General features: G+C 39.5%; 1 protein-coding gene across 2 annotated transcripts; it reads right to left on the bottom strand.

The window, feature by feature from the left end:
• Positions 1–3,412: 3,412 nt before the first annotated feature.
• Positions 3,413–58,961, bottom strand: ENPP1 (ectonucleotide pyrophosphatase/phosphodiesterase 1). Of its 2 annotated transcripts, XM_055713725.1 has the most exons (25): positions 58,727–58,959; positions 45,094–45,166; positions 43,315–43,431; positions 41,017–41,142; positions 40,798–40,858; positions 35,398–35,495; positions 31,736–31,815; positions 30,244–30,363; positions 28,990–29,099; positions 27,702–27,767; positions 27,319–27,391; positions 25,686–25,794; positions 24,401–24,532; positions 22,857–22,888; positions 21,598–21,725; positions 20,626–20,695; positions 17,365–17,452; positions 14,142–14,317; positions 13,563–13,614; positions 10,655–10,809; positions 9,354–9,489; positions 8,297–8,377; positions 7,084–7,216; positions 6,208–6,364; positions 3,413–5,349 (listed from the first exon to the last, which is right to left on the bottom strand). In XM_055713725.1, exons 1-25 carry the CDS (start codon positions 58,913–58,915, stop codon positions 5,182–5,184), a joined length of 2,730 nt encoding a protein of 909 aa, XP_055569700.1. In that variant the 5' UTR covers positions 58,916–58,959; the 3' UTR covers positions 3,413–5,181. The 2 variants fall into 2 exon arrangements, with proteins under 2 accessions (XP_055569700.1, XP_055569701.1); XM_055713726.1 differs by lacking the exon at positions 43,315–43,431 and having other exon boundaries at positions 58,727–58,961.
• Positions 58,962–60,948: the final 1,987 nt, after the last annotated feature.

A 60,948-nucleotide genomic window follows, 5' to 3' on the forward strand; every position in this document is an offset into this window, starting at 1 on the left:
AGCGCAACAGATCTTTTCCCAGCAATCTCAGACCAGACCAGAAGAGGGCCAGACACCACCACCAAATGCAGCTGCATTCATTATTCAAAGTAAAATGATACACATGTGATTATCAAACATTGCACTTCCCTAAGCAATTTGTTTTGGACAGCAGAATCAAGTGTACATCATTCCTTTCTCCAGTGTGAAGAGGCTAAATACATTTTTAAACCTAGTTACAGCAATATAATGAAGAGTATAATTACAATTTTGTAGTGGACTGTTCCATCTTATGCAGCCAACAGGTACAAGATTTCAAAGTGAATTAATCATCTGCAAACAGCACACTTTCTGCCACCGAGAAATTCAAAGCTCTGGTACAGATGCAGGATGACAAAGGTGAAGCTTCCAGCACAGAGATACAGAGACATAAACAAATGCTCTTTCAAGCCCCACAGAGAGGCTTGTGCTGAAGTGCAGTTTTTCCAGAGTGCTGCAAACACAGCGCCTCATACCATGTAGACTGACTTTCAGTCATGTCTATATGCCTTTATGGACATGACCAGAGGGCGCTTCTGCTGTCTTCTGGTTGGGGGGAAATCAGTCAGGAGCTTTGGGGTGACTCGAAATGTTTCCATCTAGCTATATTTGTTTTATTTCAGCAGAGAAACTAAAAACAGAAAGGACTAAACCTGCAATAAAAGGCAACACAAATTTAACACATGTTGTGGCTGAGGAGGAATATGATAATTTGCAATGGCATCCTCTAAAATCTGTTGCCAGGCTTCCATAATTATTGCAAGTTTGTCCATGGTCTCCATAGAAGCCTTTCCTGAAGCTTGAGGCCAGTGTGGTGACTCACAGTGGTTCAGTAAGGGCCTTTACTCCTTTCCAAGGGAGTCTGAGTCACAGGACGCCAAACCTGGACTGGTTTCCTGTAATACAGAGGTTCCTGAGTGATGGCAGACATACCTCATGGTACACAAGCCACCTCAGTGTGGTGCTCCAACACCTCCCAGATATTGCTGCAGGGTATACAAGGGTAAGCAGGAGACATTGCTGCTGCTGCCACTGGCAATGGTGGTACCCAAACAAAAATATTTGGAAACTTCGGCTTTAATAAGTTGCTAGGCTCACACTAACTCTGTCCCTGAACTCCTAAAAACAGTTTACCACAGCACAGCAGTAAAAGAGCTGAGTATAGCCCTCGCCATGAGCCCTGGGATGGTTTCCTGACCTCGTTAGTGGTGCTGCTGTAGGCAGAGTGTTACAGCAACTGCCCTGTGACCCTGAAGGAGAGGTCCCACACTGTGCTGTCACCCCTGAGCACCACGGGTATGATGGGCAACTTGTTCTGGCACAGGTGCTCCTCAGCAACAGGCTTGCATTTTGTGGCAGATCTTGGAAGAAGGGAGGTCAGAAATGAGATCTTTCCTCCCAGCTGAGTGCCCTAACCACAGAGTCACAGATTTCATCTTTTATATTCCTTTTTGTCTTCTGGTCCCCATGAATCTTGTTTTCCTGGAAAAGTGGGTGCCCTCCCAGGCAGCAGAAGGGTAGCTCCTCCTGGCTTGCCAAGCCTGCTTTAAAACCTTGTATTTAAAGGGATAATTTTGTACTGTGAATCTCCTCAGACTATGGAAAGGCAGAAGCCCAGGCCACCCACTCGCCGGATGAGACAGGGCAGCTCTGGCAGGTGCCGTGAGCAGATAGCTGTTGTGCACTAGGCTGGACACAGTGGTTTATTGGATGCTGGATGTGTCGAGAAGAGATTTGCCAGATGAAGCCAGTCTCAAATACAGGTAGTTAGATATTGCTTCATTTTCTTAAAATAAAGCAATCTGCAGTAGATCCTGAGATAAATGAGACCAAGAAACCTGTAATGCATTAATCAAGTGAATTACCTTGCAGTTACCAATGGGAGCAGCCAGCGACACAAATCTGTACCACCTGAATACCTCTGAAAGCACAATTCTACATGCATTTTTCCAGCAGCAAACCCATCCTGAGATGTCCCCTGCCTCTCCGCTGATTCCTACCTTGGCATCCCAGAGCTGTCGGCTTCTTGGGTAGGTTAAGGCTTGCCTGCCCAAAATCGTGCGACAACCCATTTAATTCCTTAAGTAACCAGCCCACCCCACTGCTTAACTTGTCCCACAGTTAGACAGCCCATGCCTTAACCAGATGTCCACTGTTGCATCTTCAGGCCCTTTCTTTCTGAACTCAGCAGCCAGAAGGACTAGATTAGCTCTGCCCAACCTGGAACAATCTTTGACATCTGCGAAGGCTCCTACCGCCTCCTTCCTCAGCCATCCTTTCCTTACCCTAAACATATATTGCTGAGGAGACAGACTGTCAGCATCTTCCCTGTATCAGTGGGCACCAACTGCAGCCTACAGCATCCCCTGGCGCCTTCCCCAAGAATGCCTGGCAACACACAAAACTGCTAGGCACATCCAGTTCAATGGCCTTTAGTCTGCCCCTCCACTGTCTTTTTTTTGCCTGCAAGAAGGCCAGGCTACACAGCAGCTAACATTAAGAAGCAGTTACACGTAATAATGCTGACAGTCATGTCACAACAGCATTGCTGTTAACACCTTCCAGCTTCATTAACCGAGAACGTTCAGTGGAGCTGCGGCACCATCCATCAGCTGAAACAGAAAATATTTTACACCCAGATAGACAAAGCTGTCAAGTTTTTGCAGAATTACAAGTTTGATGGTGGCTGCAGCATGCTCCTTGGGGCCCACTGGGCTTCAAAACCACAACACAGTACATGTCATCCTGTGGTATTACCAGCTACTGGATACCATGACTAGCACCAGCATTTACTCACAACGCTCTAATATCACCCTTACAAATGTCTCTAAAATGCAAGGACGAAGAAATAAAATAAGCAAAACTATTTACACTAAGATCAAATCAGGCTAGCTTTCTTCCCTATCAAGATCACTTCTCAATTTCTGGCAGTCACATTCCAAACCCATCTCAGCCACTACCCTCTCTTTACGACTATAATGGCTTTCACAGCCACTCTCTCTTCCAAAATCCTCCCTAGGTCAAACCAGCAGTCATCTGCTTGAAGCCTACCCTGTTCCTTCTTTACCCAGGAACTAGGGTAGCCCTGCCTCTTAGCTGAAACTAGCATTGCTTCACTTTCTGAAGATGTGAACATCTGCCATTTGAATTCAGGAGACCGTACGAGTTCTAAAAATAAAGAACCTCTTGACCATCTTTCTTCGTATCTTCCCCTTCCAATTATGAATGCAACTTCAACATTCCAATTGGAGATGTTATCTTCAACTTAAAGAGCAGGGATTGAAGCGAGCCTCTCCCCACCCCCCCAAAAATAATGTGAAATTGTGCTCTATATCTGCACTAGTGTTTAACTAGCCAGTAGCACTTGGTACAGAAAGGATCATGAACAGCACACTACTAATAATGTTTTTATTGGTCACAGGCAATGGTACAAAGCAGTTACACTGAATAATGCTGTCACAGTCATATCATAATGTGAGGTTGCTACAACACATTTAAATTTCACACAGTGAAACTACTGTAGGAAAAAAAGTCATGCTTGTAACAGAAGATCAAGAATACATCTGGTTAGAAGAAAAAAAAAAAAAAATGGTCCCAGGATTTCAAACCACTCAAACTGAAGTTAATGGAAAAGCTTCCACTGACTTAAGCAGGCTTTGAATCCAGCTTCCAACATCCCCTGACCAAGCTGTAAGGTAAACTGCCTCTCTGCTCAGTCACAGGCTCTTCATTCTTCTAACATACTTGTGCGTGCTGTATTTTCTTCTTTTTAAATGAGAAGAACATAAATGTGTAATTGACTATGCCAAACTTTATACATAACAGAGCCAGTTTTGGCTCATCAGCTTTAGAGAGAGTGGGAGAATTAAAAAAAATGATAGCATGTGTACTGGAAAAGGAGGGAGTTCCTACACTCCTGAGTGCCTGTAGCAGCTGTTTGTGTAGCCTGAAAGCTTCCAAGAAAGCTCATTACATGCTTCTTCAGAATTTGCATCTGGCAGTGTCTGCATTCCAGATGGGTAACTTCTGTGAGCTGAAATTTGGATGATGTAGCACAAAGAACAGCTACAAATGCAGCTAGGATCTGGTCATTTGCCACCAATGGACAACCAAAGGGGGCTGGAACTAGAGGATCTTTAAAGGTCCCTTTCTAACCCGAACCATTCTATGACAGGCCTGTGGGCATTTACAGTAGCAATGAGATGTGCCATTAGAGAAGATCATCTTACCAGTCTAAGGCAACAATCTCACTGCAAAATTACATTTTCTTGACAAAAATGGGATTTCAAAACCATAGCTGACAAAATCATGCACCTAACTGAGAAAGACCTCTTTGGTTCAGGAAAGCAAAATCTTTTTTTATCAAATCTAAGTTTAATTTGAAGCAAGATAATTATTTCTCAGAGCTCAGAGATTTCCTGAATTAATTTCTTCTGATTTGCAGGTGACTTGACACATCCTACATATACCTGCTCACTCTGAGGATGCGTAACAAGCAAGCTGTGCACCACACCCTCCATCAGTGTATCGGAGCATCAGAGACACCAGAGGGCAGCAACATGCCAAGGCTGCCCAGCCAACAGCTGCATTAGCCAGGTGCCTGCTCATTTTGGGGAAGTTTCAGTTAGCAGTCTTACTAACCTCAGCATAGCTTCTTGCACCATAATGCTGCACAATTTTATGAGACCCACAGCTCAGAATGTAATTCATGCTTCAAGGAAAAGTGGAGTTAGAGGTGCTGTTGTTTGTATTTCAGTGGTCACCAAGAATGTAGTTATTTCCCAGAACCGTATTTGCTAGTTACCTAGATTTTTAAAGTAGAATATAGATCGTAACCCATGCTTTATAAGCTTCTCCCTCTCCAGTGCATATAAAAAGATAACATTTTTGTTCGTGTCTCAGACTAGGATGATCAAATGCTGTTAGCATTTAATAATGGACATGGTTCTACCACATTCAAGTGGAAATGGCAGGAGTTGCCATCCTGTGTTACACACGTAGTCCACCAGGAGTCCCTGAGATACAAATATGGCACCCACTCTCCTCCCTACTGGCATTTTGGTCAAAAAAGTTCTCAATAAATGTTCCAGCTTATTAAAAAAAGTTCTCATTCTGTTTACAAATCAGTTGTGAAATGTATACCAATATTCCATAGGAAAAAAATCAGACCATTTCAAAAGTTGGTAAATATGTTTTTAACTGTAAAATGTCAGACACAGGCTGTTTTCTTTCTTGATAGAAGCTGAGTCCAGTAATTAATTCTACATCTCTGATCCGAGCTGTATGAAACTTCATTCTCTCTTCAACCCACATAGACTCAGACTTGCCATCCTATTAGGACAGAAAGAAAAAGGGTTTGTAAGACATCTTTTCTTTCTGACGTACATTTAATCAATTAGCAAAAGACATTCTAATGTTTTAGAAAGATCGAAAGCAGTAACTGTTGGCAAACATCTAACAAGCAGTTAGTACAGATAGTTATAAGCTTGCCTGAATTTAGCACTTGCTGTTACTTCCTCAAGGGTACAGAGCTTGCAGCTGCACCAGTGGAAGTTGGTGATAATGGGGAAAGGCAGGTGAGGTTCAGCATTAATCCACCACCCCTATGATTAAACTAGTCCTGAAAGCTGTGCCTGACTTGAGCAGTGACTTGTGTAATCCTACCCTACAGGATAGGTCTACACAATTCCCATGTTTTTTTTCCTGTTTATATGGAGTGTTGCTATGTGCATTCCCATCACAAGGCCAAGGTACTTGATCTAGAAGCAACCAATGCTCTTCAGGAACATCTGTGTCTCCTTTTGAGTCCGCCTTTGGCCTAGCACTGACCCTTCTTTGTGGGTGACTCATCTTTTCCTAGAAGCCCTTCATCCTTCTCAGCTGTTGACTGGGTATTTGCTCTACAGAAGCCTATGTACACATCACACTGATGGTCTCAATGTACTCCGACTCTACTTTGCTAGCTGTTGAAAGTTTTGCTCTTCAAAGAGAGAACTTCTGTTTCAACATTTGAGCGTATATACAGACTTCAGTATAATTCTGTTTACAAAAATATTGTCTTCTCTCTCAAGACTACCATGACAGACTGTACTGCTTTTACAGTCTCTTAACTAGTTAATCACTGACATCCAAGCAAAACAAGCTCAAGCCTGACTTCAGGTATTTATGGGGACCGAGCAGACTACTTACTGCACAGCTTTCACTGTTGTCTTCTCTGTGAGGTACGAGGAAAGCCAAGGCATCTAGAGACTCTTCACACTCCAGAGGAGTTTCAGAAGTATTTTTACAACTAGTCAGCACAATGAAGAAGTGAGTTGGAATTGCAACTTCTGAGTTACCAGGGTGTCTGAAACACAAAGGATGTTTCTGTAAATCCACCAAATCATACTTGCACAAAGAATAAGTGACAGCAATCTGCTATATTCTGGCATATCAATTTTAGCAACCCACCTATTTAGCCCAAAGAAATCTTAGGCCTGGAAGGAAAACTCCAGATTACTATTTTGCAAATCAAGTTTGGCTTGTAGGCTGATCTAAGTAACATGTTTGGTGAGGTATAACAACAAACTGATTTATCATAAAAACACGTAAGAATCCAAAGTAGATGGAGAGTTCAGCCTGAGCCCAGAAAACCATCTGCCTGCTGGCCTGAACCAGTTTTGCCAACTTGTGTATTTGTACTCACAACTTTGTAGTGGAACACTACCAGCCTAGGAAGTGCTGACCCCACCAGGGATAAGCCCCTGCTCGTCCACTCCTAGAGACAGTGTCATAAGATTTCAGGCTAGTGGACATTGTTCTGCGTGCAACATCTTCCATTACACTTCACTTTCAGGTTTTAAGATCACATATCTTGAGAGCGCATTTTTCCTTTGTGCTTGTTGCTCATTTCTTAGCTTTACACTTCTGTATCTGTTTAGGGCTATTTGACTGTTTCTTTGAACTGATGCAGCCTCCCAAGGCCCCACCTCCACAAGATGCTTTCCTTGATAACAAGGATCGTAATTACTTTTTGACCACTAATAGAGAAAGGAAACAAAGAATTAGGATATGAAAGGTTCCTACCTTTTCACCTTTTCTGGGGTATCATAGAGACCATCAGAATCATAATCAAACACAGGACCACTGACTACATTGACACCACTCCTGGCTGCAACATATTCAGGTAGCAGGTATTGATGGAAGTAGTTCCATAACACTGAAACACAGTAATGGAAGTGGGAAACACAGTGTGCAAGGTAGTAGCTGTTAATATAATTCTGCAGAGTTTTCAGTGGAGTATAAACAGACATGATAAGCTAGAAAAATAACAAATTATACAAGTGTTACAGTTTAAGAGATTGCATCTAAGTGAGCAGCAGCATGCACTGCAGCATCTCCTGGCATTGTGGTTTCACAGTCACCCTACCACAAACCTGACTGAGGCATACTGATGCTGCTACCCTGTGGCCTTGGGTTTCTTTCCTTGGAAACCAAATCATGGAGAGGCTACAGGACAGAAGGTGAGAGAAGACCATGCCTGCTTGGGTCTTCACCGCTATCAAGTTGGCCTGGCTAGCTTGTACAGCCACACCTATGATCTGGGAAGTATCTTACCTGTATGATATTTTTAGTTACAGTTAAGAGTTGACCACTATTCCATTACAAAACAAGACATATCTTTTGTCCAGAGGAAGCCATAGTTAGCCTTCTTTTTGACCAGGAATATGCTTAAAGTCAGTCAACATCTCATGTTCCCTCTCACCTAGGAAAGGCCAGGTCTTCAGATCTTTTCTACTGGAGATGTGATTATTTTCCCATTTCCTTAGTGATTCAGATCCTAGATTCCTGCCTGGAAACCCTTCTGAGTTTAGAAGGCATTCCTAAACTGGAAATTAATTGAATTCCCATAATTGTATGTGGTATCTGGATTCTCTAGAGAATATTCAATATAAACCCCTGTTTAGGTAGGGAGGAAGATGTAAACAAAAATGTCACACATTAAATGGAGACACTTCTACTATGCTCCCATGTAACGAGCCAGTTGATTAGGAATCATAAGCTCACAATGGTGGGCCTTTTCCACATAGGTGATAATCCTACTTTAAGGAACTTTTCACTCAAGTAAGAAACCCACAGTTGGAAGAGGTCTCATTTTATGGAAGCAGCTGAACCAGGGGTCATTTGCATGGTTTGAAGGCAAGCAAAAAAAACAAACAAACACAAACCAACCCACAAAAAAATAAGTAGTCTTTCTTACATTCAGCTGTGTACAAAAACATGCATACAAATAAAATACCTTTAAATGCAGGATACATTGGTACAATGTTGCTGTTAAGCAAGGCATCATAGTGATGTTTCTTTGCATCTGTCATAAAATCTAAAACAAAAAAGCAATTCATTACTTGGATTTGTTACTTGAAGCACAAAAATGCAAGTTTAAGGATTGGTGTAGTAAGGTGCAGCTGACCTAACTTCACTTTCCAAAGCTGATGTGGGTCTAAGTGCTAATTTCAGTACATGCTGGATCCATCCCAAATAAATAGTCTTAGCAGCAGCAGCAATTGCTCTTGTCAGATAAAAAGTGGACAAATTTTCATGAGATTAAAAATATCAGCACAGGCTTCTGAGTTGTGGAGAGGGGAATAAAATTCACTTTATGAATGTCAGACCAACTTTTTCTCACTGCAGAACCTAGGCATAAAAATAGGAGCTCTACTGGAGCTTTGCACTTGTTACAGATGTTTAACTAACCTACTACCCAGTACTTTATGCAGTAAATTTAAAATGCTTCTAAATCAGGTCAGCAACAGTTCACAAACAATTTAACCATTTGTAAACAGCTAAATATTTTGTAATATGTTTGAGAATCTGAGATATGCTCTTCAGACCAATGCTGAATTGCTTTACTAAAGACTACATATGGCACACAACAGTATATTTCACATAGAAAATAAACTTGTCAAGGCAGCTTTTTTACACAATGAAACATCCCTAAATTTTACTTTGGCTAGTTCCAATTAGCACCTGTCATACACAGTGACTTTGCAATTTACTAACTTGCCAGATTTGGGTCAAGGTTTACATGTTCCTTCCAGTTTCTTCTATGAGATGCCACTTTAGAAACCTTACAAGTTCCAAAGCTTTTGGGGAGTACTAAGTGACCTTGGACAACCCCACTAACTGCTGGAAGTGCCTAAAATGTTTTTATTTCTCATACGCCGAACTGAACTGCAACAAATCAGCAACTACTGCTTCATACTCTTAGTTATCAAGAACATCTATAAAAGACTACACCCACCACACTACAAGTTATTTAAATCACATATGCTGTACAATGAAGGCTATGCACATACTTGGAGGAGAAAGGAATCCATAAGTTAGGCGAGGATGATTGCTGTAGAACAAGCATGTCTGGTTATGATTAAAAGAAATACGAACATCCTTGTGTAAACAGCTGGAGGTAGCTTCTGTAGCAGAAACCCACTTGTCCTATTGAATAAGAAGAAAGTATCACTGGTAAAAGATACTTGAGTTACAACAACTCTCTTAGTGAGGGGGACTGCAGAACTCTAAATATTTAGCTGCAACTGCTTTTTATGGTGTGAAGGGACTTAACTAAGATGCAAGAATTGTTCCTTTTATCAGTGGAAAACAAGCCATCCCATCCATTTCATATGTTTTGGAAATAAAGTGAACAGAGCTGCAGCATTTTAATTGAGTTGAGAATAACATATTCCAAGAGAATTTAAATATGCCCATTAAAGATAACCTGATATACTGTAAAAGTACTTGTTCGTTCAAGCTAGGAATCAGAGGCAGCCAGGTGTGGTGTTAGCCATCTTTCTCCACTGGGCCCCTTGTTACAGTAACTGGTTGCTTCATGCCACTAACTTCAAAATATTTTTGAGGAAATCTTGGAAACCTTGCCAGAGTTTAGTATAAATTTAATTGTAATAGTCATTGTTTAAAACCTGATTCTTAGATAATCAAACTAAAAAACATCTTCTACCATCCTAATTCCTTTTAAGGATGATGTGGCTTCCAAATTTTCTCTGAATGGGAAAGGCTAACTTGAAAAGCTCTGCATGAACAGATGCATCTTTGCTGCCCCGAACCCTATCCCAAGACCAGATATATCCTTAAAGTGCCTTTTTTGTTGTTGTTGTTTCCGAATCAGGACAATCTTCTGAGAGAAGGATCAGATCAGGGCATGAATTGTTCCAAGATAGTCCATAGATTTTTTCAAAAGGATCCTGCTACATTACAAACACTGCTTTAAGACCACAAAACCCCTGCTGAGATCACACTAAGGACAGCACCAGAAGACTGCTATAGCAGACCTATGCTGCCAAGCAGTAAGCCAGTGCAGACTCATAGGGTCTCTATATCAATGGCAACAGGCTCCTCACCCCCTGGTGGATCTGCTTGCTTTGGAGGCAAAACTGCAGCTCTCTCAGAGAAACAGGAAGAAGTCAAAGCCAATTCTTATTATAGGAAAGTGAAAAAAGCTCATACAAAATTCTGTTTCTCATGTAATTCTATATAGTTCCCTGGGAGATAACATCATAAGCAGATCTCAGAAGCATTCAGGAGTAATTGATATTCAAGCTTTTTACCTTTCAGTATTGCTTCTAACCTTTTTTCATATACTTACATCTTTGTTAAGAGTATATGCACTCCAGAGAGGCATTCTGTAGTCTTTGCTGTATCCACTCACATAGCGGTAATGGTAGAGGAGGCAGTAATTATGTCTCTTCTGGAGAACCCTGGGCCGTCCGTAGGGCAAGGTAAGTTTCTCTATTTTCTTAACTGCAGCAGAAATAGTGCTTGTTACAATTAAAATCAATATTGGTTTTTAAGTATCTCCCTCTTTTACACACCTAACATTGGCAATTGGACATTGAAGCAATCAGAGAACTCAGTAACAAGAATGAAAGTTTTTCTTGTTCTGTATCAAAGGTATATTTTCTATGCTAAGGTAATAAATTCGGTGGCAAAGCCACTATAAAGCAATATAAAGCTTATACTGTACAAATTAAGTTTATATTTAAAACAAAAAAATTTACACTTCAAAACAGGAGATGGATTAAAGCTGCAAAGTTAAAGTCTTTGTTCACTTTGTATTTCAGTTTAAACACAATGTGGGATCTGCTTCCACATAATATTTAGATGGGACAGTAACCAACTGTGGCAATTTGAAGTCTGCTGAGGGGACTATTTTAGTAGAAACCAAAGTCATATGTAAAAGTGACATTTAAAGGAGAGAGAGATCTAAATACATAATCCAGTGAAGTACTGATTGGATTCTCAGACCTGCGAAGACTTGCTTTGTAATAGTGCGATAGTCATAAAATCTTCATCCTCCCTCTCTCTCATGGGACCACATCTCCTTAGAAACTTTGTATATGGAGAAAGGTATCTCCAAACCTTTAATACATGATACTGCAAAGGTTTTTTGCAGACCTTTGCCAAAGGCATTGCCTGTTTATTGGCCAACTAGTATATCCAATGGAAGAGTGAAGGCTTTCCTTTAAAACTGTATCAGGAAGAACCCACGGGGGATCAGCAAAGTGTGAAAAGCAAAGCAGAATTAGCAACAGAATTACTGTAGAGACAACTACCCTAAAGAACAAAAATTATCAAAACAAAGTAACAAAACATGTTTTGCCATCATTTGCGCAGTCAAATGTCAGTAGAAAGTTTCAGGGTTTAACTCCTAAGGTAAACTTGAATTTCATCAAAACTTTGAATATTTAAATTTTTGCCAAACTGGAAAAAAAGAAAAATAAGATTTTCACATTTTGAGTTCTCTGATGCAAAATAAAAATCGAGGAAAACTAGCACATCATTGAAATATTTTAAAATAAAAATATTACTTTGCCTTTGAAAATGCAAGCATTTTCAACCATTATATGACTGGAATTATAAAGATGACATCAGTATATTTTCCATTAAGGATGTCAAAACCATCCACAAATTATGCAGAAACATGATTTCAAAGTAACTGTTTTATATGGGGAAAGAATGTGAGCAATGAATGAATGCTGCAGTTATTTTCCACAGTAATTCTACAACACACACACAAAAGACAAGATTGTGATGTTTATTTCTCCACCCATGAGGGAAAAGGCAAACCATTCTTTTTTCCATAAAACTAAAAATGCAGTTAAGATTTTGTTGTTCTTATAGGCTATGAACTTAGGACAATCAATGAGAGAATATGAAAACTGAGGTAACTAATAAAGCCTGAAGAGTCATAAGGAGCATCTGGGCTGGTTACTAGAATTCTGTAATGAGTGATAATACTTTTTGTATCTAAGTAATAAGTGCTTAATTAATAAAATTTACAAGGAAATTACTGCTATTAAGACCAGTGCTAAGCCAGCTCTCACTGATAATCCAAGCAAAATCCTGCAGTGGCAAAAAGATAGGTTTAGAGCCTTAGGCTCCTACTCCTACAAAACGGAACTGAGACAGGTTATGCAGCTGGCCTTGCAATATTTCTTTAAAGCCCAGTTCAGCAAGGCATTCAGGCATCCACTTACAAATTAGCAGAGTCTGTTTCTATGCAACCACTTGCACACTGAGGGGAAAGCACACCGTATCATACTAACTGGATTTAATTTTGTTTCATAAATGTTACAATAGTGATAGAGTTATTTTAAAAGGGTTCTGGGACACATTTTAAAAAGATGCCCTGGTTGCTAGCGGAAAAGAATCAAGAAACTTCTATCTGCTTTTTGTGCCAGAACAAACTATACAAATTAACATAAGCATTAAATTAGCTCTGAATAAGCAGCAAATACTGGTTCCTGCCTGTAATTGGCATTTAAGTCCAGATCCTAATAGTGAGCTACAGTGGAGTATTGCCAGATACAGTTTATTTGCATAAGAAACAAGTTTTCATGAACATACATGAGGCAAAGTCTTTATCAACCTATTTCTTTGATAGCCTATCATCTTGATTTCATCTTTGAAAGTATTAGCACCAAGGCTTATATTTCATTTTGACTTATGGTTTTCATTATTTACTTACTGTCCTACTTGCTTCATGCTCAAAATAGTTAATTTTGTTTTACAAATCATCAGCACATCTATAGCCTTGCAAACTGCAGCTCAAACATGGCATGTAAACATCCAAAGAATGGAAATAAAGCATAGGTAAAAAAGGCAACACCTTAAGACCGTGTAGAATACACCTTACGCTTCATTAAAAGTATTTTGCCATTGTGATGCTGGTATTTCCAGGGATTTCTTATCAGGTACTTTCCCATACCATGCTTTTGCTTCCCATTCTAGAATGGTCATTACTTCAGTGCTAGAAAAGTCAGAAGTATCACATAATACATGTGCCATAAAGACACATGCATAAGGGTAGACATTTATTTCAGAACAAGTTGTTCCATAGGACTGTATTTGAAAAACTCAGAACTGTAGTCCCAGCAAGTATTTCAAAGAATATTTACCTCATGTACTTGAGTTATTCAGAAGCTTAAATATAGAACATTTTACTTTTTTAATAATTTTTGTTACCCTTCTATATTACTATCAAAAGTTCTTACCTTCTGTTTCAGTGAGATTTAAACGCTGATGGAAATCCCTTATTGGCAAACCCTACAATTATAAAGCAAAATCAATGAGATTCTATTGTGTTCTACAAAGCGTACTATGAGCCACTACTACATTTAAAACACCAAATGTAACATCTGCCTTGCAAGTTATCCCTATACAGAACTCACTAATATCTACTGAGTAGGGCCACAGAATTTTCAGAAACAAATAGTTTTTGCCACAAACAGATCTACAGCCTTGAAAACCACAGCCCAAAACACAACATTCACAGAATGGAAAATTCAACATAATTAAGTGAAGCAAGCAAGAACTGAAAGCTTTCCCCATCAAAGTTTGCTTCTCTGGCATTTTCTAGGTTTTTCAGAGCTGAATATGACTTAACATAAGAAAACTGCAAAATGAATATATTAACACAGGCTAGTAACCGCTAACTCCAGGTGAGATTTGATTTTGAAACCAGTAGTAGGGGACTGCAAAACTAGTAGGAAAACACTGGAAAAGCCAGAGTTTCATTCTTTAAATACAACACAGATGTCTGCCTCCACAGCTTTAACTGTTCCAGTACTTACCTCTGTCCTGCAGGAGCAGCCAAGGCTCACTGAAAAGGCTCTTTGTCCCACCACAGAGCAATCGGAAGGATGGCTTGTTTCTTTGGGATGGTGGGGGGTGTAAACAGGGTTCCTTAAAAGATGGTTTAGGCGTCCATGGGTTCCATTGTTTGGGGCTGGTTTCAAATCAAGCAAATCTATGAAAGAATTCATGTGATATTAACAGGAGCACTGCTGCTTGTATTGCAGTTACAAGTATGGGTGAGTCAATAAAGCTGCACTGCTTGCTGCTCATAACACCGAAAAGGGAAAGCAATACAACCCTTTTAAAAGGGAGCATACATGTTCTTAGCTAGGGCTCAGGATGGTATTAGTCTGCTTGTAAAGTGGGACAGAACAGCACACACACACAAAAATTAACAAATTAAATGAGAAGTGAACTTGCAGCATCCAAACTTGCAGTGGGGAACAGAATGGCAAATCTCAAACACATGAAGCTAGTTGCCACCTAACATTGAAGCTTTGTGAGAATAAGTTTGGGGTCTTTTTGTTGGTTTGGGTTTTTTTTTATTACCTGGAAATTAAATGCATAAGCTTCAGCTAATAAGCATCACTAAAGGGTAACGCCACAGAAGAACCTAGACAGAACACGGTTTCTTTCTGCTTGTCACTTAGGTCTAAAATGTTAAGCTTCAAAAATCTCAAAGTAATCTAATCACAAAACCATCTCTGCCATTAAAGTAATTTAAACAACTAAAAGCTGCTTACCAGTAATGCTCAGAGACACTTCAGACACCTTCAAAATACTGAATAGACCAAGACCTGTGTCATGCTTAATCCTCACTAGCACTCACAGATCTATTGTTCTTCCGCTTAACTCATACTGAATCTATGAAATCAGGCATTTTCAAAACATAACAGGTGATGAGACACGTGTCTCCAAATGCTTGGTGTCTAGATCACTCACCTAGAGCACAAGAATTAGAGCTGAACTTCCCTTCCTATGTGGGGAACCAAACACAATTCTCCCTGTACCGTGCCACTCAGATATGTTAATGGAATTCCCTCCAGATGAAGCTGTTTTGGTTTGGAAAGAATAAAACAACTTTTCCAATCCTAGGAGTCCCAGTTTCAATGAATACTTCACACAAAGCAGTGATAAAGCAAATCACAACCAGTCCCAGAACTCTGATCCCCACTTCAACAGACAAATTACATTGTTATGTTACAATTACTTGAAGTGGAGCATCCAGGATTTCACAGTGCCCCAGAAAACCTGGTAATTTTAACACCTTGGAGAACATGAGTTGAAATCCCCCTATTCAGACAAGGCAGTTAGTGATACATATCCGGTGCTTACGCTTTAAGTGCTGAGATGTTGGACAAACAGGAGACAGTATCTCTTCTCTGGCTGCACTTTGCAAGAAGGTGCAGTCAGGCACCTCTGAGAGAAACACTAGAGCCCCAAACAAGTGAAAGAAGATGCCTTTCTGCAGTCCAGATGGCACTTAGCCCTGGGTAAGAAAAAAGGTGAGTAAATCACCTCACATCATTTTCTATCTGAAAGTTAGTGTGCTGGCTTTTGCACAGCCTATTCTTTTAATTCTTTCTACACAGGATGGAGGAAATATAGACCCCAATGACTGCACTTAAAATGTCTGATCTGTCACTGAACTTGCTTTACTGAGATGCCAGTAAGGACTACCTCTCCCATGCAGTGTACACAGAACAGATCAGGGGATTGCAAGAAGGTGGTTCAAGATCACACATGACATAAGACAGCAAAGTACAAAAGGCTGAGAGCCACGCTTCCTGACAACGACCTCTTTCCTGTTCCAGCAAATTTAAACACATGGTTTAAATGTGGTATACCTGAATATCACCACTGATTTCGAGCGTGTGCTGTGCTCCTGTTAAGTGTTTTCTGGATCAAACCCTTTGGTAATACTTTGTCTCTCACAGATGCAGATGTTCGAGCAAGTATAGGTCCTGGCAAGAGAGAAATAGGCAGGAAATAATGGAAAACAGGTGAAGACCTCAAGGGGAATAAATGAATAGAAAGCAGTAGAACTACTGACAGACTTCTGGAGAAACCATGAAATACAGAATGAAAAAAAGGACAAAGGAAAAAGGAGACACAGTAACATTGTGTTTGAAATGGAGGGGGGTGGGGGAAGGGGCCACAAGGCATTTAATTTTCCAGAAAGAAACACCACTTCTCTGGTGCAGTGTACTGTACTATGTCAGAAAATAAAGCTAAGAATACCTATGGCGTGGGCTGTCTGTGATACTCAGATGCAGAAGCAGACTGCACAGAACAGAAATCAATCATGAATTCAAGAGTGACACCATAGGAGGTGTGAGAAATGGGAATTCTGACTATTGCAGATACAACCAGGTCTAGAGCAAGACTCCAAAGCAACAGGACTACAGACTCACAAGACTGTTGCAGTCCATTGAAAAACCAAAAAAAGCGTATTTGGAACACCTGTTGCATTAGACAATGACAAAGGACAAGGAAACATCCCAATCTAGCATTAAAAGATATAATACATAAGTTGAACAAGTGACACATGCAATGATGAATTTGGGAGGAACTGTATTACATGAATCAAGTAAAAAATAAAAGTAGTCTAAATTTTATCTGAACTAAAAACCTATTTATATTTAGTAACTAAAATCAAAAATATGGTAAAGGAAAACAACAAATAAGAAAGCACATGACAAAATACAAGGAATTGTTCAAGTACATAGAAAGCAGAGGGGCTGACTGATTCAGGCTTTCTGGAAACGTGCTGCCTGGCACCTGCACCCATACCATTATAATGCTTGTTTATATACAGTTCTGCCTGGATAAGGTCACCTGAGCAACTGATCTGATAAAGCTTCTAGTTAGATAGAAGAGAAATATCCCCTCTTCTCAACAGTAAAGAGATTGTCAAGTAGTTGCTTTTAGTAGGTGAGTCAAAGCACCAGCTCTGGAGCAGCCAAAGGAACACACCAAGTGACCAGTAGAGAGGAGAGATACAAGGTGGCCTGACCAGTAGATCCTAAACAGCTGTTATGCATTTAGAAGCTGGACCTTTCTGAGAAAGGCAAACAGCCTTTTATTTGTGACTATCAGCAGCAAGCCTTAAGGACAAATTTCTAAGGACACTTAAAAATCTGTTATTAGAAGACTTACAATGCCCATAAGACATTATATTTTATTGAACACAGATGACCCCCCATCAATTGTACTTACCACACATTAAATTATAGACTTCAATGTTTTCAAATGGGTCAACTTGAGTACGGAACTTGAATCCTGGTCCAAACCCAATAAAGATAGCCTAGGATTTACAGAGAAAAAATAAAGTGGAATCCTCTTTAAGATAAGTTAAAATGGAAAATATCCTGAAAGAAAATACCCTCTGTATATGAAGAACTTAACCTTTACTTCATCAACATAGTTTGGATCAAGTCAAAAGCATGTTTTTCCCTAAAAAAAAAGGAGATGTATAAGAATAACTTTAAGCAGTGAATGAGTATTAGAAAACCCAATTTGTCTCATTGTTGCCTTCAAAAAGTTGCCTTCAGCTATTTATGAAGTCCCTTGCTCTTTTCTGCCTTTCAAGAAGTTAAATTCATTTTCTTAAAGGCTTTAAGAGATTTAATGGAAATGTTGAGCCAAAGTAACCATCAAATTTCATGCCCTGTAACCAATTTAGAAGCTTTTAACTTCAGGCTATAAAAACATCTGTTGTTAGTAATGTTTTAAATGGCTTAAGCAATGGCAAGATGCTAAGCGTCTGTGCCTGGTTTGCAGCTGTTCTTTCTTCTTGCACCACTTCCTGAGCTGTACTGGCACAAGCTATTGTGTAGCCATACAGTGAACCTGATCCAGGAATGCAGCCAACTTGAAAAAAATTTTCTTTTTTTCCTGTTGGCTCTTTTCCTTCTGGTTCAGTTCCCCGACCTACTTAATGCTGCAGTCATGCAGAGCTTACACTAGCATAGAGCAGGGCTGGCTGCACGAGTAAGAACAGGGAGGCAAGGGAAGCAAATGCTTAAAAGCAACTGCTACCAAAAAGATTTTTTTTAAACTTATTGTGAGATATTCAGCTTATTTTTAAAGTAAGTGAAAAAGATTGCACCCATCTGTGGTATCAAGATACTGAGCGAGTGCTGGATAGCATCTTCCTGATCTCAAAGCTCTTTGCAAACAATGCAATTCTCAGATTTCATAGCTGTGTGGCAAAAACAGAGGGTAAAAACTCAACTCCAACTTCTTTCTCTAAGATTAAAGTATGAGGCAGGCTGTCATTCCATAACTGTTGATACTAAAATCTGTAGGCTAATGATTTCCTCAACATGCCTAATTTGAACCAGATGAGGCAAGAACATGCCACCTCCTCTGTTGAATGAGGTAACTACAGAGGATGAAATTTAGACTGCTGTAACATTAGTCACAAAAAGTTAAATTATATCTGTTTTAAGACCAACTAAGGATGCTATGAACTGACTATCTCAAGTCTGGCACAAAGTTTGAATACAGTCAGCCTACTAAAAAAAAATTTAAAGTCAAACTGTAGCAGAGAGAGAATATACTAAACTGGCATTTGGCATCATGTGGCCTTGCTGGTTGTAACCCATTACCAGTTACCCTATCCACAGGTTTCCCATTGTCAAATCGGGGAAGAAAAGTAGGCCTGGAAGGGTAAACCAATGAAAATTATCACAGGTTTTGGCTGACAGTTTTTTAATAAACAGTTTGATGCCAACACTACATAATTCTACAAAACATGAAAATAAGACTTTTAAGAGAAATCTATGCTTAACACTATGTAGGTCTTTTCATAAAGCTTGTTTTCAGTAACTTTTTTAATACAAGAGTCTCTCTCTACAAATGTGTTTACACAATTTCACTGTAATAGTACCAAGCACCTAATGACTGTTAGTGAATTTTATCCTGAAAATAGCCTTTTGAAATGAAGAGTATTACCTTTCATTTTATTAATAGCAGAAATTCAAGCACAAGGATAGGTTAAGTGAATTCCTCAAGTTAGATGGGGCTGACTAAGGATATGATTCCACATTTCCCTAAGACCTCTTCCCATTTCTCATTAAAGAGAAGAATTTTGGGACTCTTATTTTGAACATGACTAACATGCTTTCTTGTGAACAGACTACCTCAACATATACATATTCTAATCATGACACTATAAAATTACAGAGTTGGGAAGATCATTTAGTCAACTTTCAGAAAAGACAGAATCAAAAGTAATTGTTATTTCTAACAGATACTTGTCTGACAAGTCACTGGCAATTCCTGTGGTGGAAACTCCACAGACTTCCAGGGAAAATTGTTGAACTCATGTTCTTTTTAAAAAAAGCTTCACAAGAAATCAAATCAGTATTTCTTTATTGCAGTTTAAGCATTACTTCTGTTCTTAGGCAACCCAGAAAAACAAGAAAAAAAACAGATTAGCCTTACAGACCTGGCTGGCAAGGGAACAGCTTTGCTTGTAAGAGCCTGGGTGACACAGTGGACAGCAAGCCAAACATGAGCCAGCAGCACACCCTGGCAGCAAAGGCGGCCAACAGCATCCCATGCTGTATAAACAGAAGCTCAAGGAGCAAATTGAGGGAAGGGATTATCCCTCTCTACTCAGCATTTCTTTAGGCCACATCAGGATACTGTAGCACCTCCAACATAAATTGGAGACACCAGTAAACAATCATCACAAATTCAGTGGAGGGCCCCCAAGGTGTTTGTGGGCAGATGCTCTTGCCCCATGAAGAGGAACAAGGCTTGTTCAGCATGGAGAAGAGACTACTTCAGGTGGATCAAACTGCAGTCCCCTAGTACCTAAAAAAGTCATCAAGGAGATAGAGCCATGCTCTTCAGTACTACATAGCAGGAGGCAGAGAGAAACACTGAATCGACAGCAGAAACTGAAACAAGAAAGGCTCTGGCTGGCTATAACTAAACACATTTTTAACCAACAGGACAGTCAGGTAGTAGAATCAGTTGGTTAGAAGCTGTGGAGCCTCTGACCTTAGCAGTTTCAGAGATGTAACTGCATAAAGCCCTAAGTAACATGGTCTGGTCATATAGCTGACAGTTTTGAGTTGGAGGTGGGACTAGAGACCTCCTGAAGTCCCTCCCAATCTGAATGCTCTTAATACCTATAGTGACTGTATTAGAGGATTTGATGTTTCCTCTTTTCCTGCTTTTAATGTTACAACAAAAGAACTTGGCACATTATAGTCTTACCAGCACAGTGAAATCTTTAGGGCAAGTCCTGTAGTACTTTTGCCCAACTCTTACAACAACGGAATCCCACCCTGTGTGGGTTACCCAGCACATCACAATAGCAATCCTACAAATACTTGATTTCCTTAATTGCCGATGGAATAATGTCACAGGTCTTAAAATAAAATAAAAATCAGCACCCAGCAAAGACAACATTCAGAAACAGAAGGAGATAAAAATAAGACCTAACATATGTTTAAGTCTCACCTGCATACTGGTGAAGCGATTGTCTGAGCCATGGAATCCACCTGTGCAACTTTTAATCTCAAGAGGTTTCCTATTAAAAATGCAAAGTTTATATAACTCACATTTTACAAATCATGTCAGCATAAGAAACAGGTAGTGACGTATTGTTCATTTGTTAGAGTATTATTAGAGGCTTGTCTGCAGGGACTAGAAGGTCTTTAAGCTCTGGAAGAGAACGCCTTTAAAATCAAAACGATAGTTTTCTCTGCAAATGTTATCCCTTTGGAATTCTCAAGTATCTAGAGTAATTTAAACATCAGATGACACATGAACCAGATGTTTGTTCTCAGAATAACAGATTTTTCACATTACTGTCATTTGGGTAATAGACTTTTACAGTACTTTACATCCTTTTTTTTATTATTAAAAAAATAATTCTAATTTAAAGCATTAAAGCATTCAGCTGGGCATCTTAAAGTAATAAAAACAAATCTCCAACATATGCCAGGTCCATGCATATTATTTGAATCTGTACAGTTCTAGTAACCCAAACCTGATTTGCATATGTTACTGGTGTTACACAACAGAACTTATTGAACATGTGGAGCGAGAAACTTTCATGATGAAAGCCCTGGCATACAACAGAGGTGTTAAAAATTATATTATTATAGCAGATACCATTATTCTGGGAGTTTTAAATTCATTGGTCAGAACATGTAAGGTCATTAACAACAGTGAGCTCAGTAAGTTCAATGTATGCCAGTGGATCACCCCTGAGACTGGTTCAGCCAAGTAGTTATGCATGTGAAGTCTGAGGAGACTCCTCAGGCCAGCAAGAGCTGCAGAGAAAAGCATGCATCTCTTTGCTATGACAAGCTGGAATACCACACTCCAATAGCTGTCATTGAACTCTAAGCATCTTGAAGAGAAAAGTTATGAGAAAACAAGAAATTGTTTTTTCTGTATAATCAAGTACTGAAAAATTTAACTTACCTAGCAAGCTGCCATTGGGAGTCTAAATAGAAGTGCAATGGTTCAATCCGGTCATTATAGGAATAATGGAAACGCTTGGGTAGCAGCTGTTTCATATAAGCTTTGAAAGGCTGATGTGGTTCTATGCACTGAAATGTTTAAATATAAAATGTAAATTTCACCAAAATTTTGCTCATGTCATGCACATTTCCTATAAAGCATCTCAATTGCAAAGGGTCTGCAACAACTTCCACTAAGGACAATGGAACTCCATCAGGTTTGGAATCATATGACCTAGGATGTAAACATTAGTAACTATTTAAGTAAAAAAATATGACTGGTTTTCTGTTCAATAGTTATTAAGAGTATTTATATTGATTCATGGACATGACTTTTGCTTACAGCCTACAATTGTACAAAAAAAAACCCAGTACTCCTTAGAATTAGTAAATAATTACACCGACACATGAACATCATGACGCATGAACATCATGACACTTTCACAAGTGGTAGGAGGCTACCCAGTGTAATAATTCTACAGCTATTTAATATGGAAAGTAACAGACATTCAAAGGGTTTTTAGAGTAGTCACTCAAAGACAAACAAATTTTTCACCAACTCAGGTCCATAAATGATTTTAAAATAATGCAAAAAAAAAAAATAAAAATCAAACCACCAAAAAAATTAAACTAAGTAAAAAACCCTCTACTGTAATATTTTGAATAGTGAAGTCATCCAGACAAACAGCATAGCTCTCACCAACAGTAGTGTCTGCACAACTGAGGGGCAAACAGATTGTGGTGCAGGGATGAGAACAGAAGCCATGTACAGAGCAGAAAAGCAAATTCCTTAAGCTGGAACTGACAAAAAAATATAAAATCAATATCCTCTCTCAAAGCTGTTTGTCAAAAGGTGTGAGCAAGAAGATCTTATGCTTGTCCAGGAAATGGCGCTGAGCTTTACACTGACTTGGCCCTCAGCCAGTATGATCCAGATACACATGTTCCCCGTTTCGAAGAGCAACATAATATAGGTAGTGAAAAGAAATGAACACAAACACTTAGTTAATGCACAACCACAGCCATATGACACCATACTCAACTTTGACCTTCCCTTCCCCTGTGCAGAACTACTTTTGTTGTTGTTACCTGTCTAGAAAATGGAAGGCCACTGATTCAAAGTCCAGATGCTACGTAAGTAAGCCCAACAAACAGCTGATGCTATAAAATACCTGTAAGTGTCAGTAGAAATTAAACTAGAACAGATACAACAACACTTACTGTGAGGTTTCTGACAACGCCTTCATAATTAACTGGAAGAATCATATGTAAGAATTAGTCACCTAAGTTAAAAAAATCAGATTTAAAATTAAAGCACTCCCATCACACAATATAATCAGCTTATTTTCAAAAAAACTCTGGACATCAATTATTTTTCCAGAATGAAGACCATATGAAGTAAAGCAATCACTAAGCTGTCAAGCTATTGCTTTTATTAAATTTTAGTTCACAGTCTCTCCTTCCTTTACTTATTTACAGCTTTAAAATTTTAAGCTGTATTAACCACAGTTTGAAAAACAATCTGAGAAATAAGTTTTCACAAAAGAGGCAACTAAATGCTGTGCTAATCAAGCTGGAATTCTCCTGCTTGCTAATACACTTCTAAGGAAAAAGAAACAAAACCAACTGTCAGGACAGCAGTTTTATCTGGCAAGCATCCTTAGAAAGATAGCCAAGTGCAAGCTGGCTAAGATTCAGATACTTAGACTCAAGCCAAAACGGACCATTACATCATTTAGTTTGACATTTTGTGTAACGCAGGCCCATTACATTTCACACAGTTACTTTGTCCTGAGTCTTGATATCCAGTGCTTGACTAAAACACATAATGATTACAGTGGCAAGGGAACCATTAATAATTCCTGCATAGATATAAGCAGTGCTACAGAGACAACAATGCTACTTCATGAAAACTGCATGCGTCAAAAGCAGGGGATACTCTGCTTTTCTTCTTCCTGAATTTGTTTCTCCAGGGAGAACCTGGAACTGCAGTTGACTCCATGTTCTCAAAGGAAGCATTTAAAAAGAGTTTAAATTAACATCGAGCAATGAAGTAAACAGGACTTAAAGTCATTGGGGTCAAGGCCTACAAGCTTTTAAGGGCATGGAGAACAATAATCTAGATAGAAAAAAACCCCAAAACTATGAAATATGAAGGAAATGCCTGCATTCAACATTAAGTAGTAACAAAAACAGCAGACAGTGTTCACCTAAAATGTGACTGCATAATGCATCAAACTAGAAAATTTGTAAGCATGGATTTTTACTTGTTTATTAACTTTGCAGTTTACTCAACTGCTTCAAGCCATTAAGCCATTTTTCAATAACTAAGAATATAATATTTCTAAAATAATATGTAAATACAGTAACAGTCTAACATTTAAGACAGAAATACAGCAAATTTATACATAAACTGGTAAATCAGGAAATGAGTGGAGATGTGAGAGGAGGATGATTTTGGGGCTGTCTTGAGCACCAAATACCTGAATCAAAGGACTTACTTTCACAAGGCAAGAGCATCTGCAGTTAGTCACTCTGAGGCAGCCCACAACAGCAATCTGTAGGATTCAGATATGCTTTCAGGCCTTAAAGTTAAATGGTCTTTAAAACCACAGGTACACTAGTCAGTATTTCTTCAGCATCCAGGCTGTCCCTAGCTGACCTTCACTCTGGTTTACCAATAGAATATATGGATCTTAAGTTTGTATTCATAAAGTACAAAAGCATGTAACTGAGTAATAAAAATTAGTTTAGCAATTACATACAAGAGAAATACTCATCTGGAACATTATTAGGTCTTAGGCGAGCTGCAGGACCAGGTACTACTATGAAATCTTGAACATTGTCCAGATAGCTGTTGAGATATGCTGTTTTTCTGCAGCTCCCTGCTTCCATCCCTGCAAAAGGAAACAAATTTTAATTAAAAAATGGGAATGTTAGTGTAGATTAGCCTTGTTAAGGAGACATGTAACTGAAGTTGTAGAAGTCAAAAATGTAAGTTCTCAGATCTTTTTATCAGAATCCCCAAGATAACTAAACCAAGGAGACGACAACATGTATGGAAGAAACAAAAAACTGCATAGATACACAGTGTCAGCCATTTCCCTCAGCTGAGAAAGACACTCCAATTGAATAAATAGACATCTTTTTTTCTCTGAAGGGAAGAAATCTTATAAGCCTAAGAACAGTAGCAATGCTTAGACCAGATATTGATTTAGTCCAATATCCCACCAATATCCTATTGAACTAGTGTTCACAACATGTCTAGAGAAATACTCGATAAGCCCAGCAATTATGGACTGATCTTCCTCCTATAAATGTTACTTATCAGTTTCCAGAAGTACAAAGAAGTACATGCATTTGAACTCTTAATAATTCTTGAGAGGTTTATCCTCAATTAATTCCATAAATATTTTTTAAAGCTGTATAGATGCTTGTCTTGGATCATTCCCACTGACAATGAATTCTGCTCGTCAATTTTGTGCTGCATGGAAGTGTGCTTATATTTTTTTTGTCAGGAAAAGCAGCAGAAATAGATTATTGGTAAAATACATAACTTTTTACAAAAAATTAACTCCAGAAATAAAGAAAAGCTATTACAGGAATAAATCAAAGTTTCATGTTAACAACCCCCTAATAATGGATAAGGGAACTGATAACTCAAAGGAAGCTATGGCTTATATTTTCACTTCAGCCATTTGCAAACAATTGCTGTGCAGTGTAGTTAAGAGACAGAATAAAATGAAATCTATTTTTACCAGTTCACATTTTATTTCTGTTATCAGCTGGTAATGATCACAAAAGGAATTAGAAATAAAATATGAAAATCATTTAATCTCCCCTTATTTCTCCACTTCTCCCCCCCCACCCCCCAAGTCTGATTCTCACCTACACTGCTTAGATCTTACACCATCTTGATAATACAAAATATAAATTCTAGGTATCAGCTGCTTTGTTAACTTTGTAGAAACATGCAAGTAAAAAAACAGAATATTACTGTATGAAAATAGCTCTTCAAAATGCTGTTATACTTTATAAAATCAAGTTTACCATGATCTGATATAAAAATAATGTTCAGGCATTTATGCAAGTTCATTTGCTTGAGACCATCCATCAGCATTCCTACTATGTTGTCCACTCTCTGTAATGCTATAATGACCTGCAGGACAAAAACAGGAATGTAAAGTAAGTGCTAACTACTTCAATTAAAAATTTGGATTTATTTCTAGGGAGAGTGAATAAGTTTAAACTGTAACAGTATATGGTAATAAAGATTAAGAAGCAACTCTCACACACCATTCAAGGCTCGCTGCAATCCAGACATAAATGAAGGCCACAGGGGACATACAACTGTGCAGTAACCCCCAAACTTAGGAGTGGGAACACATATAGTGTGCAGCAACAGGAGGTACTGTGAGGACAGGATACTTGGAGCATTCTCAATAGACCATCAAACCTGCTTTTTGCCTATTCCTACTTCTCTCAGTTGCACACTCTTTAGATGCATCGTCTTTACATCTACTGAGAATGGACTCAACAGGTACACCTATACTGAGAATTAAAAATGGGAGCCTGCAGATTGCCTAGCACCTGCACTGCTCAGGGCTACCTCCATCTACAGAAAACCGGCTATATCTACACTGCACAGCTCATTGCCCCATTTTTTTCTGGGCCCTACACCATACTAAGACATACTAAGATATTTCTGAGGAGATTATGTACAAACCCTCAGGGTCTTTCTCTCCAGAACATTCCTGACATACAGAATTTTAGATCCACTTATTAACCAAAGAAAAGGATAATCAAATTAAATGTTCCCTATACTGCAGTTCCAATTAGTTGTGTGCTACTGCACTTGGCACTTACATCCATCTGACTGTTCCTTACAGTAGCAGTAACTACTCACACCTCCAGAGAAATTGGCAAGAGCTTTTTAATGTTGTCACCACTGAGGTCAACCACCCATTTAATATGCCCAAACATCCTGGCCGTTCAAAATGGCAGAATTTTACAAAGTCCAAGAGTTTTTTTTCCTTCGCATTTTTCATTTTGGTTTGTTAAAATGTAAAGCTGCTTAATACTTTTGAGAACAGCAGCAGTCCCAAAGACTTCTTATTTATACAAGAGGTACATAACAGATTATGACAGGGCAAATGTCCCTTTCATCACCCTTTTTACAAGCCACCATAAAATCTAACTGCAGGGAGATAAGACCAGTATTCATCTAACCTTTGCATAGAGACTGGGGGAAAATGAAGGACAATTATGACATAAATACTTAACCACCAAAGCTTGGACTACTGCTACCAAAAAAAAAAAAAAAAAAAAAAAAAAAAAAAAAAAATCATCTCTGCTCTTGCTAAATGGAAAGTATACCTTTCTGTCCCCTTCCTCCTCACTAAAATTAACACAATGAATTAGAAGACACAAACCATACACAAGACATATCCAAACATGCTTTGGCAATTTAAAAGTTACCAAAATAAAGAAAATAAAAATTAGGCCTAAACAGCCTATTTAGTACATGCTTTGTATCAATGTTAATTAAGGATGGGCTGCCTATTCACAACTTATTTCCTAATAAGCATACTGAACATGGTGTTTATTAATCTAACATGAATTTTGGAAGTTCATTACAGAGTCAGAGAATACCTTCAAATCTAAAAAGAAAAAAACTACTTACTCCACTGCTTACTGGTCCAAACTTATGGCCCGAGGAATCTGGTTCTTCTAAATACAGAGTGTAAAAGTGTGGTCTATATCAAACAGTACCAAAAATGTAATATTTTACATACACGTTTAAACAGTTTGAAAAGATTATATTTCAACAATGGATATCAAATATTGGAAACAACACTGTCATTCAGAGGAAGAACACATTAAAGGGAAATAGAGAATGTAACTTAAAAAAAAAGTTTCAGTCATACAATCAGGATTGCATTAAATAGTACTTTAACATCATTAGAATAATGCATAAGATACTGTTTAAAAAGGAAGTAATATTTACAAAGTAATTCATTGCAATACCACTTGAACAGGAAGTTACACTTGCAATTGTATACCTACCTTTCATCTTCAGGTAACTGCAGCCAGCGAAGAACAGTTACCACCCTTTCTTCAAAGGGGATTGAGCTGTATCAGAACAGTATAAGATCAACCAACCCCATATTTTCAAGAGCTAAAAAATTTTAAGTCACATATTACAAAAATTAATGTACTTTAGCAGAGAAAACTGAATTCAGCTGGATGCCATTAAGAGCTATTTAGTAGGATGCAAGTTTACCTATGCTAAGTGCTGTAACTCTACAGGAATTAATGGGAACTTTAGATTGGGCATTGGATATTGTCCCTATTGATTGCAATGTGATTAGAATAAAGCTCCCAGTATTGCTTGTGTTTATTATACAAAGAGAATAACTTGGCTTCGAGGTGCAAAATGATGTACAGGTCTTCATTCCTGTACTATGTTTTGAAAAAGCTTTGGTTTGGTGGTGGGTTGGGTTTTTTTTAATGTTTAAACAGTTTGAATACAAGTTATCATACTATGTCACAAAGTAGATGCTCTGTATCAATTACTGAAGTAGATCAACAATAAGCATGTTGACATGTAATAACATAAGGCACCCATAAAGTTATTAATTCAGCTACTTAACACAAGTAACAATGTAGAAGTTCATGGAGGGGGGGGCGGGGGAAGTAGTAAGTCAAGAATCAGACTTTCCATGCTATATGAAGAACTTAAGAAAATAAAATGATCCTAGGAAGATAGAAATGGAAAAAACCCGATTTCTTGGGCAGGGTTTGAGGTTATTAAATAAATACCGATAAACAGATTTATGTAGAATTTTCATTAGGCAGAAAGTGTTACTTGCAGTGAAAAGCAATCACTAACTAAAATATGACTGCCTTAATGTGAAATATTTTAAAAAATTACAATGAAAATAATTTTATGTTAGAACAATTTACCACAGTCAACAGTAAATTTTAGTTTTCATGGACAATACTGCACCAAGACCTGGTCCATTCACTGTTTGAGAGGTTTGGACTGAATGAACCAACACAAGATTTTTATAAATAGAAACAGACAAGTACTAAAGCTTCAAAGCTGGCTGCTCTTAAAGATGATTTTTCCACATCTTTCCCTTACAATGTTTGCTAAGGAATGGCAGAACGATTAGACAAAGAATCTACACTGTAGTGAAACAAAGTTAATTGCATCCTATTTTGGTTTTTTCCTCACGTTGTGTACAACTACTTAGAAAAACAGGGGAAAAAAAATTATGCTTTCTCCGACATCTGTCCCATTACAACAGTTAAAGTAAAATATTAATCCAAGACACAGGAGTTTACATACCTATTGTATTTTTCATACAGGTTTGGGAAGGTTCCATTAACTGCCACATCTGACCCAGGCCAAAAGAATGTACCTGCTTTTAGACCTTGGTACATAGCCGTTAACCAGATCTGCAGGAGAACAATCAGCATCAGTAGTGCAAGTCACTGAATTAGCTGAGTAACTGCCAGAGCTACCGCCACCCCCACCAACTCTGCACCTTCCAGCAAGTTCAAAACCTGAAAATATAAGTCGAGCACTCTGGACAGTCAGTCTTACATGTCATGGCTATCTACAGTCCTTGATTCCTTACCGCAAACAGAATTACAGAAACACTCACATCCCTTCTGCTACTACATCAGGGGGAGCCTGGACAGAAATAGGAACCATTAGCTTCCATGGATGGAGTGCTAATGCAATGGTAGAACCATATCTGAAAACTAGGAAGAGGAAATGTCTCAAGAACAGCGAAGTAAGAAGGGATAGGAATGTCTGAGGACCTACGTCCCATATAAGCTGAAATATGGGACCAAGACTTCAGTTGACTTTTCCAATTTTACTGCTGATGTCATGATTTGCAGATTTCTGTCTGCTTTCTGCATGTTTTCCTGCCTGACTTGTACACCATGTTCTTCTCAGCGGTCTGCAAAGTCTACATTTGTGTGTTCCTTCCTCAAACAAAAAAAAAACACCAACCCCAAAAAAAGCCAGCCACCACACACACAAAAAAACAGTTGTCTTCACATTACTAAATAGTTGCATCTGTTGCCTTGTTATTCTTCAGGCTAGCACTCACCAAAACTTCCCTATGCCACTTCATTTTGATAGTAGTCTCAACAAATTTGCCAAAGCTATAGAATTAAACCAAGACATTTTCTTTAAAACTACATCTTTAGACTTAGCAGTAACTTGGGCAGAGTGTAAACCTTTACTATTGCTTATTATTAAAGTTAACCGGTCTGTTGATTTCCTCAAAAAAAGTTAACCACAAGCCTACTTCATGTTAAAAACAAAACAAAATCTGGTATCTCTATTAGTCATTTTAAGCTAGTTTTCTCCCTAGAGAAAATTCCATTTACATTCAACAAAATCTGTTACACTTAGTTACATTTGTCATTTTGCAGCTCTAGTATGGCAGTTCCTAATCATGCTGACTAATTCTCCTTGGCTGACTTAGAAGTACCCTCTGTACTCTTTCAACATCACTATGCATCCAAGTGATATTAGGTAACATAACAGGCTGATGTACATTCTCAGCAGTGTATTAATACTTACAGGCTGTCCTTGGTACCACAGTGGATTAAACTTCTCTTCACTTTTAAGGGTGAAGGATGCATTTCTTTTGGGGTCATACATCTTGTTATCAATTATACCATGAGATTCAGGATACAGCCCCTGTAATTGAAAGCATAACTTGTGGCAGCACTATAAAGAAAAAGAACCTTCCAGCTACACAAACCGAAGTCCACTAGACAAGTATGTCCAGTGGATAAACTTCTACTCCACCGCTACCTCAAGACCCAAGTTTAACAGCATCACCAACCATTACTACCAAGCCCTACTTTAAAAGTCTTAATTGCTTCTCAGCAAAATTGGAAAAAAAAAAAAAAAAAAGGCAAGCAACTTGCTCTGGAATCAAGCTGAAAGACACTGTCTCAGTTGATGCATTTCTTTTATCTTTAGTACCAATGACAAAGCAATAACCTATGCTGGACCTCCATCACATGACCAAAACCTGAGGATTTCAAAGGAGAATTGCACATCAGCAGGTAAAAGCTCTAGCTAGGAATCATGATTACATAAGCTGTGAAAGAAGTGCTCAGGGGCACCAGCTGTTAGGTGGTTTTAAGAGACTTTGTGCTCTGCCTTCAAATAGGCCAGCTCCTTTTTACATTAAAGGATGTAACACCACCACCAGTAGGACCCTGATAACCACACCTGCTACTTTTCACAAGAGACAAAGCTCTGTACTGCGCTTGGGGACACTCTCACATGGTTGCAGGGAACGATTAATGCCTCTCAGTTGAGTATACAATCATGGATATTTGTGAGGATTACACAATTAAACTTCTCATTCCTGAACCTGTGTTCCTCAGTGACCAAAAGTCCTGACAAACTGCGAAGGGAAGAAGGAAGTGCAGATCCTCAAATATTTGATTGAATTTTAGTTCTGACATGAATAAACTAAGAAGGATCTGCTCAATTCCGACCCTGCATTCAGTGTTGAAAATCTCAATTATTTTTTTTCCTCCTATACACAGGAGGCGATAAATTTACAAGATCAGCTTTGTGACATTCCTATCCAGGTTTGGGTAAAATCCATCACGGAGTCAACATCAACATGAAGTTCAAATGTTTCTTTTCATATGCTTCGTTACATCATGCCAAGCTACCTTAAAGTCTAACAAGGCTAGCAGTTTAAAAGAGCCAGGTGGCTCTCGCTCTAAGAGCAAGTGAGCTGCTATTCAGTGGAAATTTCTACATAAAGGAGGAGTTGTAAAGTGATGTGACCTTCCACCTGTATGGGAATTCTTGCAGCTAGTCTTGGAAAGATTAGATTACTTAATCAGATTAGATCTGACCAATTAGCTGTAGTGTTATAACTGTTAATCTAAATTAGGTAGAGAGTATAATATATATATTTTCCTATTCTGAAGGGAAATCCTATTATTTTTAACAATCCAGAGAACTACACTACTCCCTTGGAGACAACTTGATAATCAACATTCTTTTCAGTAGTGGAAACATAGTATACAGGAATTCTTACTGTGACAATGGAGTAATGATTGGGAAAGGTTTTTGAAGGATACACTGGTCTCATACTGGAAGTGTATGTTCCACATTTCTCTAGAGGGAGGAAGAAAGAAAATCAGCAAAGTTACAGAAATAAACCCCTTGCAAGCTTCTCTCATGAAGATATATACCTATTTAAAAAGAGAAAATCAAAAGCTATTTCCAGAAAGTTTTTGTTCTTCACAATTGTGGGGTTAATACTCCGTATTTCTTCCCACATTCATTTACAAGCAACTGAATGGCTATTAAAAATTGTATGTACTCATAATGACTGCAATGGTCACATGAGCAAAACCTATAGCCCTTATGAAAAGAATAGATAAGAATTAATAATCAAAGAAATCACACCCTCCAAAGTTGCCCTGGTATGCTGTAAGTGACGCCTGCAGCTTGAGACCAACTAGCTACTTCGCCATGGGCCCTCCTAGAGATGAAATGGCCACTGGCAGTGGTGCCCCAGCTCTTTCAGTCACCTGTGAAGTCACTATTTTTCAGTCTCCTTTTTGGTTTTGGCTTGTTGTTCTGTATTGGGTTTGTTGGTTTGTTTTTTTTTTTTTAAATAAAAATAAGCTCTTATTTTATTTATCTTAGTATATTTTTAAAAAATATCAGTCTTTAAGATTAGTGCACAGTATTTGCTAGTATCAAGAGTCATTAGCCAGGCCAAAGCACTTAAGCAAACCTTACTTAAGTTAGGTGCCTAAATTTCACAGGCAAACGTATGGGCGCCAACTTAAAAAAGAAAAAAAAAAAAAAAGCAAAAATAAAATGCCTTAACTTCATAATTACTATGCAATAACCAAAACCACTTCAACTGATATTAAAGAGCCAAAAGCAATGACCCTATAGAAAGGCCACCACTAGGATATGTTTATTGGCCCTCTGAGTCATTATATATAATAAAAATAAAATAGAAATGAAAGGTTTGATAACACAAGAAGTGTTGTGTCAAGGCACTTTGAACTCATTGGATTGGGCATTTGCATTAGATCTCAGTCAAAAACCCCGAAACAACAGTTTGAGCTAATTGAGACAAAAAGACATCAAGACAGAAAAATAAATCCTCTCAAATTACATAAACATCCCCTCCCACATTTGCATTCTGTAGTAACAAATCATCAGTTATGCATTTTTTGCTACTGCAACACACTTGACATATTTCAACCATTGTTGAGGCCATTTTCCAAAACTGCAGGGTTTTGGTGGAGGTAGGTGGGGAGGTTGGGGTATTTTTTCTTGCTTTGTTTTTGAAGTAAAGAAAAAAAAAATACACTAAAAAGCTTTCATTTTGTCCAAAATCATAGGATGTTTTGCTGGGACTTCTCCATGAGAGTTATTTTTCTTTCTGTTTAGCTTGTTGCCTTCAAGGCAATTTAAGACAAAATGAGGATTTATCTAAAACTTACAGTATTACAACATGCATACTTGAAAATGTCTTCTCTGAACCCCCTATGCACATGTGTCTATGCCAGGGTTCACAGAAAACCCTTAGCTCCATGCTGAACGGCCCACCTTTCAGCAAATAGCAGAGAGAGTGAGTGTGTAATAAAACTTGCTAAAAGTGTAATTAAGGTATTGTCTTACAGGTATCTGATCCAACATACTTCTTCAAGGAGACATCAGAATTTCATTGTAGGCATGGCTGAATTAGAAGGACTAGATAATGGGAATACTTTTATCTAACAGAATGCTGCACTTGCCATCAATTCTTTTTAAAGTGGAAAATCCAGGGATTTTATGTTGCTCTAATTTAATAAAGAATTAAGCAGTCCAATAAGTTACTTAATGCAAGTAACTGTTCACTGCTTTGTAAATGCAGTCATTCATAAATGTTCAAAAAGACACATTTTACTAGTCCTTTAATTGGCTAACTATGACTTCAAAAGGATTCAATACAATTTTTCAGCAATAGTCAAGTAATTTATCAATTATTGTTACTTGTCTACCACAGAGGAATATATTTCATCACCCTTTCCTGCACAGTAAAATACTGTAGTAGTATTTACACTCATAGAAACATTTATCTTTACAACATAACTGCTTCCACCATTTTCAGTGCTTAGATGCATGGGATATGAAGTACATGGAGATTTGAAGCCACAAGCCCCCAGAGTGTCACATGATACATACCCCAGTGACACTAATTTTCGTTCATAAGACTATTTTTCTCTTGCCGAAGAAAGTTTGCCTTATATGAGCTTTTCACCCACCATTTTACTATGAGGTGGGAAAAAAGCCTAGAAAGCAAGGTTTTGTAACAAGACAAAGCTGAAGATCCTGTAGCATATTGTATCACAGAAGGTTTCTACAAGATTACAAAAAACACCCCACAGTAATGTAGAACTGCAAACATAATGCAAAAATAATTTTTCATCCAGACTGTTGCTTATTTTGCTGTGTCTCAACAATGTGTTATTAAACATTCTGATTTTAGAATCCTTTAGAAACTTAAGTTTTGACCATCAAAACCTCCATGGTTCTGGAGAAGTAAAGTGACTTTGATGAAGATATCAAGATATTTCTTAGTGGTCTGAATCTATCATGGGAACAGTGGAAAGAGAAATACAATTTTATAATAGAAGTCAATGAGGGAAGTTGCACTGTAGCCTATCCTGACCAAAGAATGAAGAAACTTTACATGTGGAAGTGGATGTCACAGCCTAGAAGTCCTGCAGACGCTTTGTGGCACTGTTATCTTCCATCTCGGCCACATTTATTATAGCCAGCCTCTCCTCACAATGCCCAAGAAGTCTTCAGTTAAAATGCTTATAACTGCATTTAATGAAATTGTTTCAAATGCGTCATTTTATTCTAACGTGAAACAAAACCTCAAGTACATCTGTGAATTGTTATCCTCTGGAACAGATCAAGTTGTAAAAACCACTGTACAAAACAGCAAGTATTTTTACTGATTTATGTTTAGTCAAATTGGAAAGAGCCACCCCAGGTAGTAATTTATGAACAACAAGATTGGCAAATTTTTCAGACAAGAAACTCCATCAGTTCTTTACAGACCACAGCCAGAACAGTGATATGAAAAGTAACTGAAGTTACTTAGATGCTACAAAGTAAGACATTATAAAAGCTAGGGGCGGGGGAGGGAATAAAATGTGCTTATGAGGCTCTCATTTCATCTGAATTTTTTTGTTAAATGAAGAATCTCTGAGATTCAGCATATTTCTACCAGCCATTCTGTACCATCTGTTCCTAATCTCTTCCTTCTCTACCTTCTTTTTCAAATATGATCAAATGCTTTCTACCTTGCTTTCCATTTTGCAAAACTATTCTACCTAAATATTAGACAATATACAACACAGAATAAAAAGCATGTCTACTTCTATTTTGAAGCAATAAAGTATGCTCACAGCTAAAAGCATCCACCTCCTAAACATGGGAATGGCTACTTAATTTTTAAGGTTTCAATGAATATTGCAAGCGCCCTTTCCCCATGCCCCTCCCCTGGCTTTGCCCTTCTGCCCGCCCATACCTCAAGTTCTCTGTGCACAGTTGTTACTTAGAACAACAACTACAATTTCCATGGGAGAAGAGTGAGGATTTTAAGGTTAAGCATAGCTACATCTATGTGGGTTTTTTTAGGTAAGACATCATGATATTTCTTAGATAAAGACTACTCACGTAATTTGCTAATAACGGGTAGAAGTCCACCCCAAGTCTGCAAATACTCTGCTCTGAAGCCATCCAATGAAAACAGTAACACTGGAGATTTGGTAAATCTGAACAAACAGAGATTCAAGTATTAAAAGACAGACTCTGAGAAATAATTTCCTACCAGCTATTTCCAGAAAGTTTCCCCCAAATCACGGGGATGTTCATTATGGGACTATAAACCAGGCCAAAGAAGTAAAGTCTTCCTAAGCAGGACGGTGTGCAGGCTGGCGCAGCCGTCATCAGAGCAGCTGTTTGCTCCCCTCGCTGGGAGGCTGGCATAGCAACCCTGCCCAAAGAGGCTGAGGGTTGCAGTAGGCCACACACAGGGAAATCATGACAAGGCCTGATTTCACGAACACCCATAAAATAAAAAAAACAAGCCAAGATGCTCATGTAATCCATCTGGTACTCCTTATCTTGACATCAGCTCCACTGGAACAACGCTCAGCCCCTCCAACCCCCCATCCCAAGGTAAGCAGGGAAAGAGAAAAGGCAGTGTGAAGTCATGGCTTTCCTTTATTCACTTAGTTCCTGAACTACTTGTAATCCAGCTGAAAAAAAAAAAAAAAAAAGGAATTTTCCTTTTTACATATACATGCACAAAATCGTAAGAAAGTCTGACATACAGGATATGTTAAATCAGCAATTGTAACATTTTTCCTTTCATCTTATAAAGATTATTTACCCAAGAAGAATTTGTTTACTGTACAAGAAGTACTAACAGTTTCCAAACTAAAAGATGTGGCCTACAACAGGAACCCTGTAACAGTATTTCTGCCTGGAACTTGACATGTAAATTAAGAATGTGATTTCACAGGAACTAGCAAAAATAAATTCTTCCCTTCCCTTCTCCACAGGGCCTGTGTTTTCCAGCCTTATCCCTGTTCAAACAATTTTCCTCCAAGTACTTAAAACATTGCATCACAGGCAGTAACAGTCATCAGTAACTTCTTCCTTAAGAAAAAAATATTCTATGTTTGACCTATAGGTATAACAACATGTGAGACTGCAAAAAAATCACTGCAGTGCAGCAACAACCACTGAAAATACAGATAGGCATAGAAGAATCAAATATATTTTACATGCCAATTACAAGTTTTTTTCTTTTTTATGTTTACAAATTGTAAAATAAAAATGTTTTTCTAGAACTTTGTTGCACTTTGATTTCCCAAAACAAATGGGTGAAGACAAAAATTATTTACAAAGCGTTGACAATTTCTTTAGTGAGGTACACAAAAAAATCCAAATACTCACAACTGAAACATTTATAAGCCTTATTTCAGTCAAACAAACGTGACTATTAAGCTGAAGATCAGTTAGGCAACCAAAACATGTCTATTCAAGAACATGTTAATTGACAATTTGGACAATGCTTCAGCCAAAATGATTTCACTAGTCAGAACCATTACATAGCCTACCCTGCACCCCAGACAAAATAAAACATGATCAGAGGGCTGGAGCGCCTCTCCTATGAGCACAGTCTGAGAGAGTTGGGGTTGTTCAGCCTGAAGAAGAGAAAGTCCTGGAGAAATCTTACAGCAGCCTTCTAGTACCTAAAGGGGGCCTACAAGAAAGCTGGAGAGGGGCTTTTTACAAGGGTATGTCGTGATAGGACAAGAGGGAGTGGCTTTAAACTGGAAGAAAGCAGACTTAGATTAGATGTTAGGAAGAAATTCTTTACTGTGAGGGTGGTGAGACATTGGAACAGGTTGTCCAGAGGAGCTGTGGGTGCCCCATCCCTGGAAGTGTTTCAAGGCCAGGCTGGATGGGGCTTTGAGCAACCCACCCAGCTGAAAGAGCTGCTGCCAACGGCAGAGGGGTTGGAATCATCTGGTTCAGACCTTAAGGTCTCTTCCAAGCAAAACCATTCTATGATTCTACGTATTTATAAAAATGTGGTTTTGTCACCCGGTTTTTATTTATATGGTATATTTATTACCATCTTTTGAAAATCTTAGTAGGGACAGTTAGGTGGGAACAAGTAGTGAATGATCCTTCAGACTGAAACTAAAGTCCTTTGGCAGAACAGAGTAGGGAAACTTTCATGTACTACTTTTGTCCATATTACAAGTATTTTTTTGCACCACCAATTCTGATTTCTGTAACTTTTGCAAATACCTTCTCTGCCCGCCTGTCCCGCCCCCAACAAATGGATTCCCTCCAGTGCAGAAGTCTAAAAGTCTTCACTGCAAATTTTCCTGCAATAAAATATGAAATTTGAGGCAAAGACTGTTCAATATTGCTTACCAACAAGTCTAACTGGAAAAAAAAAACCCACACACAAAAAACAACCAACCAAAACAAAATTTAAAACAACTCCTTAGAAGGGGACTTTACGCAACTGTTTCTGGTTTGGCATTTACAAGTAAACCAACTGTTAAGTACATGTTTTTATTGTCTGCAAATCTAGCTGCTGATCCCCTTGCACATGTAAAATTAAACTTGGCAAAACAGACCATTGCCACAACCAGGGAGATTGGCTGTTTCGCTTCTATATACTTTACACTGAGTGTGCTGAAACTCATAACTGCCCTGTGCTCAGGGAAGCAAAGCATGACAGACCACGTTAAACTGCACTCTCTTTGGAACAGCTCCAGTAAAACCCCCAAACTGATCTGAGCTCAGTTCCAACATACATCAGCAATTTCACTACTCCTTCTGGTCAGTAGCCAAGGTTACACTACTTCAAAAATGTGCTACCATCAGTGAGCAAGCAAGCCTGGGAGGCTCAAGTTTTGGCCCTGCCAGTGATTCATGCTGGCTGTGTCCAAACAGTATGACAAGGGTGTTTCACAGCTCTTGGATAAATATGTACGCCACAGTCACATCCTGACTCCAAACTGAAGGAAATGCCATGGTAATTATCCCCTCCTATAAACTGGTTTCTATGGAAACAATGTAGGCAACACAGGCTTGCTGTGGTCTAGCAGGTTCACCAGTCTAGATGGTCAAGAGCTCAGAACCACAGACCACAATTAAAGGAAAGAAAAGTAGAAGAAAGAAAGGAAAAGAGAAAAAGCCCCCTTGAAAAGCTAAACATACTACACCAAACATCCTATCCCACACACACTACTGCTTATATACAGCCACAAAGCGCAGGAAGTAAAGATTTCTTTTCCGCTAAACATACATAAAGGCTCAACGGGAGACATAATAGCAATCTTCAAATACACAGGAGAGATCTGCAAAAAGGAATGGAATCAGCTGCTCTTCCAGCTCAATGAAGATAGAACAAATAGTAATAAATACTTAAAAGTACAGCAACAGATAGTAAGACATCAGGAAAACCATCTAGCTAAGCACTGGGATAAACTGGTTAAGTGTGTTTGAATTTGCTCCTAGAACAGTGGGAAAGACTAGCTTACTCCTGAAATCTTACAGCCCTTTAGCTTTATGGTCCTATTAAACAACATAGAACTCAGTATTGGAAAGACTTAGGTGCATGCTTCATTTTAAGCATTTGATCAGTCTCATTGATATCAGTGGGATTTCTCAAATTAAGCACCTCATTTAACACTGCAATGTCTTTTGTCTCTTCTGTACCACAAGAGCAAACCCAACTAAAACAGAGTAAAACCAGCAATATGAACCCACAAAACATTCTGTATTAATATGCACAGAATCAGAACTGTTATCTTGAGACCTCAAAATGAGCACTATGCTGAAGTCACTGGCACTCCTGCCTACTTCACCATAGGAAAAAGTGAATTGTTTACAGAGTTATTAGTTATGGGAAAGGCTTGTGTGCTAATAGGCTGAGATGAGCCTTCAGTCAACACTTTGATTCAACTCTGACCACACATCACCCTTTCCTGGGCTGGGTTTTATTGCAATATTTTTGGTTTTGCCAGGATTAAAGCAGTTTTAGTAAACTACATATCCCTTTCATACAAACAAAAATAAAAAAGCTGAAACCAAGTTAACCAATAGGAGTTGCCATAGGGCATTCATGCCATTAACCTTGTAGATGTGCCCAAGGCTCTTGCTTGTTTATCCACCCTTTGGGGTTAACACTTCCTGATCTTTCATTAGTGAAATCAGCATCCTAAAGTCAGTTCCCAGCACACAGTCCTGAATGGCCCCTGACCTCAGAACAGGAGTTAGAGATAAAAGTTCCCAGAACCACCTGGCTACCACACTCCTACATGTGTGTTTATCAGGAACTTTGACTTCAAGCTGGACAGCAGCTCCTATTCGTCTTGATGAAGGTTCTGAAATGTAACTATGTTTGTTGATGCTTGGAATCAGAATGAAAAGTGCTTATTTGGTATACAAATATTCCAAAAGGAAATGTATTTTGTCAACAGTATTATAACTCCAATGAACATAGCAATATATAAATATTTTAGTGTAAGTCACAAAAAGTAGTGACATAAAAAATGAGAATTTTTTACTTTCTAGAAACATTTCAGCACGCCATAATTTCAAAATCATCAAGCTGAAGATAGTTTTGATTTTTTCAAACCCTTTTCAGTAAAAACACAATTGAATTCAATTCATCCCCACAACATATCTACAAACTATTTTCCAGTGGAACACTTTTCAATCAAGAATGTTTAAGTCATTTCTATTGATAACTTAGACATACAATCATAGTTTACAATGAACTTTAACTTTAAAGTTAACTTGAAGATCCCACAGCAAAAACAGCACAAGGAATGCAGGCTTTTTTCCTGACTGGAAGCTTTGCTGTCCTATTTGAGCCCGAGTGCTGATGCCATAAACTACACGAGTCATCATTCCTCACACAGAGTATACATAAATTGCAGGAGTGGGACCAACATGGAGCTGAGCTAGAAAATACAAGGATCACATGACAGTTTACACTTTTTAAAGAAAGTAGTTCAGACAGCTTGCAAATAATGGCTGTCCCACTGCTGGTGGAACTGGGACAGCGATTTGCCCACATTTGCAGCTCTGGGGCTAGAACAGACAAGGGAGTGGAAAGGTCTTTAGAAGTGACTGGGGAGGGAAACAGTCTTAGGAGCCTGAGATTGCTGGATGAGTCCCACAATATTTAGGACAGTGGGTATTGGAGCACATGTAGGACAGTGAGGCTGGTACAAGGCAGAGCTGCCCAGAGTATACACATCTGTGAGAGACAGCAGGGTTCAGGAACAGGCATGTCTTGCAAGTCAAGCAAGTGCTGGAATATACAAGTGCTGCTGTGATCAGCAACGTGATCTGTTATGTAGTGTTAGTAAGCATTACCAAATGCTGGCTGAACAGGTGTTCTTCTCTGTCTAGTAGCTCTCTTGTAGTGGATAGGAAAGGCAAGCAGGTCCCAGAAAAGCACAGTAGGAAAAATAATCTCAAAAATGAAACATAAGCAAAGAGCAGAGCTAGGCAAATATACAATGTCCTCACCCTTTTGGACACTGAGGTTCAGTAATGTCCTCACATTCTTCTTCAACCCAGCTTGCCTCTCCTTAAAACAAATGAGTGCACTTTATTTTTTAAGACAGTACATTCTTATCGATAAATGCAAGGGGTTTTTTTCATTTTAAAGTTGTATTATCCTTGCTCCTTTCATACAAATATGGGTACACATATGAGAGACCATAGGAACTTGTTGAGGATATTTACCTTTACAAACAGCGTGATAATTCACACAGCAATCTTTATTTTCCACACAATCATCCGAACAGGAACAATGATATTCTGGTCTCCTCTTCTCTCCACACCTGAATTTATTGCATGTCCATATATGGGCTAAAAAACAGATGAGAGAAGGACAGCACAATGATTAATACCAGAATAAACTGAGTGTTAAGTTCTGTCTCAATTACGTACTCCCTGAAAAACAGTTCCAAGGTATCTCATGCATGCATAATATTGCTAACTTTGGCACTTTAGAAAACAAACACCCATGGCTGAATAATCCAAGTGTACAGCCACCTGAATAAGATTATGCAGCATATGGTTATAAATATCAGATCAGAAAGAGTCCTTTCTACAGGCCTCCTTCAGATAAGGTAATTTATGTGAGTTTTATCTGGTAAATCCAAACAACTCCCCCAGAAAAGCCCCAAGTGTGACATTGAATTTGGAATGCCCTGAAAACACTGAGCAGCAGTAACTTAATCTAACTTGCACTGAAGTCACAATGGATTTTACCAGTCACCAACAGGCACTCAGCTTCTTTCAGCATCTCTTAGGCACCGACATCACTGTCACTATTTGAGACTATATTCATAAGCTCACAGGAAGACCTACTGCTTTCAACTTCATTGTTGTTTTTATTTTTCCTGAGTCATATTGATTTTTCTGAACGGAATACTCCAATACATCATATCATTTTGTTATCAAGTGTAAACACAAGTAGATCCTTCGTAGCCAATGAGAATAAACATGAACTAACTGACCAGCTGAGTGAATACTTAAGTGAAGGTCTTAACAGAGACATGGAAGCCAAATCTCAATGTTTGATTACAAGACAATCAGCAATCTTTGTATGCTACTAGAAATTAGAAATCCCTAAAAGCATTCTCAGGTTAATCTCAGAAATACTGAGCTTCAGTAACTTCACCAATATCAGTAGATCTTTACTTTTGTGAGACAGAAGAATCTATTATGGGTTTAGTTACATGATACTATTTGGAATTTGATTTTCCACTGATCTTAAGACTAATCTAAAAAAAACCACACACACCACCAAGCAATGATTCCCATTCTTAGTGCCAAGACAGATTCTCCAGTTTACTTCTAAATAATTCTTTAAACTGAGGGAGAGTAGTGTAATGAAACTAAGTGAAAGATTAAAACCCATGCAACTGTTCTATAAGAGAAAGCTTTATGCAATTCAGAGGACCTTTTAATAACAGTCGATTGAAGCAGGGATCTAAGCTTAGTTTAATCATTTGGTTTTAAAAGTCAACATTGAATTTTTAATTTCAGGGCAAGACCACATTGATAAATTTAATAAATACACATAACTACTTTTTTTCTCACTTCTCTTTAACTGAAAGGAATGCTGCACATGAAGCATGAAGTTTAAATTAGAGAAAACAGTCAAGTTCTGTCCTTAGTGTTACTACCCACACTAGCACCTTTCCCTGTAAAATTTCTCCACAGTACTTCTCACACCTTTGCCTATCTGGCCTTTGCTTTCTGGCAAATCATGAGAACTGCATGATTTGCAATCACTTTGCAATCACTCTCCACCTCTACAATCTGTTTTTTCATCCTGCCTTGTCCCAAAGGCCAGAACATGACCCTTGCTTCACACTTAAGCTAGGGAGTAGCAAGGCAGAGGGTCTGAATAGCTGTGTAAGGAGAGACAGCAGCTTTCACAGAGCTGCTCTGTCCTTCCCCTTTTTCACGTGGGTGACGACCAAAAGATGCAATATACAGAATGTTCTCCTATTCCTGGCTTTCTTGAGAATGTAGGAGTTCTCCCTGACCCCAAGGACAATGCAGGTCACTGTTCTCTCACTCCCATACAGAGAACAAAAGGCTGGCTGAGACCATGAGTTGCAGTTTTTCATCCTCTTTCCAAGGGGGAGGGCAGCAGCACAGTCCTCTGAAGCCTCTCCCCCCACAGGAGCTATCAGAAAGCCAGCCTACTGGCTATGTCAGCTCCTATGTAGTCCAGCTGGGTGAAATACAAGCTTTGTGTACAACACAGCAGCTGCACCAGAACCATGAAGTTTCTACACGATTCCCAGTATCACCATCACCACTGAAAGTCCACCTCTGGTTGCAAGCAAGGGAGCACAAAGAGGGGGAGACCGCTGGCATCAACCACCCTGCTGTTCAGCAGCCCCCCTTTGCACTCAGAGCCCATCTGAAAGAAGTCAGGTATTACAGCCACCTGATCACAACTGTACTCACATTTGTCACAGACCAGAGAGTTCGACCCCACAGCTTTTTTTCCATCCTTACCTGGTTGTATACATGTTTCCTGGTAATCTAAGCAGCAGTTTCCAAGCTTGACACAATCTCTATCACAACGACAGCTTCCAAAGGTCCTTTCAAAGCAACGACCTTTGCAGGTTTTCACTGTAATATTGGATAGTGTTAGATGTCAGTGGCTGAGCCCAAATCAGTCAACATGCAAAAGAAATTATTAAGGTCAGCATATGGAATGACATAGCTAGTCATTCCACAACTTAGAAAATGGCTGCAAACAGTGACAGCCAAAGGAAAAGTCTTGCTCCGACTAAATGTTTATTTTCCTATTGGACAAAAATATTTTTTCATGTTGAACAAAGGGTTCTGTTCTGTTTTAGCAGGAACATGATGTTTCATTATTGGCAAAAACAAGTGAAATAAAAGACTACGATTCTAGTTGTGAGCACCCCACTTTCTGTATCACCAGAAGACACGAGTACAGTCATGCAGAATACAGATCTCTCTGAGGAAATCTGAACCTAGGTTTTCATTAAGGGTGCTCTAAACAGTGATTTTTTTTGGCAGAGAACATTAATCTTCATTTTCACATCTGAACATTCCACCTTCTTTAAATAATTAAACATTAATTAGAATCCAGACCGCATTGGCTATGCTTGCAACTCTCCCATGCTCGTGCCCTGTTTGAATGACTGTTTTCATACAAATCAAAGGAACTGAAGGAAGCCCCAGTTTTACATCCCGCTGTACCATGGTTAAGGTACTATCTCAAGACACAGGAAGGGCTGTTCCAAACCAGACACAAGAGACACATAATTGCGTGTACTGCTCACTAGCTTAGTTTCTGTTCAGTTTTAATATACAAAAAAATCCCCAAACGTAGCATGCTTCCACTAGACTGGGGTTGCCTGGGAAAAAACAACTTGTGATGCGAAGCATTAACAGCACTTCAGGATGAAACAGACTGACCAACTACTGTTCAATCACCAGAAGGGAGTGAGGCAAATCCTTCATCATTTGCCTTCTCTTCTCAAGAATCTTGAGGGGTGTGATATTAGGAAAATGAGATAGTGAACTAATATTGCAGAGTTGTAATAAAATAAGAAAAAACCTAAACAGATTCTGTGGGGAAACTAAGAATTTGAAATGTAGTTAAAAGTAATTTCAGGACTATTTGTTAAGCCGATCAACTTTGAAATTACTCTAGACAGCTGTTCCCAAAGTAAAGCTTGATTTCTTTAAATATCTTTCATAACCTTCTACCTGAAGAAACTTCACCACTGAAAAAACCACTTATTTTTCAGGACAGAAAACAGCCAGAGGAATTCCACAAGGAACATTTTCAGACTACAGTTCTAACCAATAAAAAAAAAAAAACCATCAACTTTTTTCCTCCCCCTAATTGACTGGAAAAGATGAAAAACATGTTCCAGGACAACATGAAATACAAATTGTTGGTTTAGAGGGTTTTTTTGTTGTTTGTTGAGGGGTTTTTTGTTAATGGTGAACTGAGAAAAGCCAGCCATGTGACATCACCACAGTGACAGTTGGGATACATGGAAGCTGCCAGCCCAGACACTGACTGCTAGGATCAGTTTACCTCTCAAGTACACACACGTACAGAGTACACCTAAGGTTTGCTTCTCGGTATTTTCATTTCCCTCTAACTGAAACTGCTTCAAGTAATGCATCCAGTCTTCTTCCCACAGCAAGAAAGGATGGTGTTCGGATACTATCAAAATTAATTTACAAAAAGAAAAAAGAAACAAAAAGGAATTTCTTAGAAATATTACTAAAAGGCGTATTAGTTACCATCTTTTGAACAGCTAGGCTTCAGGCCAAATATACATCCTAGGATTGTCGTTAACATGCAGACACAGAGTACCTGTGGGACAGGAAGGAAAAGAAAGTAATGTTAAATGACCATTGAATGATTTTGAAAGACCTCATTTTCTCTATAATGTTATACAATTGCACTGAAATTGATAAACATGCAGACTAGGATGTCAATTTCACTGTCTTCACAGTTTTCACTCACACAATTAGTTACATTGTTTGCAATTAGTTACTGGTACATGAACATTCTTAAATAACTTGGTAAAAAGGAAATACGCAGGACCAGTCTTAACATAGACATGATGATGTATTTCTTTCTCTGAACCAAAAAAAAAAAAAGATATTCATGGTTACACATATATCAATTTTATAGAAAACTTTCTTTGCTCCACTTCTTCCTTCCTCCTAGGTTGTTCTAAGAAGGTGAAGCGAAGTTTTGCCATTGACCACAGACTACAAACAGAAGGCATGGCCCTTAAGTGATACTTATAATTTTCTCAGGCAGGAAAACCTTTTTCCACTTCCTAGTATCCAGTTTGTACTAGATGTTGGTCCATACCATGGTAAGCAACTGTGGCATGTCATATTAGACTGACCACAGTGTCTTACACAGACCAGAAACTATGGCCATGTTTATTTTGGATTCTGAAAGTTATCAAACAAGCACCATATTGTACTTGCCCAGCATTTCAGGGGAAGACCTAATGCCTACTTAAATACACCAAAAGATTCCTTTTAACCTCATTAAATACTGAAATTGGTCCATAAACTCTTTAGGAAAAGTGTATATATTATGAATGCATATACAGTAATTAAAGAGCCCAGGAAAGCCAACAATGCACTTATGATGTCCATTCTATTCAAGTGTACAATGTAATAAGGCAGTCTGCCAAGAGTCCTGAAAGAGAAGGGACTGTAATAATGCAGATTTTCTCATTCAAACGCAACTGGGGTGGTATAGGTAGGAGAGAACGTACATGTTGCCTTTCCAGTCATTGTTTTCTGAGGAAAAACTGCTTTCAAGCAATATTTCAATAACTTCACATGCATGTCTATACAGTATCTCCCTTTCTTCACTCCTTCCCCATCAGCAAAAGCTGCCAAATCACTCTTGAGTATGATGCCCGAGTCATGTTGTAATGTGGCAATAATTCATCCCATTTTAAAATGCACCTGATTATCAAGCTCACGTTTTTAAAGACTGTGAGTACTTGAGTAAATACAAAGTAACTGTGTTTTTAACAAATATATAGTTCACTGTACACTTTTGTTCACCGAGCAGTTAATAAAGACAGTAAAGCCATTTCTAGAATGTGTAGCATTGAAATTCAGATACTATTCTGGACTTGTGAAATGTAAGCTATCATACACCACATTAATCGATATAAAAATATTCCATATATAGCATTCATGAAAAAAGGAATTATAGACTGGATCTGATTAAACTCTGGCCTAGAATTCTGAACCAGGCAAGTCTGGAATGTTAGATTATTCAGCGCAAAGTCTAGCAGAGAAGTAAGTACTTTGAGTTCAAATCTGTCTTTGAATTTACATGGAAAGAATGAAAATAAAAAATAATGAGGGAAAAAAATGGCATTATCAATGCACCCAGATATGCCACAACTGATAGAAAGGTGCAATTCTCCATTAACCCATCAGTCAAAAATGAACACAACTGCAGAGCTTTGTACTTATTTTCTAAAGAGTATACCAATATGTGCAGTATCAATTATATTTTCTGTTAAATTGGTATTAGCAGTAGTACTTTCCATATAAATTCTTCTAGACCTTTGAAGTCTTCCATGTGAAAGAAACACCTAATAAGAGCACATGCACAGTCAAGTAGGTAGCATGTCAGATGCAAGATGTCAAAGCCCAGCACAATCAGTGTACAGTGCAAACCCTGATATTGTCCTTTTAACTTCTTTATTATTTGGAAGTTAGAAATTGATTGATTTGTTTTTAAAAAGCCAACTTGAGAACAGTTTTTCAGAGTGACAATATATTGCTTCTCTACTCCCACCAGGCCTTGCTACAAGGGTCAAAGAATAGAATGTCCTCTGACGTGACCACAAACATGCTTTAAAACAAACACCACCCACACCTACTCTATCTGGAAGAGCTTTATTCCCGTATCTTCAAATAGCTACATGACCTATGGGACTTATGCCACCTAAGGCACCCTTGTAACAAAAACCCATTGCAGTGCCTCTAAATGGACTATTAATATTCCCTTATGGAGCTTCAGTGTAGGTAATGCATGGTCAAAACCCAGGAATTTAATTGTGACGCCAAATTAACATAAAAATTAAATCTAAATAAAATTAATTCTAATGTGGATCCCAACTAAAACTGGTAGATCCTCATTAAAGTTCTCACAAACAATTCCTGATGCTTTGGCACCAAATGTTCCTAAATCACAGTTCTGTATTGCATTCCAGATTTTGAGTGTTATACTTCTATCAACATAATTAATTCCAACAAGCAAAAACATGAAAGGATTATGTTCACTGAGGCATACAAGTGTTCTTTTGGGTAGGAAATACTACCAAGTGGTAATGCTACTTGATGCAGTAATGCAACTTGTTTCCTACAAGCAATACCCTGGAAACTTCATAGCATACTACAAATGCTCGCTGCATCTCTACTACAAACCAATTCTGCTCTCAAATTTCTTCTATACACACACATCACGAAAAACATTGCCCATGTCCTTACCTGGTATACTGTGTCCATCTACAACAAATGAAGATCTAGGAACTTCTATTGACTCATCACATTCAAGTCTTTGCTTTCTTAACATTCGTCCCACTAGCTTAAATTTTAGTCTTAAAAATGTCTTACTGCAATGTACTAAAGCTTCCCACACACACACTTCTTTTCTTTCTTTCACACTTAATAAAGAAGCTTTACAAAACTGGTAAGCTTAGAGGTAAAGCATTTCACAATGTTCAGGGACAGCCAACTAATCCAGCGGACTATACCATGCAATTGCAGCTTAGTGTAAAGGCTCTGAATCAAAGCTTTATCTTGAGCCTGAATGACTTCATTCATGTGCATATTATCCACACAAATGGCACAAATGTTCAGCTGGAACAATGTAAAGCAATTAATACTAGCCAACAGCAGCAGTACTCGACTAGGAACAACAAGAGGGGTTACACTAGCAGTTGACCTGTTGTTAGCTGAAAGGCTCTAAGACTACCAGCTCTTCAGATGACAAGGAATATTAAAGCTAGCCCTAAAGGTCACCCAGGCACAGAAAGTCATCTCACTGCTGCAGTCCAAGTGCAGAATAATTTACTTTGTCTCTTGCTATATGGGACCTTGCTGCAGCAGGTAGGTTACCAATATTACCTGAACTATTTTACATACAGGTAGCCCAGTTTTGGGGTGCTGCAGTCTGTATGAAGATTATGTATTCTTTAAATCTAGATAAGAACAAGAAGTTGCACACACAGTTTAAAATTTAGTATCAAGAACCTTGTTAGAACCCTGCAGCAAGTACCAGACTCAAAACTCTAGTTACCACCACACTGTCAACCTTACACCTGCCATCATGGTTTAGTCTGTCTTTTTAAACAAAAGGAGAAAAAAATCCTACCTGTCCTCTCTCCCATATTCTTCCCCTCAAAAAAGAGAAAGCAAGAAATGAGAAAAAGATGCAATTAAGAAAGAGTATGGGAATGCAACATTTAGTAGGAAGGCAAATAAAGAATCTGGCTTTTCTATACACAAAAGTAGCACATGAACACTTCATGATCTGTAACTTGGGAGATTGCGAGGACAAAATGTTAGGTTTGGTTTTAATACAGTATCCGAGAAAATTCTTTAAACCAACACTTAATTGCAGTGAAGAAAGTGTCCTTTTTAGTTTGAAAAATATTTTTTTTAAAAGTTTGCTTTGGAATTAAAAAACATTGTCATCTAGGGATGAATCTCTCTCCCATCACCACTTCCTTTATGTAGGAGGAAGCAATAAAAGCTTTGCTTTGTAAACATTATAGTGGTCAGGAATAGGTGGTTAAGTGGAAAACTGCAATCCCCAAAAACATTTCAAAAGCCTTTTATTTTAAGCTGGGCAGATGCAAATATGATAACATGGTTAGAGAGCACAATCATTTCCATCACTCATCTCTAGAACTGCAGCTCAGGAAAATTTCTCAGCAGTGATTTTGGGGAGTTGGCAGAACAGCCACAAAACCAACAAGCATGCAGGCTGCAGACATCAAATCCTAAAGGGACTGGTCAACTGTACAGGTCTTAGCGACACAGAAAAAAGTCTCTCACCAGCCTTAACTACCATCACCTTTCCTTTGCTATCATATTTTACTCTTCCTTTACAGTCAATGCTACTGTCCCTTTCTCTTCACTCTTCCTTAGCTCCGCCTACCTCCCCTACTCATCTATTCTGCATTTTCTTTGGCAAAGAATGCATTGATATTTCTTTTAAGGAATAATGATTCTGAATTAAGTTTATTTCTGTGTTGATCTTCCTTACTCTTTGCCTACCATGTACTCAGTTGCTTTCTGTCTTCCTTTCTTCATCCCTGGTACTCCATAGCCAACAAAATGCATCACTCCAAGGTTTAAGGTACTTTCATTAACAACTATGCAATTAAAGTAGTGGGAAGTAGTGGTTTTCCATTCTGATCACCATGATTGACTCTCACAGTTGTGTCACGTCTGTCCATGAAGGGAGAACGTCTAGCCTGGGCCTGTAATGCCAATATTAAAAAAAAAAAAACAACCACCATGGAATTTTCCAAAACTACTTGGATCTGTGAAGAACATACCATGTTTTCACCATTTTGTGTGCCTAGAATAGATGACTAATGATCTGGACCTTAAAACTGAGATGTCTTTGAGAAAGAATTTCATCTGAAAAGTGTAAAGAACAGAGTAATAAATAATGAATTTAAAGTAAGAACAGAGTCACCTTCTGTCTTAAAAGGGCATTGTTAGAAGTGCAGCAAGCATACTGTACAGAGAAAAAACAAACTCATCTACACTTGTCAGGGGCAGTGGAACACTTATGTTTCTGAAAGATTTTTAAACAGGGATAACCCCTCAACAGCTCAGTTTTATTCAGAAGAAGGGGATACTTAACGAAGTTTACTATACTGAAAGGAGGTAGATACTTCACTCATTCCAGCACAGCTACATACTTAAAATAAGTCACCTAAATAAATAAATAAAAAATAAAGCAGCTATCAGTACTGAAACAAGTGCACCACCTCCTTCTTGCACCACTCATCTCTTCTTTTGATCTTTGTAAATATTTTTGTGCTCTTCAAAGACTTGCTTCTGTTGATCCACATTCCACACCTAGAGCCCAGGAGGAAGAGGAAAGCCACTGAGCCTCACAGGTCCTGGTTGTCTTGAAACACTGAAGGTGACTGAACTGTCCTTAAGTCAGTGGAAGGAAAAGCTGGAGCTTCCACCCAAAATCTTTTCAGAGCTAAAGATTTACTCTAAAAATACATAGGTATTATTGTTTTTCTTCTCAAAGCAGCGCACAGATCTATTCTCGCTGTTTCTATTGAATGTTCTTAAGACTGCTACATACTATTGCAACCTATGGTCATTCAAAAGACAAGAATATTTTAGAGGTAGCTTGAACTATTGTAAGATACCATAAAAAGCCCTCACAGAGCTTACCAAAGAGTGATTAAAAGTTAATTTGCAGGAAGTTATCAGCAGAAGATATTATACTATAGCTCTCTAAATACCTTCCAAGCCTATTAAAGTGTCTGGTTTTTAACAGGAAACAAACAAAAAGACAGGACCTAAAATATTTTTATTTGTTGCTTGTCCAACTGTATAGGTACGTTATTGTCTTAGAAGGCATTAACACATGAGCTGTTACTAAAGCACACACATTTTACCCCCTGGCTGTTTTGTTTCTCAATGCATTTAGTCATGGGAGAATTTACAGAGAAACTGAAGTGCAACTATACACTACCCAAAAAGATGAGGAAGTATAACTTCTGGTTAAAGTCCCAGAAAACAGATAGCAGCTGACTGCTGTTTAACCAGCAGGTAGGTTTTTGTAAAAATCTAAGGATAAACAGGACTGAAAACCGATCTTGGTTTATGAGAAAGTAAGTAAATATTGTACTTTCAAAACAATTACTTTATTCAGCACAGCAGACCATGAACACCAAATAAACACCAACACATGCCACCTACCTTAGTGGCAACCACATATGAATGTGTCATTACACAGAAAGAGAAGAAACTGTCAGTATTATGCCAGCTCAAACCTGTCATCCAAACAAGCAGCAATTGACCCATGAATAAAAGCAAAACTGGAGAAGGAAAATATGGCCTTGAGCCATGTTCATGGTCTCCCTATTCCAAAAGTCCCTTTTCAAGAATAGTAGTGTCATGAGAGTTGTAACAAGAACGGTGTAAAAAGGAGACTGCTTCTACTGGTACTGATAGTACCACCAAATATACCAATTAAACTTATACTCGCCTCCATTTTCCTGTGGCAGATGCTGATGCTGTTGCCACCATGACAGCAACATTAGGCTGCACAGGAAGACACAGTGACCTTAAAAAGCAAGTAAAGAAATCCTGTAAAACACTAAGAAAATAAGGAGTGTCAAAAATTGCAGAACCAAAATGGTATGGGAAGAAGATGTGACAAATAAGCTTTCAAAGATATTTACTATGGGTCTTTACTTTTTAAGTTAATAGCTATCTCTACAGAGAGTCTAACCATTTAAAGTACTAATGTCTTCCTTATTTTAGTATCCAAGAGCCTTGCAGAACTGCATGGAGGTGCTGTTTGGACCTCCCCACTCCCAGCAGTTTGGCTGCCTTTGCTTGGGACTCCAATACTGTTTCAGCTGTTGAGAGCAGCACTGTCTGGGAAACCTCAACAAGCCTTGAAGACAGCTCTTCAACAAAAAGCTAAAAGAAGTCTCAGCAGAGTCACCTCTTACCTTGTGTAGCCAGCTCTTGCCTCCACCCCCTGCCTGAGCCATCTTACAGCCACACAGCAGTCATGCCCATCCTGGCCAAGCACTCTTGATCCTGACCCCAGTCACTCACCTGTTTTGCCTGAATCGACCAAATGGCTGATGCTAGCACACTACAGGCTAATCCATCAGCAGATACTCTACACTCAGATTCCTAGGCACAACGTGGATGTTTTCAGGCAGGCAAGCAGCCAGTAGTGTTGACAGAAGCACCCAAGTCATACAGCTGGGGGTACTTCAGCCTGTTCCAAGCTTTGCAGTCCAGCTGGAATTTAGGAAGCCAGAAGCACTCACACACTGCACTGAGGGATGACCAAAACCTCCCAGATGGCTTAAATACTCCAGCTCAGCTACATAAGAGTATCTTGCAGCCTGTCCTAAACTCTATGCTGTTTTGCATATGCTGAAAGCAATACCTAAAATACCCACCCTAAAGTGAGCTTATTCTTAGAGAAGAAGTATTCTTAGAGAAGTATTCTTAGCAAAGTTGCAATCACACTTTTGGATGCAGCTAGGCCACAGTCAAAGTCAACCTAGTTTGGCAATAAAATTTAAAATGAGTTCTGAGTTCAATTATAAACAAAGATAGTTCCTACTCTCCATTGGTGACGATTTTCATATAATTGGATTTTTTTTTTTTCAGTACAAAGAAGGCCTCAATTCCTGCAAGTGTTTCTTTGAAGAATTTTTTTTACTTCATATCAGCTTTGTCATCTAGGATAGGATATGCTGATTAGCTCTGTGAAATAAAGTGCAATTAAAGCAAGAATACAAGTTAACCCTGGAAGCCCTTCAGAGTTAAAATGGACTTGATCATCTTAAAAATCTTTTTCAACCTAAAAGGTTCTAAATATTTCTTAGCTTTTTACTGTATGAGAGCGACATTATGCTTTTTTCTTCAATGCCCAGCATGAAGGCACCCACCTGAAGAGTAAAGAAATTTTGCATTTACAAGTTCGTGTGTATAATGAGAATTATTTGCAAATTCTTCCTTGAAAAATGAGCTGACTGAAGAGAAACATGAAGAGTTAAAATGGTCTTTAAATTCACCAAATGCCAAATTTTCTTTTGATAAATTAAATTGGATAAAAATATAGTTATTTATAGCTACAATTACATTGTAATTCAATTCATTTAAGCAAGATAAACAGCAAATGCAATTAGTAAAAATTGGTGTTTAATAAGAGGTATTTTTTTGTGCGTCTTCTGAATTCAAAATAAGCCACTACTGGACCTAAAGAGCTGTAATGTTAACTGAAGACAGCTAAGACACTTACTATAGAAAATCCTTGTTTCCAAACACTGGAATAGATTTTCCTACAAAATATTAAGATATTGGAGACTGGCCAAGAACTGATTTAATAATTTTGAACCAAAAGCACTTCAAAGTATTTAAACTACAGCCATCCTGTCACTGCCATTTTTTACTTTATATTACAAAGGAGGTTTGATGCTAAATGAAGTTAAGTAGCCTAACAGTCAGGAACTGTAATATTACTGTTAAGATGCGTCAAATGACTTGGAACACAAAAGTCCCATCTAAGCTCAATCCAGCACTCTCACAGGAACAAGTAATTTCAGCAAAGACTACTTTTCCTTACTGAAAAAGGAAAAAAAAGGCCAGGCACAAAGCAAAACAGTACAAAAAAGGCTGAAATTGAATGATATGCCAAGGGCCAAAAAAGGCTAGAGGAAAGACTGAATGTGTCACCCAGGCCTCCCAGACTCACGCAAAGTACAATATTATTGAATCCAGTGCTTAAGAACTGACTGATACCCACGAAAATACCCATGCTGAAGTTGGCTGAAGTCAATAACCATGTTCCAAACCACAGGGTTTGGGCACAAACACCTTGCTATCATTCTCTTTCCTCACATGAGTTATGTTAATTTCCAAGCCTGTATGATGAGCACAATGGGAAAATTCATGAATGCAGTCCTTACCCATGAATTAAGACAATGTTGCAGCAACACAGCAGCAATGGCAGAAGACAGAAGTCCATTCTGTTACTACACCCCTTTCAGAAGCCCAAACCCAAGAGCAGAACAAGCTTTTGAAGTAGCGTGGTGGCCCAGACCCTTCAACAGGTCCAACTCATTTCCCACTTGCTCTCTCACTAACTACTCCCTATCTTTACTTCTTCAACAGCACATGTAGAAGAGAAAGTAAGATTAAGTTGACAATAAAATTAAACGGGCATTTTCCATCTTTTCTGGAGAAAGAATATGGAAATGCATTATTCTGAATAACTACTAACCTATACAAAGGTTTAGGTAACCTCAGACATATTTAGGAGGAAAACCAGCAGCATTAAAACAACCAAACATGCAATCTTTCAGACAGATACGCAAGAAAATGTTGTTTCCACACCATCTCTGTGGGGGAAAACAACCAAACCTACAGCTGTCTCCATAATCCTGACACAGCACACCCATCTTTCCCTGTATAAGCAGAAAGTCAACAGCTATGGGTAATTTTGGAAGAAAGTGAGGAAAAACTTCCAGGACTCTTATATAAGGTATCTTAATAGACAACAGATCTCTCTTCCATAGTTAAGACTCTTGGGCCTAAACTGTCTCACTTAACATAAATGGGGGTTTATGATTCAGATCTTACACATGAAACTTAATATAGAGACCAACAGGAAACTGGAAGCAGATTTATAGAATCATAAGGCTAGAAGGTACTTTAAGAGGTCTTCAGTACAATCTCCTGCCCAAAGTTGGGTCAAAACTGACTTCAGACCTGGTTGCTCAGGGCTTTATGCTGTTGAGTCTTGAAAAGTTCCAAGGGTGGAGACAACACAATCACTCTGTGCAATCTGTTCCACCACTTAAGTATCCTCATAGCAATTGCTCCCTGACCCACATCCAGTACCAATTTCTCCTGTTTCAATTTATTGCCATTGTCTCATTCCCTCACTGTGCACGTCAGCGTTCATCACACATCAACACACATAGGTGTTCATCACTCAAGCCATCTCTTCCCCAGGCTGAACCAATCCAGGTCCCTTGGCCTCTCCTTACAGGGGAAGGGCTCCAGCACCAGACCACCTTGGTGGCACTCTGCTGAACTCACTCCAGTTGAATTGATCTTTCCTGTACTGGAGGGCCCCAGGCCAAACATAGTATTCCAGGTAGGATCTAACAAGTGTCAAGTATAGGGGAAGAAAAAAATTGGTTTACCAGTCCCTGGATACAGCCCAGCGCACTTAACTTCCACTGCTAGATAAAAGGGCAACTGAGATCAGCGCAGAAGCTCCCAAGGATACCATCTTCATTGTGGTGCCCTTCACTGGCTTCAGTTTGCAGATTACAACACCTTGTCCCACCCACTGCCTCAGTCTGATAAAGAGTCCACTAACCATCCAAAAGAAGAAGTAACTAAACCTACACAGGAGTACAACCACATACCCTGAGGATTGCTTCTCACTGTATCTGCAGCTTTCTTGGCATATACACCGAGTTACACTGTCTCAATTCACTACCTAAAACTGTTTTAATTCACAGGTATTATAGAAGTTCTAGCTACCTTCTCAGTGAATTTCAGAAGGCAATTGAATAGAAGAAAGTTTCAGAAGATTTAGTTTGGCACATGCATAAAACACTAGTCTTAAAAAAAAAAACTGGACTGCCTTAAAGGAACAAATAATCCCAGACAAATATTTTGTAGGTGTATTTCCAGACCATTTTTTAAAACTTCACAATTTATTATTTTTATGCACTCTGAAATACTCAAGTTACTCTTTAGAGGAGATTTAACACACTTTCAATGTTTCAGTGTGGACTTTATCTGGAATTCTGATGATTACTTTTTTTTTTATGATCAGGAATTCTCAAGTTGCAAAAACTCCTTAAGAAATTTTTAGCAAAAGCATCTAAATGAGTTTTCCAGTTCTGACAAAGAAAGCCTGAAATATTAAAAAAAAAAACATTGTCTATTTTGTTACTTTTTTCCCCTCAATGTTTCAGCTGTTACAAACGCATGGAAAATTTTATTTTAATGGAATGAGTGAATCAGACCAAAATGCAATGCCTGAGAGTCACTGGCAAGCTGGAATAGAAAACCTCAAACCTAAGCAAGAGCTACACTAGTCTCAGGCAGCAGCATGCTGCTCAGTCACACAACAGCAGCAAGCAGCTCATTGGACTTCGAGGGACAAAGGTACGAGCTCAGGTAATCGGCAAGATGCTAAAAGAAAATGTATGCACAGAAACTGCACTGGATAAAAGGATCGCTAACCGTCACAACTACTCAAAGCTGGATGTTTTCATTCTGTTGCCTTAGAGAAACGCCATGAGTTAGTAAACCCTTGTAGGCCTGTCCCACTGTTTGCAGAATCCCCCCTGTACAGCAAGAAACAGAAGAGCTACCTGCATTGTATTCTGAACTTAATTAAAATGCTTCCCACAACAAACACTGCTAGAAGTGGAGGTGACTACCACTTCTTTATCTACCTACACCCTCCCTCAACCAATGTACAGTCAGTTAACAACTATGTACTGCCATGTAACACAGAAGCTTCTGGAGCAACCAGCAAAACTCATGGGTACGGTTCACATGGTACAACCTTTCATACATGGGAACTCTGCAGCTCATGTATGGAAGCCAGGAATATCAAAGTTCCATTCATGAACTGTACAAGCATCTACAAGTGGCAGGTACATGGGTAAGAAGAAGGGAATGCAAGTAAGTTTGTTTTGGGTTTGGTGGTTGGTTTTTTTTCTTTTCTTCTGGAAAGCACAGTAATTCAAGTATTCTCTAATCACCAGAAACACACTCATCACTCACTTTTACAGTTTCTCATTGTCCAATCCAAAATGCCAAGCAGATAGGTCTCCTTTTTTACATCGGGGTGTTATCATAAATGCAATGGGCTTGTGAGAAAGAACAAACTGTCACTGCCAACACCAATTTTCCACTTCCTAACATATTTCAGTTACAGATATTCTTGTTTCACTCAATCCGCTATCACCTGCACCATACCGAAAGTTTTTCAAGTTCTCAGAATACTCTTAAGTTGTCTCAGTATCTGCAATAGCCAAAACCAATACCACATGGTCATTTATATTTAGAAATTTTTAATTATTTCTGTAGAGATGCCATATTTCACTCTGGCACTTTAGTCAGCACAGGACGAATGTTTCTCCAGTTCTCAGGGAACAGCAGTTTGGAAAATAAGGCCTTATTTCAGAAGAGTAAGTACCTGCAAACATTTTAGCTTGTGCTCAAATCCAGTCTTAAAGTGGCTATGTATCTCTAATAATTCTGTTGTATTAGAGCATAAAAAGCTCACAGTAACAAATTAGGTTATTTTCTACTATTACTACCAATTTCTAAGCCTGAAAAAAAGCTGAGCTGTTTTCACCAGCCAGCTGCAATGGCTTTTATGGTGCAACCTAACCTCCCTAGAAGACAGTGAAATAATGGAACAAGATACCTTTAAGGGGACTTTTCATCAGAACAGTTGCCAAAAAAGCTTCTACATAGGAACTACCATAGACCCTTACACGAATTTTGATATTTTTCTTATCATGTTCTGACAAGCTTGGAAACGCAACTTACCACCCGTTATGTCAGGAAGTATGACCAACATGTAATCGCTGCGATACGGTGGATGGTTCAACTGAAAGAGTAACCAGATTACTAGGCTACCGGTAAATCTGTAAAGGCATCTTGATCCTTACACTTTAATGCACTGAAAGAGGACTACTTATGGATATATATATATATGTAATAGAGTCTGTCACAGCTCTACTGAAGCTTCCACAAATGCTGAAGTTCTTTCACCTTTATAATGATTTTAGCCTCATAATGATCGCTCCAGACAGTCTGGAAGGTCTTATTTTCCCATCTCTACAGGGAGGATAATTATAATACAGAAGCATGGCTAAAACTGGAAAGTGACCTACCTGCTAACAATGGCTTTGGCCACCAGGGCCTCCGGACCAGCGCTGAAAGTGCCTCCAAGCAGCACTTGGCGACAATTTCAGTGCACGGTACTTCAAATTCAGTAAAAGCTAGTTATTGTACTTCCTCTGTCCTTTCAGCTCTTGACATTTTCAGCTTTTCTAGCTATATTTTCCTGGTTTAACTTGGTTTTGTCTTCCCTGGTGTCCCCCCTACACCAAACAGCTAAACCCACATGATGACAGATGGGACCACCATTAATGCTACGGAAGAATCAAGACAATCCAACCCTGAGCGCTATCAGAAGAATAAGATAGATCAAGTGAAAAATTACGACTCCCCGCCCCAGGCAGGTCGCTGTCTACAGGAAAGCGCGTACGACAAGCACCGCGCCGCTGCCCGCAGCTGTCTCCTGAGGCGGGCGGGCGCCGTCCGCAGCACGGCGGGCGCCCTGAGGAGCCGCGGGTGCCCAGGGCGGTTTCCCTCTCCCGACGCCGCTCCAGGCCGGCCGGACAGATCCCCGGAGGCTCTGAAGGGCCCGCCACGGGCTACTCTCGCCCTCGTGCCCGAGGAGAGGCTTGTCCATCCCCAGCCCCGCAGGGAGAAGCACCTGCCCCCCGCCGCACCGCTCCCCCCGGCGGCCGCCGGCGAGGCGAGCCCCGGGGAAGGCCGCCCGCCCCCCAGCTGCCGGCGGCCCCCCGGCCCTTACCAGGGAGAGCACTTTGTAGGTGTTGGGGTCCTTGCTCTTGCCGCCCGGAGCTCTCTCCGGCTCCTCGGCCACCTCCATGGCCGGCAGCATGGGCACGGCCGCAGGCTGCAGCCCGCCGTCAGCCGCCCCTATCCCACCGAAGTGGTCTTCGTGGCCCTTCGCCGCCGCTCGTCGCCCGTTACCCTGCATCGTCCCCACCGCTCTACCCTCCGCCTGCCGCGGCCGCGGCTATTAATAGCGTGGCTGCCCGGCTCCGCCCCGCCCGAGAGCGCGGCTGCCGGCGGCCCCCGCTCCCCCGCCGGCTTCCCCGCCGGCCGCGGTACGGGGGAGGCGGCGGGCTGTTCCTCTCCCTCCCCGCCCGCCCCGCTCGGCCGCCCCACGCTTGTCGCCCCCTCCCCGCAGGTGAGGGCGGGCCGCGGCCACCCCTCCCTGCGGGCAGGGCGGCGGGGAGACGGGGCCGCGGAGGTGCGGCGGCAGCTCGCCGTGACATCACGGCGCTCCAAAATAGCGTCCGGGGGAGGGCGCCGGGCCGTGTTTATGAGGGAGCGCGGAGAAAGTTTCCGCCGCCCGACCCCCGCCGCGGGAAGCGGGCGGAGGCGCGGCCTTCCCCGAAGCCGCCCGGCGGCGGCGCAGGTGTGCGCGGCCCCGGGAAGGCGGGGGGTGCTGGTCCCGGCGCCTTTTTTTGCAGCCCGATCTCTGCTCGCCGGAGCTTTATTATGTCTTCCCTGGTGATCTCTCCCGCAGGCTGAGGGTGCTCTTCTCCCTGCCTGCTGGCCTTCGCCCCTTCCCGGGGCGGCGGCTCCCGCTGCCGGCCACGCAGTGCCCGCGGGGCGCCCAGGCAAGCCCCCCAGGCGGGGCAGCAGCAGCCGGGTGCTCGCACAGCCGGAGCGGCAGCTTGGCAGGGCCCCCTCAGTGCCCTCCGGGGGACATTTCTTCTCGTTTGGGGTGACTTGGGGCTGAATGCCCCCCGGCCGGGCCGCGCTCAGGAGGTGCAGCCGTGAAACTCCGGTCTGGGTACCCTGCTGGGTCTTGGTTCTGGGCAGGCACCGTGTCGCTCCGTGGTGCCGCCTCCCGCCGATTCCCACTGAATTCAGCCCTGCCGGTGGTTGCCGAGGGGTCGGGGCGCTGCTGGCGCCGTTACCGGCCCTGCCTGCCGGTGGGGCGAGCCAGGGGGGCAGCCTGTCACCGCAGGGGCTGCGAGGGGGCCGCACGCCTGCTGGCCCCGGCAACAGCTGAGCTGCTCCTCGTTTCTCTGAGAGATGGGCGAGTGTCCAGTAGTGTCAAGATTCACAAAGTATGCCTAAAATTGCTGCAACTATCTCGTTCTCCATTAGTGCTTAAGTTGTAGTATGCATCGTTATGTATATTGACATTAGACAGTCTTTCAGTTCTAACGTGCTGATGGTTTTGATTTCCTAGGGCTTGAGGAGTCTATGGTAGGTGTATTTTAACGGTCAGTGCACTCAGAAGAGTGGCACTTGCATAATTTGTGACAAAATCCTCCATGTTTTCTGAAAAATCACAGTGGTGAAGTGAAAACTGCTGGAAATTATTTTGATAGCTGTCAAAATGTTGTTGCTATGTTTTCTGTTTCAGCTGAGTTGCGCAGTCAGGCTGCCACTACAATTTTCCTTTAAAAACAGTTGTAATGATAGAGCATTTACTAACCACTGCTGCTCTGTAGTACTGCTGCAGCTCACAGCATACTGAAGGTTACTGCAGAGCTGCCCTCAGGGGCCTGTTGTCATCTAATGAGGTTCCATAGGTGCAGTCTTGAGAATTTCTACACTGACGTTTCATTTGATCACAAAGGGAAAAAAATAAAAAAAAGGCAATGGGAGTCTGTAAGAACTAAGCTCTTGAGTCTAAAGTCTCCTTTGTTCCATTAATGTTGCATTTCAAACAACTGTCCAACTGAGCAGTGAATTTATTATACCTTCAAGGATTTTGACATTTGAACAACTAAAAAAATGTAAATTGAACACTGATTTTCTAGTATTTTTAAAATACTCATGAAAACTGACATAGCCAAATTGGTGAGGTTTTTTTTCAGTGAGTGTGGTTTTAATAACTAGTGCAACAAGAGGCAGTAGCAACCTCACTTTTTTTTTTTTTTCTCCTAAAAATGAAAAGATACTGCAATCACATTGGTTTAGGTTAAAATTTTCTTTTTCTTTCTGTTTTCAGTCACACTGGCAGGAAAGAAAATGCCCCCCCCCCCC

This window comes from Falco cherrug, chromosome 6 (genome assembly GCF_023634085.1).
Source record: "Falco cherrug isolate bFalChe1 chromosome 6, bFalChe1.pri, whole genome shotgun sequence".
NCBI lineage: Eukaryota > Metazoa > Chordata > Aves > Falconiformes > Falconidae > Falco > Falco cherrug.

Coding starts and splice junctions, on each gene's coding strand:
- ENPP1 (XM_055713725.1), bottom strand. CDS start 58,915: ATGCAGGGTAACGGGCGACGAGCGGCGGCGAAGGGCCACGAAGACCAC. Junction 43,432..45,093: donor GCCTAGCTGTTCAAAAGATG/GTAACTAATACG, acceptor CCAATATTACAG/TGAAAACCTGCAAAGGTCGT. Junction 5,350..6,207: donor ACAACAGTGAAAGCTGTGCA/GTAAGTAGTCTG, acceptor CTGTCCTAATAG/GATGGCAAGTCTGAGTCTAT.